General features: G+C 48.3%; 2 protein-coding genes across 5 annotated transcripts in view; both read left to right on the forward strand.

Moving 5' to 3' along the window:
* The window catches only part of KCNA3 (potassium voltage-gated channel subfamily A member 3), a 20,913-nt gene extending 13,104 nt beyond the window's left edge, over nt 1–7,809 (forward strand). For both annotated transcript variants that reach the window (XM_026484584.4, XM_026484586.4), the window contains one exon: nt 2,083–7,809. The gene's annotated coding sequence lies outside the window, so the exon portion shown is untranslated. The remainder of the gene's footprint in view (nt 1–2,082) is intronic.
* Nucleotides 7,810–23,732: 15,923 nt separating this feature from the next.
* On the forward strand, nt 23,733–57,086 carry KCNA2 (potassium voltage-gated channel subfamily A member 2). 3 transcript variants are annotated; one of them, XM_057310384.1, is made up of 6 exons: nt 23,733–23,944; nt 47,511–47,804; nt 48,045–48,304; nt 48,436–48,535; nt 54,063–54,403; nt 54,846–57,086. In XM_057310384.1, exon 6 carries the CDS (start codon nt 55,009–55,011, stop codon nt 56,506–56,508), a length of 1,500 nt encoding a protein of 499 aa, XP_057166367.1. In that variant the 5' UTR covers nt 23,733–23,944; nt 47,511–47,804; nt 48,045–48,304; nt 48,436–48,535; nt 54,063–54,403; nt 54,846–55,008; the 3' UTR covers nt 56,509–57,086. The 3 variants fall into 3 exon arrangements, with proteins under 3 accessions (XP_057166367.1, XP_026340373.1, XP_048076442.1); XM_026484588.4 differs by lacking the exon at nt 23,733–23,944 and having other exon boundaries at nt 47,155–47,804; XM_048220485.2 differs by lacking the exons at nt 23,733–23,944; nt 47,511–47,804; nt 48,045–48,304; nt 48,436–48,535 and adding an exon at nt 53,287–53,557.
* Nucleotides 57,087–71,228: the final 14,142 nt, after the last annotated feature.

Consider the following 71,228-nt stretch of genomic DNA (forward strand, 5'->3'; position numbering starts at 1 on the left):
GGAGTTGATTTTGATATTTAAGTCAAGGGCCAATCTTGGTTCCTAGCCACTAATGTAAACATTATGATTACCCTTCACATGTCATTTTGATTTCTTATTTCTGTTAAATTGCAACTCCCTCCACACCACCAGTGCATTAGGATGCCGAGCTATACCGTACTTGCTTAATAGTCCCAAGAGCCTTGAGGCAGGTATTGACACATGAGGTTAAGATGTCATAGTAGCAAGACCAGAACAGCTTACTAAAACCATGTCAACGTAACCAAAGCTACAGTAGCATTGAGCAGAAGCTAGGCACTTAGGAAATGAAGTGGGTGCCAGATCATTCATGTGACTTGTAATTTCTTATAGTTAGTAGTCATTACTAGCTTTTTGACCATCGTAATTTTCAAATTCTCATCATGAAAATTAAGAATACTGTGATGCAGCGGCGCCTGGGTGGCACAGCAGTTGAGCGTCTGCCTTCGGCTCAGGGCGTGATCCCGGCGTTACGGGATCGAGCCCCACATCAGGCTCCTCCGCTATGAGCCTGCTTCTTCCTCTCCCACTCCCCTGCTTGAGTTCCCTCTCTCACTGGCTCTCTCTATCTCTGTCGAATAAATAAATAAAATCTTTAAAAAAAAAATACTGCGATGCAAAAGTATACTCCTGCTATATGGCCAAAGATTAGTGTTAAGAAGTTGTATCTTTCATGAAGGGTGATCGAGTATAAGTCAAGCCAATAAGGAAAACGTTTCACTAGGTGATTGCCCAGCACACAGTAGGCATACAGCATTAGGTTTAGTAAGTGGGTGATTCTTCTACACAAAGCACATTCCAGTTCCAGATCACCACCGGTAGGCATTTACCACTGAATTTCAGATACCCGCTAAAACCAGGAGTATATATGGGCAACAGTCTTCCCTATGTATTATGATGGATGATACTCACATACTGAAACCTGGAACTGAGTTTAGCAATTTCTATTTGTGTTTATAAGTATCCTTTCTACTACAGTTAGCAAGTTTTTGGAATACGTGAATCTAGTTTTTATATATCCACTTATTCACTCAGTGTGTATTTCCTGAGTACTTGCTATGTCAGACACAATGCAGAGTGACAGGGATTTATTCATTCCTTCAGCATACAAATTGTCTACTATGTCCAGACACCATTCTAGATTCTAGACATAGCAGTGAACAAGATAGTCGTGCTGCCCTATGCAATTTTTAAGAAACACTTTACTGTTGGCATTTCTAACAATTTTTTTCTAGTTGGTAGAGGAGAGCACCAAACCTTGAACTTTTATTTCTTGGTTCTCCACAGACCCTGGTTAAGCTCTTATTGTCTTAATTGTGATTTCTTGAAGTGGTACATAACTACGTAGAGTTTATATTCTAAAGAATCAACAGAACTGATAGTTATTTGTATAGTGACAAGATAGAGGATAGGCATGATAACTAGAATACAGTCTTCACTATAGTCATTTTGAGACTGTTTCTCCCGCTCTCTCAATCGCTCGCTTTCTCTGCCCCTCTCCTTCTCTCTTCACCCTCTCTCCCTCTCCTCTCCCTCTGCCTCCCCCCCTTCCCTCCCCAATTCTCCATAACACTTATCTGAGCATGGGATTTCCATTCACTTCAAAAGAGTTCTCATCTTAGGTCACCGAAGTGGGATGAACTGCCAGGAAAGAAACCAACCCTTGGAACTACATTGAGAAAATTAAGACATATATTTTTTCTAAAAAACAGTAGGCACTCGAGCATTTCAGGTGGTTCTAAAGGTAAAGATAAATTTTTATGTTCAAAAAGCAAACAATCACATTGGTTTGGACTACCTTTGGAAGCGGGTATTAATAAGGACAAAAAGTTCGTAGTTTCAGGGTACTCTGAAACTTTTTCTAGTTTATAAACTAAAAATTTTGATAGGTGCTTGATAAACTTAGAAAATTAAATTGGTTGAACTTTCAGGCTACCAATTAAAAAAAAATCCAAAGTTTTGAAAAGTATAGTGAATAGAATATTTTAAATTGACATAAAGTCTATAATTTTGTAAAACACTAAATATACAGTAAATTATTATTATGCTTACTCTGCCCGACAGATTCCTGAAGAGTCCGGCATAGAGAACCGCAGAGCGGCACTGACCAGTAGGAGGCTCATTTTTAAACCGCCTTTGTCAAGAATGCAGTGTTGGTTCTGTCGCTGATGGGCGGTGATCTGTCTGCCAGCGCGTGTTGTGTTGTAGGTGACATTAGATAACATGGCTCTGATAAATGCGTTCTATAAAGGAAACAGCGCTAAGCCGGAGGATTCTCTTCCAACTGGGTGCAATGTTAAGCATAGTGATACAGAGATAAAGGAGAACATCAAAAAATATTAAGGGATCATTTCAACCTTTTGACATTTTGATGCAATCAAATCACTCAAAAACTCATCAGTACTGCTGATAAAGAAAACCTAGACGTTTGTTTGTAACAAGCCAACTGGTACTGTTTTCTTCTTTCAGTTAATCGCGGGACGATGTTGAATCATGAGATATAGTGACGTCATCGTCTGTGTTGGGGGTTATGCGCAACCTTATTTGTGAAGGTGTGGTTTGTACCAAAGCCTCTCCTACGTAGATTGGCCCGTTTTACACATAAATAAGTGAGGTCTACACTGTGCCCAGATGAATGGTATTAAACAGACTGGCCTAAAAGAAATGTGCCTTGCTTGATTAAACATTCTTTTATTTTTTTGATTCAAAATGATAGATGTGCAATTAGTCTCATAGGTAGGTTTTAGCTGAACGTAAATTTAAGAATGTATTAGTACTTATTATATGTTTAAGTTATCTATTTTAACTGAAATTTGAGTATTTAGTTGTAGTTTTCAGCAGTTCATATATAATATACTCATTCAAGTTAGTTTTCATGCGATGTTTGGTGTTGTGAGACAAAGCACATTCTTAAAGATATAGTATTTCATCTAATGTTTATAGAATTTCCTTCAAAATTATATCTGTAAAAGGTTTCTTGACTCATTTTCTATTTTTGTATTTTATTCCTTTAGAAATGGAACTTTTTTCAATAAGAAAAGCGCAAAGTTTTAGTTGGAAAAGAGATTTAGGAGGTCATGAAGATAATTTCCCATTTGGGGACATTTCACTTCTGTGCCATTATTAATGTATTTACTGTGACATTTCAGCAGAATGGTAGCTATTTGTATATTATTTAATAAGCCTTATGGAAAGTCAAACTGTGAACATTTGGTATAATGAAGACTTTTTTTCATTTTCATATTTTATTTTTGAAACATACCTGAACAAATGCATAAATAACCAATTTCCTGTCATTCAAGTGCATAACGATGCTAAGTTATAATAAGAGGGCTTGTAGAATTTTAATTACTATCAAAATATTTCAGTAGCAAAGCCAAGATTATAATACTTTTTGATGCCATGTAGAAGGAAATACACCTGATGAGTTTCATTGTTAATATATAAGAACAGGTAACTGAAACCGTCTTAGAGCTACTAGCAGCAACAGGTGGGTAGGGGATATAATCCAGGTAACTTTCTTTGAAGCAATGTCTACAATGAATTTTGTACAGTCTGCTGGTATTTTTTCCTTGGTCAAAATTGTGAGACCAGATCTCTCCAGGAAAAAGTGAAATAAAAGAATGCTAAGTGTCTCAGATTGGAGCTATGTGCACCTCCCATCTGGGCGATTTGTAATTCAAGTGAAAACATAGCCAAAGCCACCACCATGTGTTTGTTCTGTGTTAGCCCACATAGCAGGGACACTGGCCCAGGGAACTGTCAATCCATTCGAGCCACCTAATACTCATAACTGATGATCACAGACTGGTCCACTGTAAAGTACTTCACATCAGCTATTGGGATGATTGAAGCAAAGTAATTCACTGTCCTATAAGGTCTTAGTCATTCAGATGTTTCAGTAAGGATCAGTAGGCATTACAGACATAGACCTAAGTACTACCTTCAGGAAACACCAATGACACAACTTGAAGCATTATGTATTCTTAATATCATATCTGCATTATCACAGGCCACAGTTTCAAACAAAGACAAAACCCGGACTTTGCAATGAAAGCACAGAGTGGCACCAGATAAGTCAACTGTCATATCCAATACGGTTCACCGAATGAGTAGCAAAAATGTAACATTGGTCTAGATATCGTCAGACCAGAGTGCTTACCCACTTTCTACCTGTGGGACGACGCTAGATACATCACCTACCATTGCTAGGCTACCATTTCCTGAATTGCAAGGGGGGTGTGCTAGGTTAAATAATCCCCAAAGCTCTTTCCCAGCCTCCAAATCCTCATATATATACATTTGAAAAGGCTTTGAAGAATACTTCAAGTACTCAGATTTTCTTATGCATCTCAGAAGGGCAGACTAAATTGAAATAAGATTTAAACCTTGAAAGTATCATAAATATACCATTCTTCAAATTGAGTGTGAGAAGAGGAAATAGGATTTTTTTTTCTCCTCTAAGAATTGTCACTGGCCTGTAATGGGATCATGAAAAAGTAGAAAAACCACTCTGCAGAATGGAAACAGATTAATGAAATGCTGGAAAGGAGGGGAGCTTATTTGTTAAATTTAATTAGATGTTAATGTGATTTGAAATTGCATACAAAATGCTAAAAACAGTACCAGAGCTTTCCGCACACTCAACATTATAATCCCAAAGTAGAAGGTGGGGAAAGGTTGGAGGGATGGGACTGTTTACCTTATGATCTCTTGAATTTTTTTTATTTTTATTTTTTTTTGCACGAGAGGTGGTTTGGTAGAGTTTAAGCGGGTGTCTGCTTTAGTGCTGGCTCTGCTAATAACCCATGTGCCCTAGGGAAGCCCCTTTGACCTCTCTGAGCCCCAGCTTCTTTATCTGTACAATGAAGACTTTAAATTTATAATCTGTTTCTTTACATCTTTGAAAATTCTAGAACATTTTCAGAATGTTCTGATACACATATACATGGTGCATGTTGCTCCTCTCCAGGCACTTAAGATGCCGCAGATCTCCGCTCACATGACTGAACAGACTGCAAATCCAAATATTCGTATTTCTAATTGACCGTAGCAAGACATTAAAAAAAAAAAACAAAAACTTTTAATTTTGGCCATGGCTATTATGGTCATCTGTTACAACTTATCATTTCATCTTTGAATGTTGAGTTCATCTAAACAAAATTTCTGTTCCAGTGAACCTCCTGTTGAAATTTTTGTAGTTTAATAAACACTTAGCAAACCAGAATTAAGTATATTATGCTTGCCAATGAACTGTAGCCGATTGCAAGGTGCATTTTTGTCACATTAAGAAGCTAATCCTGTTTTAGTCCCAGAATCAACGGCTATAATTTGAAGTAACATTCACAAAATTTCGTAAATTTTCGTGAATACAAAAGAGGCCTGATAGAGCCATATTATAATTAATTTTGCTCAGGAGTGAGAAACAAAATTCAGGGATAACCCAAACGCTTCTGTTTGGCTTTTGTGGACAGTTGGAAAAAGAACGGTTATAGCTTTTGTACAACATAGATAAGAGATAATTATACCCATTGAAGAACAAGAGTATATTCTGGTTGCTGGTTTTATGGTAGAAAGAGATAAGGATAGAAAGATGCTAAAATATGAACACTAGGGAAATTGTTAAAATGATAGTCCATTTGAGTAATACAGAAATATTTTGTCATAATGAGAATATTTGTCCAGAGGTTTAGTCTTATATCCTTCCACTCAGAAAAGGGGGCAGTTTTTAAAGGCCTCTATCATAATAGGAAATGTATATTTTAACTAGCCGAGGAATTCATTAAAACATTTAATCTGATGATTTTTGGTTTTGTGAATACAGTTTAGGTGTAATTGAGTCTCTTATGTATTCGTGTTAGTGATATTTGTGAAAAGTAATTTTATCCACTTTTTTTAAAGTTGATGAAATTTGCTCAATGGTGATTCTAGCAAATTGTGTTGATATTGTATCTTGTAACAATTTGTGAACTGACCATACAGAAACAAACCATAGTAGTATCTTTTCCGGTAAATTGTATCCACGGTGTGATCTCTTAATGTTGGGTTTGGGGTGGGAAGGTTAAGTATTTAGTTTATTTAAAACTAATTGTCAAAGTGTTTTTCCTATATGCCATAACATTGTATGATTATAAACCAAATAGTAACATACTCTTCTTTTTTTCAGTATAGGCCATTTTTGGAACTACCCCATAATATGGTATAATTTCGGTTATAAGTTCCTACAAGGGAAAGCAAACAGTGTATGTAGTATTTCTATGTTGTATGTTAAATGTAATAATAACAGAAATCCATTTTTGAAATCTTGGACAGTAATTACGCAGATACCCAAATACAGTTTTTTCGTAGCGATGTCTAACATTTGTTTATTATGTCATACTTTCCAAAGATCCTTCACATCTTATTTAATCTTTAACATATCCATAGGAAGTGATAATACCGTCTGAAGTTTAGAGATTAAACAACCGATAGAAAGATCAAGTGACTTGCCCAAGATCTTATGGCCAGCAAATGGCTCCAAATCTCATTTTCTTCAGCCTGTTCTCCCTCTGTCATGTTCTTTTGCCCCTATCACTGCCATTATCTTTAAAAACTTTAACTGAAAGCTAATTCTAAATGATATGTTAGGAAATTTCAAGTTTGGAGGACAAAGTATTTTTTGCTCTTGTCAGACCTCAGATACTTCCAGAAGATAGCCCTCCCACAGGGTGAGAGCCAAACATTTTCCATCTAGAACGTGTTAAGTCTGCAAACCCTGACCACAGACACCAAATCCATGTGATGTCAGATTGCTAGACTGGAAAGTTATCTTCTTCACTGATGTGATTTTCTTTTTACAAAACCTACCATAATGATGGAACAGTTAAAAGAAGCAATAACCCAAGATACAGCAGACATTCTGATTCAGGGAAAACAATACTGTCGGACCGACCAGAGTCACTGACTTCCAGCCTGTGTTTCCCGTCACACGTATTCTGTGATTAGCAGAGGACAGGCAAGGGGGAGCGGGTAGAAAAACTGTCGTCATTTTAAGTAAACTCCTTATTTCTTGTAACTCTTCAAAAAGAATTGGTTATCAAATATTAAATAACTGTATTTTTACCGTTTAGCCATAGTTCAAGTATACGGTAAAGTTCATCCACATATTAGGTAATTTCCCAGGTAAAATTAAAATCTGATGACTGCTCAGTTCGAACATGGAGAAGATTCATGTCTTAAATCATGACAGAATACAACATTTTTATTCTGTTTTTAAACAACAGAGAGGCACTGTTCCTGCTTTCCCTCGTAAATCAACAGTCCGTGATACATTCTGTACTTTTACTGATAGCAATGCAGTGTTTCTGCACGTAATTAAGTGGAGCTTATGCTATATTATATCGGAATTTAAAATTTTCTAACCTTGAATTTAGTTCTCTTTATCAGATAAGTCAAGCAAGTATTATTTTGTATGGAATGAAATAATAATAATTCTCAAATAATGGCATAATAACAAATAATGGAATTCTGAATAAAATGTAAAATCAAACACTTTTCTATATTCATCTTTCGATATTGAATTATGTTAATTTATCGCTTCTTAATGTAAAGTTTAAGTTCTTATGCTGCGTTCTCTAATGTTCTTGTCGTAATAAATTTGAGCCTTCTGTTAAGTAAATACAGTTAATACCTGTGAGTTGATTATGTGATATTTTTATCTGATCCATTTTTTTAAATTTGTCATTGGCTTTAAAGTGTTTTCATTGCAAATGTCATGTGCAGAACTCAATAAAATACCCAAAAAAAAAAAAATCCCGTTACTCATATTAGTTCCAAACTCTTTCTTTTCTCTCTCTATCTGCCTTTTCCTGTTTTATTTTTGCAAAAGAGGAAACATCGAAACTGGGGCTATTGTCAGCAGCGTAAGCATCGCCAATCTTTGCGGACTGTTCTGTATCTTCCCACGTGACTCTAGTGAGGGCTTCTGGGCATTACACTTAGCAAGGCTTGCAGATGCCAGCATTGCCTGGGTTTCTTCCCTGGCTCCCTGTCATACATTGTGAAGGGCCCAGAAGGATCTCAAGGAAGAAAACAAGTATTTGTAATAAGCCTGTACCTTCATACTTTGTGTCTGTTACATGAGAAAACGGAAGCAAAGCAAATGTATGAAGGTGGGTACAACAGTGCGCCTGCTCTCAGACAGCTTAGAGTCTAATAGGTGATGTGTAGACATATTTCTAAGCTTGTAGGTTAGGATTCTCATTAGTCAAGGGTTAAATAAGGACATTTTGCTTGCGATGTGTATTCGCTATTAAGTCCAGTATTTTTTTTTGCACCATGACAGACTATAATTTCTACTAATCAGCCTGTCCATACCCATTGTTCTTATTTTGTGCTTAGCAATGTTGATCTTAATTCTTTTCCCTAATAGCAGCTAGTTACTCAAACGTGTTTGTGCTTTCAGAATGTCAACACATGCTACATCACCAAAACAGAGGCCCTCTTGTTTCCATCTGGAATTTTACTTTGTCTTAAAAAAAAAAAAAAAAAGTGCAGATTTAGGCTGCCTTACACATGTAGCAATTAGCTACTAAAGAGCAAAACATATTTTTCTAAGCCTCTGGTTACTATAAGAAAGAGCTGTTTTTAAGCTTTCTGGTCGTGCCGTTTTGGTGGTGGACTCCATGAGCCATAATCTGTATTTCATATTAAGGAACTAAATCTTTAAAGCCTTCGAGAACATTGACAGAGTGAATTAAGAGATGTAGGATTACAAATATCCTCTTTGAACCAAGCCTTCCTCCAAGAGAATTCGCACTTTTCTATTGGACTTAGGAGACGCCAATTAGTACATGATTATCGTTGTTGTGCACCTTCTGTGGGTTAGGGCCCGCTCAATCCTCAGTTCACTTTCCTGTACTTTCTTTTGCGTTATAACCTTTATCAATATTGTGCCTTTCTCTCCCTTAGGCCCATTTATCATGTATTTATAAGTTCCATTAATCACAGCCAAATGGGTTACATTATTTTTTTAAAAAATCCTTCTTCATTCTCTCTAAATGGTACCTGATAACTTGAGTCATAGCAGAGGAGAAAAAGCCAAATGAAGAACTAAACCCTCTGGGAAAGACACTGTCTTTTAAAATTTAAGGTCAGTGAAACCATTGTTTTGGAAACGAAGCCACAAGGGGAGAAACAAAGAAATAACCCAGAAATCTGATTTCAAAGCATACCACCGACAAGGAAATGAGTGTATACGCATGCTCCCTCACCCGTGTCTGGTCCAATTTGGCAAAATAAATGCTTTTAGTTGAAGATGAAGAATGCAAGTTGATTCATAAGCACATCTCATTAACCTTTACAATGTTGGTGAGAAGCGGATGCCAGGTATTCCTGGTTTAATTTATACCTATTATGCCCGCTGCAAAAACAAACACACTTCCACATGACTCAGAATCTAAAAGCAATCAGGTACCGCGTGAGGGACGTTAATCCGAGGGCCCAAGTAGGAATCTGGAAGCCGGGCTCAGTGATGAGAAGCATACCCGATGTCTTTAGTTTTCATTTGTCTCTCCAGAGGTGCTGCGGAACTCCGCAGAGGAGAGCGCTTGTGTTGCCTCTTGGTTTCTGGTGATGGAGATGGAAAGCATTAGGAGAGAGAGAGGCATGTGGCATTCATGATGCGGGTGCAAATTTTTGAGGCAGACTTAATTTTTGCCTTCTATTCTCTGGAGGCAATTTATGAAGCTGCTTGCATTTATATGTCTGGTCTTGAGAAAGTAACGAGTTTGTGATTTTAATACGCTTCTCCCTCCAGGCGCTTTCTACACCCGCAGGAATGCGCGCTGCACTCAGGCTGAGTGCTGAACACGTGTAGTCGCCCGGAAGGAACCTGGCAAACAGTATTCCAAGACCATGGTCTACACGTCTGGGTAGTTAGACAGGATTAGACAGCTCCACGGGGCACGACGCGCAGGAAGCCCACATCTTCTGCATGCCCGGAGCAGAAAGTAATGGGGCCTTACTGCTGTCCTGGGCTTTACAATAGTCACAATATTTTAAGTAGGTACAGGTCGATTTATGTTTAAAAGCAATCCGTAAGATATGTAATTTGTTAAAATAGGCAGAGAAGGTATTTTCACACTTCTTACAAATGAAGAAACTAGATGCATAGTTATGCAATTTGTCTAAGGTCATGTGATCAGGACATTTCAGAAAGTGACTGGAATCCAGAGTTTTCCGACTCCTGATCCAAGGGGTTTTTGTGCACAGCCACATTCTCCATCCCTCAGCACCCCTGCTATCTCAGATTCTGGCTCCCTAAGAGTGAGCCCAAGAGGGAGTTACCATCAGGGTAACTTGAAGAAGAGCAGAAGGAAGGCTTTCCACTGCATTTGTCCTACCTGCATGCAAGCTGGCAAGCCTCCCAGAGGTCCTGCCCAGAACGCTCTCCAGACCCAAGCCTCCTGCCTGAAAGACCCCAAGGGGAGTAGAAAACTAAGCTCTGCAAACTGGCTCAACCACCACTCCATAAGTCTGTTCATTTAGGATTCGAAAATACTTTTTTTTAAAAGATTTTATTTATTAATTTGACAGAGACAGCCAGCGAGACAGGGAACACAGCAGGGGCAGTGGCAGAGGAAGAAGCAGGCTCCCAGCTGAGGAGCCCAATGCGGGGCTCGATCCCAGAATGCTGGGATCACGCCCTGAGCCGAAGGCAGACACTTAACGACTGCACCACCCAGGCGCCCCAAGGATTCAAAAATACTTATCCGGTGCCTCTTATTTGCCATTTCTCCCTCTCCCTTCAGTGGAAACGGCGTCCCAACCCCTGGAGCGCTGTTTCGTCCCATTCAACCTCCTCCCAAACTTGACTGCATCAAATATTGTCCATCTTGGCCGTGTACTCAATATCTCCCCACGCTGGGATGTTACTAGGAAAATGCTTCCTCCACCACGTGTCCATCTTTAGCTCTATTTGCCCCTTTCCACTGAAAGTCAAGCTTTTTAGACAGAAGTTGCGTCTGCTCCCTGCCCCTCATTTATCTGACATTTTATTATCATGTCATCCCACTGCCATCTGGCTTCCCAGTCATCTCCTCACTGGATAGTCCCCCACTCTTGGTTTCCTTGTCAGCCTTTAGTTCTTGCCCTACCCGATTTCTGTAGAATTTGATACCCTTGACCCCTCCCTCCTTCAGTTTTGTGACACTGTCCTTCTTCTTACCTCTCTTTCCATCTCTTCCTACATGTTCCCTGACCTGTCTTCCTCTCGTCACTTCTTAAAGCCTGCTGCTCCCCAAAATTCTGATCTCAGCCTCTGACCTCTCAGAGTCTAAACTCTCCTCCAGGTTATCTCAACCAATACCTTAGTTTTAACTGCTTCCCCAAATCCTTCTCTCTGGCCCAGATCTAGCTCCCGAGGGCTATTCTTACTGTATCCAGGTATCAGTTGTTTTCTCAGCCAGTCATTTCCTCCCTGCTCACATTTCCTTCTTGGAGAACCTGCCACCCACAGTCTAGAAGGAACAGCCCTGGAACCCACATAAACCCATTCTCTGTCCACCAGTGGTCACCTAATCCACAGTGAGCCGGTTAGATTGTCTCTCCCTGGAATCTGTAATTGAGACTTGAAGACTTAGAGGCAGAAACAATTAAGCAGAGATCTAGGTCTTGTGGACTTGAGCCAAGGTCAGTCTCTTGACAACCCTAAATCCATGTAATCCATGTTCTGGTGAAGCCTAGTAGAGAAGCAAAGAGAATGAAATGGACATAAAGCGGAACAATCGAACTGCCTCAGGCAAAGACAGACAGTAGCTACAGACAAATTTCCAGTGTGTGGGAACCCCAACTCTAGCTGTTGCTGCTGGGCTCACTGAAATTCTTCTACAACCTTCCCATGGACAGGATTTTGTTTCCCAGCTTTTATGGGGTTTTCAGACCCATACAATTTATCTTTTGTTATCCCAATCTCTTTGCTGGAAATTTCTGATTGTGTGGTCTCCAGGCTACCCAAGGTACCTCACTGTCAACATGTCAAGCCAGAGTGACTCACTTCCCACACTCAGTGCCACACAGCACCCTAACTGTATTTCGTAATCTGGGCAATGGAACCACTTCTCCTTAATGCTATTATTTAGAAGTCTGAAGATCATCTAATCTCAGACTTCTTCTCGCTCACACTTTTTTTTTAAAACATTTTATTTATATTTATTTGACAGACAGCCAGCGAGAGAGGGAACACAGCAGGAGGAGTGGGAGAGGAAGAAGCAGGCTCCAAGCAGAGGAGCCTGATGTGGTGCTCGATCCCAGAACGCTGGGATCACGCCCTGAGCCGAAGGCAGACGCTTAACGACTGAGCCACCCAGGCGCCCCTCGCTCACTCTTTATAGCCAATAAATTTGCCGCAACTTCCTCCACTCCCTCCACCTCTGAGTTGCTTTTGTGTCTTGTAATTTCTTGCCTATTTTGCGGCATAGCCTTGAAAATTTTTCATACTACAGCTAAAGTGATCTCTGGAAACCAAAAATATGCTAATGACTCTCCTGGCTAAAATGCTTCAGTGACTTGTCCTTTATCCCTTTAGAAGAAAGCCCAGATGTTTTAGCATGACATCCAAGGCCCTTCATCATCTAGCTCCTGTTGACCTTTCTAACCTCATTCCTTCTCACTCTATAGTGGATGCTCTCTGCTTCAGTCCCCCTGCGTTACTGTGAATTCCTTGTATGCACTGTGCCCTCTCTTCTCTATACCTTCATATCTGCTGCTCCCTCTGCTCACAGGTTTTTCTGCCCCTTGCCACCCATCCATGCTGTTCTCCTCAGCTGGGCGATCGCTACTTCTCTTTCACGACTTACTTTAGGTGACATCTCTTCTGGAAGACCTCGAAAGTGTCCTTCTGATGTACCTTCGGTTGACCTCTATCAAAGAACCTAACACAAAATATAACTGTCCACTCTTCTGTCTCCTTTTCAAAACTGCGAGCAACTGGAAAACTGCCTCTGTGTCCTAGTCATCGTTGTATTCACGGGACCAGCTATCCAGTGGCTGCTTAAGAAACATTTGTGGAACAGATAGGGCACTGAGAAGATGGAATTTTTGTCCTCAAACACCTCACAGAATTAGTGGGAACTGAGAAAGCCTATGAGTAAGGCGTGGTGACAAGTTCTATACCAGGTAGGCTCCGGGTACTAAGAGAAAGAAGAAAAGGACAATTTGCTCAGCTCTGGGGCTTTCCAGAAACAAAACAGAAGTTCAGGCTGGACAAGTAAGTAGAAAGAACTGAGTGAAGCAGAGCAGACGAGGAGGGGGAAGGGTGTTCAGCTCCTTGCAGCCCGGGCCAGGCTACTTGTGCTGCACAAATTGCAAAGCCACATGTTGATATACCACTTTTCAGAGGCTCTCAACTCCAGGTTCATAAAACGAATGCACTCCGAGGACACGAGATGGTTGTCTTAGCAGTGGAAAACCTTAAAGAACATGTCAAACTTCTGCAGTACTTAAAAATATTTTGGATTCAATAAAACTCCAAATACGTCTCTCTCTTGGAAATTCTCCCTCTTAATTTTGAAACACATGAGTCGTGCTGAGGAACTTCATCTGTACTTTCAAGTCAGCCACACTTACCTCATCCCGCTGTTGTTTCAGAAGATCTGTTTATTATTCCAGGAACCTTCAAGGTCCTTATTGTAAGCTTTTAGACTTAGAAACAGGAAATCAGATTTTATCTCTAGGGTAATTTTAACCTCAGCACTTACACATTTCCAGTAGTTTCTAGACTTCATCAGAGGGTTACTTCAAATCGCCGAACCTTTGAAGTATTCCACTTGGACAAGAGCTCTTGTGTTCAAACTGTACAGAGTTTGCCTGTTGATATTTCTATAAACGCTCAGTCAAAATGATTCCCAGTTCAAAAATAGATACACATTCTCTTATTCATGTGGAATCTACTGGAAGCAAGCCTACAGAAGGCACCAAACTTTAGATTATTACAATCACTAAGCACCATTCACTTAAAGTGAGAGTTTAGTTACTGATAATTCCAAGCAAACGTCTTGACAAAATTTCAAATATGGATTTTCCTGCTTGTGATGCAAGAGAAAGAATATAGATTTACTGGAAAGGAAAAACTGCTTCTAAAAGTTGCAAATGCGGGGCGCCTGGGTGGCACAGTGGTTAAGCGTCTGCCTTCGGCTCAGGGCGTGATCCTGGCGTTATGGGATCGAGCCCCACATCAGGCTCCTCCGCTATGAGCCTGCTTCTTCCTCTCCCACTCCCCCTGCTTGTGTTCCCTCTCTCGCTGGCTGTCTCTATCTCTGTCGAATAAATAAATAAAATCTTTTAAAAAAATAAAAAAAAAATAAAAGTTGCAAATGGGTCTCAATCCATATTATTCATTGCAACTCCTTCAGGCCTATTAAAGAGGAATTTAGGGAACCAAAGAGTAAGATATAATTAATGTAACTTGGTGTTGGTGATTTATTCAGTGACAAATTATAAGGCTGCAACTGTAACAGGTTCCCACTAGCTCAGAAGGAACAAAGCTCTTCTGTTTTAAGGATGGGTCATAATAGCAATTCTCAGATAAATCTTGTTTCATTTTTCCCAATGGTTACATGTCAACCAAGGAGACTTTAATCTGGAATCCTATTTGTGTGGTTTCCATTTGAAAGACTTTTAACATCTAATGCTGCAAAAAAAGAAACCCTTTGTATTTTGAAATAAATATTATTGTCCATCTCTGCCATATTTGCCCATCTCCCGACCGGGTTGCACCTGCAAGGGTTACAGCTGACATTAAAGGGGTAGTTTCCCCTTTGTTGGCATCAGCATCTCTTGATCTGTGGGCCTTTTTTTGGTAAGATTTATTTTTATTTATTTTAGAGAGAGAGAGCATGGTGGGGAGAGGCAGAGAGAGAGGGAGAGAGAAACTCAAGCAGACTCTGCCCTGAGCACAGAGCCTGACTCGGGACTCCATCTCACAACCCTGAGATCATGACCTGAGCCAAAACCAAAAGTCTGACACTCAACCGACTGCATCATCCAGGCGCCCCAATCTGTGGACTTTTTGGAGAGACGACGCAGACGTTATTTAGTAACCTAGTAGAAACGACCCTACAATGCTGCCTTGCACGAAAGGGGGGTAGATCGCATGGCTAAAAGCCTAAATCCAACTGAGATGCTCTTTTTAATGAAATGAGCATGTATAGTCTTCCCATGCTGTTTTGAATTATGGCCAATCTCAAATTTAAAGGATACTTCACATTTCTTTGCCTAATGTCACATATTTCTTCAAAGATGGCCCATTCTCCAAAGTGAAGCTCGCAACTACTGGGATTTTAAAATCACACAACTGGTAATTGTGAGTCACTGGCTGATTCATCTTATAAAGTAGCTAAACCTCTCATCTTATAACACGGACCTTTAATTCCTCCACTGGTAATTCAGAAGTGAGCTTGCAGCTGTTACATAGCAGCATTATTGTTAGTTGTTACAAGCATGTCAAGAGTTTTGTTTTGAGGTTTTTTTTTTTTTTAAACAAAGCTTAAACTGAAATAACAGATTGCCAGAGATTTAAAGTAGGAAAGCAGTGCTTTTAAGCGGGAGTTGAAATTTCAAGTTAATGTTTTAATAATTATGTCTTTATTTGGCTCAATTTCATTTGGGTTTCGGTCCAACAATCATCTCTTCCACATATTCTGAATAGATCAATGCCCCCTCCATCCTAAAATGCCACGCTAAAAATGATGGGCTTTATTGGATTCTGAAAACACTTCAAGAACAAAACAAAGCGAGTAATCACACTTGAAAGCAAGAGGAAAAGGCTTATATAATGCAGTCAGGGCACCTCTGAGCTTTCTGGCCAAAAAGCCAGACAATTGCATACAGCTTTACTTGACTTCCTTTGTCAAAAAGATCGCAGGGAAAAAAAAAAAAAAGAGGCTTCTAGCTTCCACTGGTAATTCTTTTTTTTTTTTTCAAGATTTTATTTATTTATTTGACAGAGAGAGAGACAGCCAGCGAGAGAGGGAACACAAGCAGGGGGAGTGGGAGAGGAAGAAGCAGGCTCATAGCAGAGGAGGAGCCTGATGTGGGGCTCCATCCCAGGACCCTGGGATCATGCCCCGAGCCGAAGGCAGACGCTTAACGACTGAGCCACCCAGGTGCCCCTCCACTGGTAATTCTTAATCTCATTCCTTCATGAGGGCCCAGAGCTATTCCAGCTTTGTATGTGAGTAAGAAATGGGAGGCATCCCTTCCTCTAAACCCACGCCTCTGTTTAAAGTCATCTTTGGGAAGAACTGGACTCAAAAACCTCAGAATCTTGCTACTAAATGGTCCCCAAGGACCAGTGGTATCAGCATCACCTAAAAGCTTGTTAGAAATGCAGAATCCCAGACTCCACCCCAAACCTACTGAATTAGAATCTGAATTTTAATAAAATCATAGGCACCTGAGAGTTTAAGAAGCTGCTGCTATCAGAGGGCTACGACATCACCTCACCCAGAGACTTTCCACCTGTGAGCCATCAGTTTGGCTGAACAATGTCTTAAATTCAAATCAGATTTAAGCTAAAATAATCCACCTTGCTTCTATATAAATTTGTTTTTATAAAGTCCGAAAACAACATGGCAAAGAATGAGTACTTTCATTCGTGAGCACTAAGAATAGAAAAGCTACTACGTTTTTCCATTTATGATCGGATTCTAGTTCTCAGTGCAGTCTAAATGTTTCATCCCATAACAAAATGGCCCTCTTCCAAACCTACCCCTCAATAGATATAAACCCTTGGTAAAGCCCCAGGTTTGCACTAGCCTTCATGAGTGTTGATAAACTGGTAAAACAGTAGTTCTCGTGTATCAAAGGCCAATACTCAATGACAGTAGACACTTTACCAGGCACTGTTCCTAGTCTTCACCTTATTAACTTATTGAATTCTCAAAGCAACCCTAAAAGACAGATTCTATTAATAGTGTCCCCATGTTAGAGATGAGGAAGCTGATCCATGGAGAGGTTAAGTAACTTGCCTCAAGGCATGAAACTAGAGGTTGGCAGAGCTGGGATCTGAAGCGTCCTCTGGAGCCCAAATGCTTAGCCATGTGGCCATATTATCACCAAATGCCTGGGGTACGCTCTCTCTGCCCTACCTATAAGGTAGATAGTGTGCAGTTGAGAACACTGAGGTCTTAGAGCTGGTAAATGATGAAGCCTCTGTGTTTTCCCCCCATGATTCCACCATAGCTTTGAGCCACCTTCCAAACTGCAAATCCCAACTATTCCAAACAGGCTGCTCTATCTCAGCATGATACAATCAGAGCCCAGGACTTCAGTTTCCTCTGTCAGTGTAACAAAGGGAAGAACACCTTATCTCATGCCTCCTCCCTTCCAGCCAAATTCAACATGTATATTTTGTATGTATCCAGCGTGGGATATTTTACAAGCCCGGGTGTTCAGCCCTGTGCACTGTGGTTCTTCATGTATACAGGTCAAACCCTGGTCCTGAACACATATGTCTACCAAAGTGCTTGCCCTGGAGGGCCCCCTCGCTGCCGCACTGGAAAGCCATGTTTTAGTCATTAGTATTCTGGTCAGACAGGAGACCTCCCTTGCAGAGCTGCGGTGGAGGGGAATGAAGCTTTGCGCACTATAAATAGTGATTTTATTAAAATGTAGAAAAATTGTTGAGAAACAGAAAAGAGGTGGGGATCGGGGGTTGCCACGGCAACTCAACCCTCCCTCAGTTTTCAAAGAGCAGGGAAGACTAAGGAATAGTAAATAGAGAAAAGGAACTAGAGGAAGTCTGAGTGACATGATCACAAATGGAATGAGATCGGGAGAGACAGAGAGGAGTTTCAGACTGAGTGATGAGCTGGGAAGCAGTGATGAGGGGATGCCCTTCCTCATAGTGCAAGGAGCCTGGCAGGCGTAAATCTCTGTCATCAGCTTTACCACATGGCTCCTCCACACAGGTCAGCAGGTAACGTGGCCCTCGACCAATGATTTATGGGTAAATGAATCTATCTCACGAGGAAGCAGAAATTCTCCTGCCATCCTCCAGAGAACTATCCCCCATGAACTCTGTGCGTATTTTTAGATACTGGTTCTGGAACCACCGTACTTCATCCCCACCCCTTACTCCTGGATGTTGATTGACTCCAGGCAGATCAAGAAAGATCAGGACTGTCCAGAACTCCACTCACTCATTAGACATTAGATAAATTCACATATAACGAATCCAAAATATATTATTTCAGGAAACTAGGATAAAAAGGTAACTTTTATTCAGCACTTTACAGGTTACCGTGTACTTTCACATTCATTTGATGCATGGGAGAGGTGGGCCAGCAATCTGGGATTACTCAACCCTACAGTAGCCCATGGAATTTGGTGTGCAGCACAGACTGAAATTAAGTGAGTACACTCTCTTGCACGCAAGCATTTCCCATCTCTCCTGGAGAATGGGCTTAATGCTGATGGCTTACATCATCTTCAGTCTGTCTTCGTCACACACTGTGACAGCTGTCCCCACTAATTAACACTTTCGCTTTGGGGATGGTGGGGTTGGGGGGTGGAAAGCGTTGGAGGAGAGAGAGAGAGAGATGTCCACATGGATACACACAGGCAGCTCTGCATCTGTTCTGCTCCTGGAGGGGAGCAGTGCTGGAGGTGCACAAGAGATTGTCCAAAAGTCATTTTTAAGACGGAAATGCATGAAATAAATGGTAGTGGAGGCTACCAGCAGATATTTGAGTTAATTTTTAAGTGAGATTGCATTTTCCCCCATGCACTCTGAATGAGATAGCAAGAGGAAGTTGGTTAAGGGGAAAGTAGTCTGGGGTTAAAAGCTGGCCCCAGAAAACCCGCAGATCACCTTACAGAGCAGTGAGCCATGCCACATACACCTGGGGTACAGTATTCACATTATTGCCTCCTCGCTGGTCAGCCCTCGTGCACATGGGGCAGGGCTCAGGAGCTCCAATGTCATGATGGAAGGGAGGAGTGTTGCCAGACCAAAAACCTGTGTCCCCAGGCAGAGTAAGGGATCCTCAGACTGGAAAAAGATGATGCATGAGAGCAGAGGTTCTGGGTGATATCAATGTATACTTGATCACCATATCCTAGAAAAGCACCCACCTGAGCCAAATACCTCGAGAGGTAAGTTTATTAAGTCCAATGGGCATTCAAAATGGTACATAGTAGGTCGTCAACAGAGAGGAGAAAGCCAACACTTGGTCATGAATTTGAACCATACTCCAAATCTTCGGTCTGATGCTCTCAATATTCCTCTCATTTCTTGAGGTAGGGGCTGGAGAGGAGGGGAATAGATAGTCATTGATTAGAACAGCATTGCTACAAAGTCAAAATGAGAGAAACTTGTGGCTCTGGACTATATATTTGCAGGTTTGGCTGGAGAGTTGCAAAGGGGCATCAGTACTCACAAGTGCAAATTGGGAAGCCACAATTTGGTTGGGTTTCCTGTACTGAAGTCAGCCCCTCAGTGGTGAGTGGAATCCATTTCTACCAGTCATTGAATGCTGTCTTTCCCTAGTTTTGTCATCTCTCCCTACACACACACACACACACACACACACTCACAGATACTCACACACAGACTTCTGTTATTTCCCTAATTTCCCCTTCTCTTCACTTTTCTCTTTTGTGAAGTCACACACAGTCTCTCACCTCTACATCAGCTGCATTTATCTATCCAGGGCAAGTGTTAGCATCTGTCCAGCTAAATCCCAGGGCCCTGACTGCCCAACTACTCTCTCCAAGACTGTGCTAACAGACAGCCAAGAAAAGCTTATAGTAATGATAGCCAGTATTTATGGAACACCTGCTTATAACGTGCAAAGCACTGGGATAATAGCTCTCGTGCATTCCGATTCCTGAATATCTCATCCAGTACTCACAACAATGCAACAGCCTTGGGAAGTGTTACCATCCCTATTCTATGGATGAAAATCTGAGACAGAGAGGGGTCAGTAACTCTCAGGAAGTCACAGCGATGGTCAAGGGCAAGGTTGGAGAAACATGAACTGCTTCCCTTCTGCCTGCCCAGAATTCTAAATATATTTGATATCATCTAAGTTGTGTTCCTCAAGAATATATGTTTATATTAAAATATTCTAACTCATTCAGTATTCAGTTCATAATCGGGCAATTCTATTTTGTAATTAATCTGTTTTCTCAATGATGAGTTTATATATGCCATCTCCCACTCTCCATTTCGGCCACTCACATCAATTTCTTCATATTCTGGTGTCCAGCAACCAACCAGCCATCTTCTCTTGTTCTCTTTTCTGATCTTAATTTCCTGCATTAGAAAGGTAGGTGGGACAGGGTGAGCTCAGCAGTGCATCTCTTTCTTTAGTCTACAAAGCCTCTCATGTTTCCCATAGCCCTTTGAACCACCTCTTCCTTACACTACCTTACTCTCTCACTCCTTACTTGCCCTTATTCTTAAATGCTCGGTCCTCCCAGAGTCAGTTCTTTTTCAATAACCAACAATTATTTGGACCCTGTCGACATGGCACCATCCCAGAACTGTATGTAGATGGCTCTCAGAGGTCACCAGCAGCCTCCACTGAGCCTCTTCTCGGCTCTTACCCTCTTGATGTCTCCATATTTTTGGCTTCCATGACACTGAACTGCCTTGCTTCTCCTCATTAGTGTTATTCCTCTTTAGTCTTCCTCATGGTTCCTCTTCTTCTGCTTGTCCCATCAGTGTTCTGTCACCAAGGTCCAGCCTTAGTCCTCTTTCCTTGTCCTACAGTCCCTTCCTGGGCCATGATTCATTCCCGTGGTGCGACCCTCTTTGGAGCTAGCTCCCAAATCCACCTCCCTATCCTTAGCCTCTCTCTTTAGTGCCTCTTTTCCAACAGTCTGCAGGTCACCGCCACTGGGATGACTCACTAGCATTTTCAACCCAAACGGTCCAAGTAGAGCAATTTCTGCCTTTTACTTAACCAGCGCCTTCTTCTGACTTCCCTATTTCCAGCAAATAGCACCGCGCCCTTAGTCACCCGGGTAGAAAATTATGTTGTAATCTTTGATTCTCTCATCTTCTTCCTCACCCGCTATATGCTATTAGTTTTAAAATATAAAATGGTTCGACCTCCAATATCTCTTATTACTACTCCGTTCAACGGCCCTCTGTTGCCTGTTGACAAAGTGCGAAGTCTTAATGGCTTTGCATTTCCTCTCTCCGTTGGTAGCCCAAACCAACGCTTCTTATTCCAGTTTGCTTCAACCAAATTAGATTCTGCCCTGTTCTCAAATGCATGCCAAAATTCCCTGCCTCCTCTGATCCATGCTGTTCTTAATACCCACAACATTTCCCTCCAATACACACAAGTCTTTCCTGACCTTCGTACCCACAACTTAATGAGTCTTCCTAAGTTTTTGTGGTATTTTTCATGGTCTACTCTTTGTTTTTATCTGTCTATTTGTTTTGCATCCTATAGTAGACCGTGGATTCCATGCCTCAAGTATCTCTGTTTTCCCACAACCCTACATAACAAATGCTTGTCAGATTCTCATATATGTTTGATGAGTGGAACTGAGTTGGGACCCAGTGGCCATATAGAAAGCACCAAGTTGCCAGGACCCTCTCCTCTCCTAAAACCAAGCAAATATTCTCTTAATTGTCCCCATCCTAAAAATGAGCCTCCTTTTCCCCCTATGGCCTGAGCACTGCCCATGTGTCTCATGCTGTTCCAAGCATGCACCTCTTTTCACTTCTTGAAACCTCTGAGTAATCCTGTGAAGTAGACACTGTAATCTCTATTTTACAGATGAGGAAACTGAAGCAGAGAGGTTAAATGGTGTGTCTAAATTGAAACAGCTAGTATGGAGGGAGCCAGATTCTCACCCAGACCCTCAGGCACCAGAGCCCATCTCAGACCATATTGTTATAATGAAATGCAGATTCAAAAAGGGGGGATTTTTACTTGTAGGTTTTGATGGTCAAAATCTCAAAACCCACAGCCTGGGTAGGTCTTCCCACATATGGCCAGGTATGTACAGATGTGTAGCTGATGTGAGTGTATGTGCAATGGAAGGAGGGATAGGTCTGTCCTTGCATTTTGCTGTTTTCAGCTGGTGCTTGTGTATTTGCTATTATTTCCCCAACACAAACTTCCTAAGACAAGACAGTATCGTCCAGGACTTTATTCTGCCACTGGCATCTAATCCAGGGCTTGTCATATAGTAGGTGACCCACAATTTTAGGGCTGAATGATATTTTTATGTATAAAATGCTCAAGCCATGCATCTCCGTTAAAGCTTCTGTTGTCTGCGCCCACTTCTCCCCGCCTCCTGACACACACCCACTCTCTCACAGAGCAGGTGCAGTTCAACAGAACGTAAGCAAATCAGCTCTGAATGTCAAAACAGGATTTTACTCAATTATTAATTTGGGAGAACCAGGAGAACAGCAAGTAAATATCCCAATGAGGTCATGCTATGAAGTATGTGAAACCCTCTCAGATCTAATATTTAATTTAGACTCTACTGTCTGAACAAACTTTCAGCTTTCCAGATTCAAGCCAAAGGCCATCAGACATGGCTTAGAATGATAACTCAGTAGCTATAGAAGCCCAATGCAAAGGCCAAGGCTGAATGAGGGGCAGCTTCCCAGGAACAGGTGCCCAGAGGGCAGAGGCTGAAATGCTTCTCCAAACAGACCAATTAGCTCAAGCACGGGAACCAGAGCCTGAGCCCTGACATCTGGATAAGTTGGGCTACAGGTCAGAGCTTGGCCTAAAGGTTCTGTAGGTGGCCAGGCTCTGGACCAGCATCGGCCTCCTGCTGCTCCGTGCTCTTCAGGCCAGCCAGAAAGGAGATCCAAGCACATGAAATGCCACTGAGGGCTGAGGCAAGTTGGCAGGTTCCTGACAGCTTCTCTCCAGCTGTAATAATCAATACATGTTGGAACCATAGTGAATGTCAAAGAGGACAGGGGAAGAAGACTGGAGGCATGGAGAAGCAATGAGGGAAAGAGATTCAGAGAGTGAAGGCCCTACTCATTCAACTCACCCCACTTCACCTGCCATCCTTGGCACCCATGTCTATAGCCACCATCCTCTGATCCCGACAGGCTGACTTCCTGTGGCCTCCAGACCTAGTGGTCCCTCCCCAGGGACCAAGCCTCTGCCCAGGCCTCTGCCCAGGCATATGTGTTACACACGAGCTGTCTCCCTTGTACTTCTTTGCTCATGAACTGTAGATCCACTCTCTCCTCTCCTCTGATACCTCCCTGAGCAAGGATGTGTCTGCTTTTAGCTCAGCATCCCAAGCACATAAAGCAGACTCGGCTCCTAGAGTCAAGAAATGCATGAAAGCTTAGGACGGAGAAACAAATTTGTCAGTCACCCCACATTGTTTCAGCAGGGGACTTCTTGGGAACCAGCCACCAAAATCTCTCTCATCAGACCTTCTGAAGGGCACCCATAATGCTCAGGCCCCACCCAGAGGGACACCCAGCTCCCAGGCAGGTCCTGACATACTGAAGGCTCTATCACAGAGCTAAGGGATAAGGATGGGTTTGGCTTCCCTGGGACTATTCAGTCTGCAGAGCTGACTGATGAGCTTATGCCAGCTACTGAGGGAGGAAATGCTGCCAGTGAACACAAAGTAATCTTGCAGCAGAAAAGGAAGTGACAGCTAGGGCCGGAACCCCACCTCACCCTGAGCATTTAACGGCCTCCAAGCAGGTGCAAGTTACTCGAGATAACACATTCTTTTTTATTTTTCTAAATTTTTTTGAAGATTTTATTTATTTGTCAGTGAGAGAGTGAGCGAGCAGGGGGAGCAGCAGGCAGAGGGAGAAGCAGGCTTCCTGCTGAGCAAGGAGCCCGACGCGGGGCTCGATCCAAGGACCCTGAGATCATGACCTGAGCTGAAGGCAGACGCTTCACCAACTGACCCACCCAGGGATCCCAAGGTAACACATTCTTTCATGCTCCTCGAAGTTCCTTTCGGACAAAATCTGATTTTCATGAGCATCAAGGGCAGCCCTAAACCAATACCTTTGACTTGGTCATTGGGGAAGGCGCAAGGAGAACTGGCGCATGACTCATTTATTTCAGACATCTTTGGTGGCTTTCCTCTTCCGCAGTCCTTGGCTTCTGCAGGTATGGTGTTAATGATGGAGCCCCAAGGTTTGGTGAGACTGTCCCCTCCACTGCTGGACACTCCCGGGCAGCTGAGGTTGGCGAGCTCACACCGAGTGTCCCACTCTGTGTTAGCCACTGTCCAGATCTCTAACTCCATGTCTCTAACTCCACCAGGTCAGTCTTGTTATGATTCCCACATTCAGAAAAGGAAATGGTGGCTTGGAGAGGTTGACTCACTTGTTGAAGATCACAATTGCTTAAAAGTAGCAAAGCCAGGGTTCAAACCCAGAGCTGTTAACTAGAGCGGGGTTGCAAACTGCGGTCCCTCCACTGTGCATCAGTGAAACCATGCAGGTGTCAGAAAGGTGGGAGGAGGTGGTACCTGTGATGAACTGGGGTGCAGGTGCCTTATTCCGAGGAGGCAGCTGCCACCCCGGTACTGTTTATTGCTCCATGACAAAACATGTCCCTGGTGCTCAGCCCTTCAGGTTTTTCAAGAGAGGTTATAAATGTAGATTTATAAGCATAATTTCCCAATTTGTATTGGTTACCAATGCAATTTTTTAAAATCACAGTGAAGGTCAACACTGAATGGAACTCATAATCACATGTGTGAGCAGATTCGTGACCATACCCATTGAGCCCAGGGTCTTAACCACTGGGCTTTATTGTGTTAAAATGATTACATAGGTCTGTGTCTGGGGATTTGTAGCTTTTCTTCCTGTTATTTCCAACTGCTGACCTCAGTTCTGCCATCTGGAGCAACAAGGGTTCATTTTCTTCTGTCCTCTTCTCTAGACTAAACATCTCAACAGCCTCAAGCCTTCCCCTCCTGGTTGGTTTGCAGGACTTTGCCATGCTGGCCACTCCTCCAGGTGTGCCCCAGGCACGTTCCCACCTGCTCACATGACTCCCCAGATCCACTGCTTGGAACTGAGCCCTATGTTTGAGGTCTATGTATGACATGTAGAGCAAGGCAGGCTCCCTGCCCCACAAAGACTTGTCCAAGAATGGAACCCAAGGCCACTTGTCTTGTCGGGAGCTAAGGATTTGCCTCAGGTTAAGTGAAGAGACTCTGGTCCCTCTCGCCAGTGAAGGGCTTCTCACTCTCAGAGGTGATTGTCACTGTTGTGGGGAGTGACATCCCCAGTCACCAGCGCTTCCCACCATGGTCTTGAACAATCACCCCAGTCCTTGCAGGGACTGCTCCAGGGTTAGCAAGCTAACATTTATGGCTGTCAAGCCCACCCTTGGCTGACCTTCCTTTCAGAGAAGACTGCACATGGCATCAAGAATCCATCCCCCTGTGTTGTGAAACAAACCTCACCTTCCTTCCCAGTTCCTCTTTCCTGATATCTGGGGGGAATTTTCCATGATTCAGCATACCCACCCTAAAATTCACCCCCATTTCCTGACCCTCACTGACCAGAGCATACCACGTGCAGTCTAAAAGCCTGGCTGTCACCACCTGTGGTCAGAAACAAAGGGGGTGAGTCAACGGTGAGAACCCAGTGGGTCTGAGGAATAATTCCAACAGCTCGGCCCAAACCCTCCACACTCAGTAGCTGTGGGCTTTCCCATCTGCCACAGGGTGGGGGCCTCTTTGGTTCTAGACCCACCTCCCAACTTCCCTTCTGAAATCGGGAAATGCAAATCTGGTGAGCTGCTCTGAAAACTGAAAAAAGCAAAGTGGCCTATCTTCTACTCTTGCTCTGCCTGCTGGCCCTTCCCAGTGGCCACTGGGGCCGGGACAGAGCAGACCAGCTGGGTTTTCCCCTGAGCAGTGACTCACAGATGGCGTTTCTCTGGCACAGACTCTCACAAAGGTCCCAGCTGGGAAGGTTTCCTGGTGGCCAAGTGATCCCTCACAGCTGCCAGCCCGGCGACAAGGGATTCCAGCTGGTGCTAGGTGACAAAGAACAGGTCCAGGCTTTATCCCTTGGCCACAGGACCTGTCTGTCCCACTTGCTAGACTCAGGATGTAATTCATCATCGAGGTTACTGTGGAGCACCAGAGCCCTCAGCCCGTCACAACTACTTTAGGAAAATCAGTTTTCTGGAAGGGCAGCACGACCACCACAGAAGAGCGCTGGCTTTTCAGTGAGCTCAGTGCAGAGGGGTCCTGGAGCTGCCCAGTCACTCATCAAGTCATTGACACTCAAACTGACAAGGGCCCACAGATAAGGACACATGACCAAGGACACGCTCTATAACACACAACAGCAAAAGGCTTATGCAGGCTAAGGACCAAGTGAGACCACGGATCTTAACATTATTTTGAACAACTGAATCCTCGCTCCAAACAAAATCTCATGCAGAACCACAGTATCCAGGCAGATCCAAGGGTAGGTGCTGGGGTGGACACCAGGATGGAGCCAGGAGCCCATCCCCACTCCGACTCCCTGCAATCCTGCCGGTAGGAAAAGGAAATGAATACACACGTTAGGTTAATTTCAATTTTGTCTCAGCCACTTTCTCGCTGCCTGTACTCAGGCAAGCCCCTGCATCTCAGCTGCTAGATCCAGCGCCACCTGCACTCCTCATCTTAAGGACACCTCACACTCCCCTACGGCCATGTAGTCTGCAGCCCTTTCAGATAACTATGGTTCATTGTCCCCCATGCCCCTCTTCTCAGAGCCACTACCCCCAGCCCTCCTATAAAAACAGCTGCTCTAGTGAAGCTCCTGGGACCTGGCTGAAGCACCAGCTTCCCCTCCTTGTTCAGTGTCTGTCAACAACCTGGTCCCTCTCCAGTCATGGAAAGCCTGGGGCCCTGGCCCTCAGGTCCAGGCATCACCTTGACATGAGGCTCCTGTGCTCTGTCCATTCAGCACCTCTACCTCTTCTACTCCTGGATCCCACATCCCAATTCCATTTGGGCTCCCCACCCAGGGTCACATCCAGGACTTTGATGAGACCTGCTGCTTCTTGGGAATTTTAAACCAACACGCCATCTCACCCAGCCCTCAAGCTCTCCCAACTCCCTCTGCTTGGCTTGGACACCTTATCAACACCCCCTACCTTTGATCACTCTCTTTTCCTCCCAGGCTGTCGCCTTCCTCCTGTCTTCACTCTGGCCAATAGGTGGCCCAGAGCCCTTGATCATTGCTTTAAGTGCTTTCTTGCTGAATTTTCAACTTTAATAACACTCATTGTATTGCTGTCACCCTCCCTCCCCAGCAAATCACACCCCAGAACTGGATGGAGACTACATTGGCTTCCTGACTCCTTTCCCCAGATTACAGAGTCCTGATGGAGAAGATGGCAGAGCCATGAGGATAGGGGTACTGCGCCATCCTTCTCTTCCACCATGCTCGGACAGAGCTCAGTCTGCCTCAGTGAACAGCTTTCTGCTCTGGGCTGCAGAGCCCCGACTCCACCCCGCCTGGCTCTCAGCAGAGCCCACTTGCCTCTCTCTCATCAAACAAGTGCAACAGGTCCTACCGGATGGCTCTCCCTCCACCTGTGCTCAGCCAGCCTTCCTCCCTCTGGGAATTCTCTTTCCTTACTTCTCCTGAATCCTTAACTGCTCATCCCGTAGCCATTTCCCTCCATGCATTTCTTCCATTCCAAACCAAAAAGCCTCAAACAAAGAAGACTCTTCTTTATTCTGACATCCCCTTCTACCGCTGCCATTTTACTTTTTTCTTTTATATTCAGATTTCTTCAAAGGGTAGCTCTGAGTCCTTTTCCCTGTCTCCTCATATCCCACTCACCCCTTGGCGCATGGCCTAGGCTTCTGCTCCACACTGTCACCTGAAACCACGACCTCCTTGTTGCTGACTCCAGATGCCTGAGCTCAGCTGCTTTTGACTGCCCCCTACCTCTATTAGGACTTCTCCATCATCACTGCCCCCAATCTGTCTTCCGAATCTCTGGACCTGCCTTCTCCATTCCCCTGGCAGCTCCTCCTTCTCCTCCAGGTCCCTAAATGTCCCTGTTACCCTCTCTTCTGCAACCCTGCCGCTAGTGTCCTCTTATCCATGTTGGAGGTCTCATCCGTGCAGACTCCAGATCTCCTTAGGGATCCAGCTCCAGACTGTCTCCTGAGTTCCAGGCAACCTCTAAATCTCACTGCACTCCCCACTCAGGCCTGCCATGGACCCCTCAGACTCTGCAAGGTCCACCCAGGTCACTGAGCCTGTGACCCCACCGCTGCAGTATCTCTTACCAGCTCATGCCCACATGGTGTCTGCGGGGACAAGCAGTAGCTTGCCTTCTGGCTTCTCCTCTGGCCTCCCCACCTCCTGCACCACTCACTCCCATCTGTCTCTCAGCAGCCAGAGTGAATGTCCTTAACAGGAAAATCAAATCATGTCGCCCCTCTGCTTAAAATCCCTCCAGGCTATTTGCTCCAATGAAAAGTCCAAATAGCCTTTGCAGAGCCTTCCAGACAGACACTATGAGATCTGGCTCCTGCTACCCTCTCCATGCACCTCTCTGTGTTTTCCTGCATGGGATGCTCTGGTCATAATGAATTGCTTAAGATACCTGGGCCTTCTATGTTGTCTCCCCTCATGGTTTCACAAGTGCTGATTCCTTTTCCTAATTCTTCCTATGGCTAACTAGCTCCTGCTGGCCCTTTGGTGCTCAACTCCTAGTCACTAATTCTGGAAGCTTCCATGGCCTCCCCCAACCCCTCCCTTTCTGTGTTCCCACAGCACCCTGCACTTTGCTTCCTCATAGCACTTCTCCTGCTCCACAGTAATTGGCTATTCACTAGCCTATGTACCCATTAGGCTTTGAGGGTTTTGAAGACAGGCACTGGGTCTTATCTGTGTGTTCCTACAGGCCTGTCAGTGCTCAACACATTGTTCTGAATGAATGAATGAGGAGATTGCATTTTCTTAGTAAGCCTCAGAAGGCACTAGATTTCCGAGAATAAAAATCCAATTTCCCCAGGGACTTTAGGCTTCTATAGTGTCCTTCCCATCCTGCTCACCAAAGAGCCTCGGGCGCACAGGGGATCTGGATGGTTTCCCCAAGCTTCTCTCCAGGGTACCCCCTGCTGTCATCCCCAGGTGCCATTCACAGACCTCCTTCTTTCTCTCTTTGGCTCATCTGTAATGATTTAAGGGCTTGATGAATGCAGGGCACAGGCCAGAGGAGGAGAAAAGAACTTGCTTTCCTTTGAGGAGAAAAACCTACTCTTGCTCTCCCCTACTGCTGTGACAGGAAACACCTGGAGGTTGTTGGTAAAGCATCATGCAAACAGGTAAACCACCAAAGCGGAAACAGAGTGCACTTACCAAGAAAGCAAGTGCTGATGGGGCACTCAACAAGTAAGCCTTCATCTGGTGTCAAACTAGAAGACTTCCTTGAGGTGAGCTCTGGGCTGGGTCTTCAAGGAGGTGAGAGAAAAATAGGGGCAGCAAATAGGAGCATGATGGGTGGGTATTAACAGACAAGGAACAATGTGAGCAAAGGCAGAGAGGACGGGAGGTGTCTCATGAGCCATATTGAGAAACAACAGGCATAAGGTGGTGAACTTTGATGGGGACACATCTTAAGGGCCAAACAGGGGATTCTGGGCCTTCCCAAAAAGCAATATGGGGGTCTGTGGTGGAATGAAGTTGAAAGGAATGTGCTCTGGGAAGGGTTCCGAATAAGGTGACTCCAGAGCAACAGGCTGAAATCTGGGGATTGAAAATTGAAAGGAAGGGGCCAATACCACAGCATTGATTGTAACTCCCAAACAGCGCATCAAGACCAGAGGGGCAGGGTTGGTCCCCTCCTTCTTCAGTGTTTCAGACAGAGACCCTGCGCAGGGTGTGGACCCATCCCTGGCCTGCCTTGGGCCCCGCCATCAGTGGGCTTTGTGCTGCCATCTGGTGGTGGTGTCTTGGAAGAACAGTCTTAGTGGTTCCAGGACTCGCAGACTCTTGGGCGTGTGGCCAGGGAGGGTGTTGTCAGTGGATGCTGGAGTTTGCTGAGGCTCTTTGAGCTGCGAAGGTGGTGATACTGGGGTCCTGAAATCCTTACTCTTTCTAAAAGGTGCAATTTCTTTGCTCTTTCAATTGTCTCTTTTTGGCCACTATTTAGCCCAGAGGCTGGCACAGAGTAGGCATTTTCTTTCCTAATAATAATAATAATTAACAACTGGTGAATGCTTACCATGCCCCAGGTACTGAGATATATTATTATCTTAACTATTCCTTATAACAACCTTGAGATGAGTATGTTAAGAATTTTTTAATAGAAGAAAGAACTGATGCCATGAGCAATCTGCTGAGTCACTTGGGAAATGTTTACTGAGCACCATTGTATGTCATAGTGTGCTAGGCACTGGGGACATGGAGGCGACTGCCATGCGTAAGGTCTGCCCTCCTGGAGTTAACAGCCTGGAGGAGGAAAAAGACATTATGCAAACAGTACCATAGTAATTAATTGATTTTATTGTGATTAATAGACTAAAAAGGAGAAAAAGTACAGAGTACTTACAGATGGTGACTAACTTTTGAGTCCACTTGATTAAAAAACGTATGCTTCTTCCAGCCTGACTTGCATACTGCTGCATTACATGAATGAATACTCTTTTCTCTTTTCTTCTTTGGCTTTTAATCCCCGACTTTTGACTCTATCTCCTCATGGAATCTATATTTTTTTTTCTCCCTCTTCCCAATTAAATCCTCTTCTCTGCCCATGCTATATCTTCTGTCTGCCATTATTATCATTTGTTGACTGCGTGCCTGCATAAATGAATGAGTCAACGAATTAATGAATGAACTCACGGACATGATTATTGCACAAGCACGTGTCACTCATCCACTGCGGGTCAGACACTTGGTGTGCTTATGAAGACATGGGTCCTGCTCTCAAGTTGCTCACAGTCGAGTGAGAACAAAAACATGGCAAGAAACAATCACAAGACTGAATAAGCACACAGGAAAAAGAGAGCAACCATGCTTAGGTACCTAACTGAGCCTGCTTCTCCAGTGATCTGTAAATTCTGGCTGTCACAGCAAATCCTTTGCTCCTTGACACATGTCCTAGGATGGTTACCCCATTTATGTTGTGTCAGAGGTATGAGTGTCCTTCGTAATTTATCTTTCCAGTTTATTGGAATATCTCCCAAACAAGTGGTTCCAAAACTTAGAATCCTTGGGATCACTTGGGAATCTTTAAAAATCACTGGTGCCAGGCTCTTACCCATCCCAAACATTCTGATTTAGTTGATCTGAAACATGGCTTGGATATCAGGAATTTTTTTAACTCTCCCAGGAGATTCTAATGTGCAAGTTTGGGAACACTCTTGCAGATCCTCATGGATCTGGTCTGGGAGGTGAATGAAATCAGATGGGAGTTTGAGGAAAGCAGGTGAGGCCCTGCAGCCAGGCACTTGCTCCCAGGTTTGAAGGGCAAGGCCATGACTCCCAGAGGAAATGGCTCTGCTGGGTTCGAAGTCAATGGACGGCATTGTGAAGTTGTGTCCACTACTTAACAATCATTCTGCACTCACTCTGTGCCTGCTTTGAGCCCAAGTTAGTCCATCTCTGCTCTCAAGGATCTGGTTGGGGGACATGGGTCTAAAACATACAAGACAATCTTGTATGATTGCTGAAAAGATGTGGGATGTCCAGGGACACTACGATGGGACATCTAATCTGGGCTCCCTGCCCTTTACATCATCTGCTCTCCTCCAGCCCTCTACAAAGAGAACTTGACCAATAAAAAATATACAGGGCATCTGTTATATGTTAGGCACCAGGTGCCAAGAAGTGAATGAGGCCCCTGAGGCAGTACGAGGATGAAGAAGATAGATCCCTGCCCTCAAGGAGTTTACAGACTAGGGTGAAGAATCTTTCTCTTTCATTCCTCTCACACGAAACAGTTTGGGGTGAACCCCATCACAGAGTAGAAAACAGTGCTATGGAATGTAGAGGATGACCAGGTCAGCTCTGACATCTAGCAGCTCTAGATGCTCTGACATCTAGAAGGATCCTTGGCAGCAAACCTTAAGATGGGTGGGATTTCTGAGGATGAACATAGAAGAAGAAGAAAGCATTTCACTCCTCCTCGCCTATTTTGCTAGACTCAGGACATGCCCAGGGTGGAGGACAGAGTTGGGGATTGCTTCTTGGTCTTGCATGACCCATGCCCACTAACGTTCCCAGCAGCACACTGCCTTTTCCTGCCCATCGGGGCACATGAGCAGCCTATAATCAGTGAAAAGCCCCATCGACCACAACCATTGTCTGGAAATAATAAGGCTTCATTGGGTAAGGCTCTTGGGAACTAGCAGTGGCTTTTTTTTTTTTAATGATTTTTTATTATATTATGTTAGCCACCATACAGTACATCCCAGGTTTCCGATGTAAGGCTCGATGATTCATTAGTTGTGTATAACACCCAGTGCACCATGCAATACGTGCCCTCCTTACTACCCATCACCGGTCTATCCCATTCCCCCACCCCCTCCCCTCTGAGACCCTCAGTTTGTTTCTCATAGTCCATAGTCTCTCATGTTTCATTCCCCCTTCTGATTACCCCCCCCTTTCTTTATCCCTTTCTTCCCCTACCGATCATCCTAGTTCTTATGTTCATTAGATGAGAGAAATCATATGATAGTTGTCTTTCTCTGCTTGACTTATTTCACTTAGCATTATCTCCTCCAGTGCCGTCCATGTTGTAGCAAATGTTGAGAACTCGTTCTTTCTGATAGCTGAGTAATATTCCATTGTATATATGGACCACAACTTCTTAATCCAGTCATCTGTTGAAGGGCATCTCGGCTCCTTCCACGATTTAGCTATTGTGGACATTGCTGCTATGAACATTGGGGTGCATATGGCCCTTCTCTTTACTACGTCTGTATCTTTGGGGTAAACACCCAGTAGTGCAATGGCTGGATCATAGGGTAGCTCAATTTTTAACTTTTTAAGGGACCTCCACACTGTTTTCCAGAGTGGCTGTACCAACTTGCATTCCCACCAACAATGTAGGAGGGATCCCCTTTCTCCACATCCTCTCCAACAATTGTTGTTTCTTGCCTTGTCTATTTTTGCCATTCTAACTGGCGTAAGGTGGTATCTCAGTGTGGTTTTGATTTGAATTTCCTTGATGGCTAATGATTTTGAACATTTTTTTCATGTGTCTGTTAGCCATTTGTATGTCTTCATTGGAAAAGTGTCTGTTCATATCTTCTGCCCATTTTTTGATTTGTTTATTTGATTCTCGTGTATTGAGTTTGAGAAGTTCTTTGTAGATCTTGGATACCAGTCCTTTATCTGTAGTGTCATTTGCAAATATATTCTCCCATTCCGTGGGCTGCCTCTTAGTTTTTTTTACTGTTTCCTTGGCTGTGCAGAAACTTTTAATCTTGATGAAGTCCCATAAATTCATTTTATCTTTTGTTTCTCTTGCCTTTGGGGATGTATCATGAAAAAGGTTGCTTTGGCCGATGTCGTAGAGGTTGCTGCCTATGTTCTCCTCTAGAATTTTGATGGATTCCTGTCTCACCTCGAGGTCTTTCATCCATTTGGAGTTTATTTTTGTGTATGGTGTGAGATAGTGGTCAAGTTTCATTCTTTTGCATGTAGCTGTCCAATTTTCCCAGCACTATTTATTGAAGAGACTGTCTTTTTCCCACCAGATGTTTTTTCCTGCTTTATCAAATATTAGTTGCCCAAAGAGCCGAGGGTCCATTTCTGGGCTCTCTATTCTGTTCCATTGGTCTATGTGTCTTTTGAATCTCCTTTCAACACCTTATCGAATTCAAGAAAAGGGGAAACTCAACATTGCCCAAGAGCAGCTCCTCTAAATATAAATGTTTCCTCAACGCACAGCACTACTTTCAATACCTCTTTCCCCCCATTCCTGTCCTTGCTATTTCACTTCCTGTCTACCTCATAGGGTTCCTGCTTCTCTCACTTCCTCCTGAAACCAAATCTGGCACCAATGTTTTCTATAATTAAACTAGTTTTTAAGATATCTCTAGTTTTATTTTAGTTTTCTTCTCCTACCTTTTTTCCCCCTTCCCTATTGTCTTTCTTCAGATTTAACTAATCATCAAATTTTCAATGAGCATCTATTAAGTGCCAGGTTTAGTCATGGAGTGTCCACACAGAGAAATGCAGACCTAGTCCTGGTCCTGAGCCCTTACAATCCAATGGATAAGGACACATAGAAGTGGGTAGAGATAACATGGCATTAGCTGGCATGGTAATTGTTGGTGATACCAGGAGGTTTGGGTGGCTAGGGTTTTGCATTTCAGGGGAGGGAGACTTCTACATGGGATAGTAGCTGGAGTCTGGAACTACAAACCCTTTGCGACTGGACATTAAGCAAACACTTACTATGTGCCAAGCAATGTGTGGAATGTTTTCTTCCCAGTGTCTCATCTCATCCTTAACAACGTCTTCAAGCAGGAACTGTTTATTATGCCCATTTTACTGGTGGTGAAATTAAAGCTTCTGTAGAGGATGTAGCTTTCCAAAATCACAGAGCCAGGAAGAAGCTGAGCTGGGAGCCTAGCCCAGGCCCATGTGACCCCAGATATTTAGATTAAGGTTTGGGTCACTATGTGAGCCACCTCTGGCTCGAGTTTCCTGTGTGGGACATAGCAATTCCTCCCTCCTTGGTGGCAAGATGAAAAGAGATGTAAAAGAACACCTACCACCGTGCCAACCCAGAAGGTTCCTGGTAGACCGTGGTTCTAGCCATCATCGTCATCATCGTCACCATCACCATCATTGTCAGACTCCTTGTTACATTCTTCTTATTATTAAAGCCTCCCATGGAAGCAGGAAGAGGGCTCAAGACATTATTGCTTGAGAGGAAGGGAATGGCACTCCACACAGGGAGGTTGGAGGAGCAAGATTCAGGCCCCAGAGCACATGGTGTTCTCAGGGACTCAGCACCAACCTAGTGTGGCTGGAGCCCGAGGTCTGGGCAAGGCTGAGCGGAGATAAAGCTGGGAAACTGAGACTCTTGAGTGCAGATTTAGGAGTTCATACCTGATCCTGTGGACTGTGGCATCTCAAAGCGGTTGTATGTATGTGTTTTTTAACGTCCACTAATGGTGACCTTTAAAAATAGGGTTGTTTTTTTTTTTTTGGTTGTTGTTTTGAAGGGTAATGTTTCGTATAGATAAAAAATCAAAATAATAAACATACACATTGATAAGTCTCATTCTCATGCTGCCCTGACCACCCCATTTTATAACCCCTAGAAGTAACCATTAGTTTAATTTATTTTATATCCTTCCAGTATTTCTTTGTGCAGATATGAATAAATACAAATGTATATTTTTATTCCACTTATATATTCAAATGGTAGCACACTAAATACCCTGTTTCCCCTTGCTTTTTTTTTTCACTTTATAATAAATCCAGAGCTTTTTTTTTTCTATATCCAAACATAAAGGCACTCAATCTCTTTTTACAGTAGCTAATATTCCATATGTACATAAACCACAGTCCGTTTTACCAATCCCCTAGTGACGGGCACTTTGGCCATGTCCAGTCTTACTATCACAGTCATTCTACCACGAATAACCGTGTCATTCATCGTCATTCTGATGATATACGCGCGTATACTTGTAGGATGAATTCCCAGGATGGGATTACTAGCTCAATGGGTAAGTGCATTTGTAATTCGAAAGACTATTGCCAAATTGCCCTCCATGGGGGGTCGAACCAATTAACACCCCTATCAACAACCTACTGATGAGAGTCCCTATTTCTTCAGAGCCCAGAAAACAAAGTGCATAGTCAAACTTGAATTCCTGCCAAATTGATGTGAAAAAAACTGATGTCTCAGGGTAGCATTAATATGCAATTCCTCTTAATTATGAGTGAGAGGGTGTATCCTTTCACTACTGTTTACTATTTTCTATTTTATTCATTTCCACCCTACTCTTTTTTCCCTTCCTTTTGCTTATGTGGCGCTTCCTTTGTTCCCCTTTTTCTAGTTTCTTAAGGTGAAACGCAGGTCAATGGTTTGAGATCCGTTCTAATACTGGCATATGATGCCATTAATTTCCCCTACCGGCTGCTTTTATGGTATCCCACAAATTTGGATGCATCAGGCTTTTCTTTTTAAATTTATATTTTTTGTATTATTCTTTTAAAATAATATTCTTAAGCTATATTTGACTTCGTTTTTGAAGGATGTTTGAGTAGATATAGAATTCCTATTTGACTCCCCTTGCCCTGTACTTTGACTATATCGTTCCACTGCCTTGGAGCCTCCATTGTTTCTCAGGAGAAGTCAGTTCTTGACCACGTGTTTGCTCCCCTGTACATGATGAAGCATTTTTCTCCTACTGCTTTCAAAATTTTCTCTTCATTTTAGCTGTCAAAACTTTGACTTTCATGTGTCTAGGTGTAGATCTCTTTGTGTTTACCATATTTGGGATTTGTTGAGCTTGTCAGATCTGTAGATTAATGTTTCTGATCAAATTTGAGAGGTTTTCAGCCACTTTTTGTTCACACATTTTTTTCTGCTCTTTTCTCTCTTTCCTTTCCTTCTGAGAGTCTCATTGCCCATTTTGGGGGCATATTTGCCGTTGTCCCAAAGATATCATAGTTCTCTGTTCACTTTTCTTCCATTTTTTTCTCTTTGTTCCTTATAGTGGATGATTTCTACTGATCTTCGTTCATGTTAACTGATTTTCCAACATCTCAAATACACTCTTAAGCCTATTTAGTGAAACATGTGGTCCTTTTTTAGAGTTTCTATTTATTATTTAGATTCCCTACTTGTTAAGCCATTTTTATAATATTTTCCTTTAATTCTTTAAACATGTTTAATTCTTTAAACATTTGTAATAGCTACTTTGAAATCTTTTTCTGCTAAATCCAAAATCTGGGCCCACCGAGGACAATTTTTAACTGTTTTTTTCCTAAGTATGGAGCACATTTTCCTATTTCTTTGAATGTCTTGTAATTTGTTGAAAACTGGAAATTTTTAGATAATAGTTTGTAGAAACTCTGGGTTCTGATTTTTTTCCTCTCAGAATTTTTATTGTTTTGGTTTGGTTTGGTTTTGTCCTTTGAGTAACTTGCCTGGGTTTAAACTGTGGTTCTTTGTCTCTGCAAGGTGCCTCACTGATGGATCTACTCAGTTGTGTTTTTTTTTCCCCCTTATTCCTATTTTTTTTAAGCTGTCTCTAGAAGGTCTACCCTTGGTCTGCGTAAGCTTAATGATCAGCCAATGATTGGTCAAAGACTATACCCAAGCTCCTGAGCCAGTAAAGCTTCCACCCCTTTACCTATGGGCTGAGGAGTGAATTCAAAGCTGAGGCAGGTTCTTAAGTCAGCTTTTATTTTTCCACCGGATCCTTCCAGAACTTTCCTGCTCATGAGCACAACTCCCAGTCAGATAGAGATGTGGGGAGTGTTTATCTAGTCCCTCTGTGACTATCTTATTTCCAGGTTTTCCTGCTAAATTTCTGAGTACTCTACGGGTCTGCTGCCCACCCCAAACAGTGTGAAGCTTCAAGCAAACAGGGCTGTGGGCTTTCCCATTTGTTTCATTCCACATTTACCACTTTTACTGAAAACTCCGCCGAACACGGGACTTTAGCCCTCCTCTCCAAACCAAGAGCACCTCCACCAGCAATGATACGGTTGGTTTTCAGAGCCAGCCACACTCTGGGACCTCTGCCTCTCCCAAGCTTGGAGGTAGGAGGGCCGCTCTGAGCAAGACCACCACAGACTCCCATTGTTCTGACCAGGATTTCAAGAATTTTTTTTACAAATAAACATTTTTCAATGAGGTATTTTGTATCTGACCAATGTTCAGAGCCCTGAAATGGCTCTGAACAATTTTGTCCAGTATAACATTATTTTTGATGAGAAGATTTGCCAACCTCTTCACTCTGCCATAGCTGGAAATCTTACCAGTTGTTGTTTTTAATGGAGTTATAATTTTATGTTCCAAAGACACTCGTATTTTATTGAGCTAAAGCATTGTGCTACCTGGGATGGCCAGAGTTGAAATTGGCCCACTAATCCACTTTTTTATGGAAACTTGTAAAAAGTTAGCTAATGTACCCTTATTCACCCACCAAAACACAGCATTCTAAGGAGTGGGACTTTGGAAGACAGAACATGCCAGATGCCAAAGCCAGGGTCCACACTCAGGCATCTCCAGAGACTTGGTATCCAGCGGATAAGACGGCAGCACTCTAGTTATTTTAGAATTCCAAAAAGCCTGAGGAGAAGTCACACCTTTACTTTTAACAAGGCAGCCCAGGCACAACAGAATGTCAAGTCGCTTTACTTTGGGCTGAATTCTCACACTTGAGCGAGGCAGTCAGCAGCCTCTCATGCTGGCCAGAAGTTATGTTGGTTGTTAGAAATGTTCACATTGCTTACAGTGGATAGACACACTCAGCGTTACATAATAAAAGCAGTTTGTTTTGCAGGCAAAATGATCCCACACACGGGGTTCCTGGGGGTGGGTGGGGAGGATATTTTAAAAGGAGTTTTCAGTGGGAATGACCAAAAAGCAGAGCTATGCGGAGAGTGGGAGTACCTGGGAGCCTGACTAAGCCCAATTCAGGAGCTACTTGGCCCCGATCCCATATTCAACTCCCACCCACATCCTCACCGCAGGACGTTATTTGGCGAGACCAACAGTTCACCACCTCACTCCCTGCCCTGTTCTGCCTGCCCACTCCCACTTTCTGGCCCTCTGCTAAGTGAAGACCCCATTCTCAGTGACACAACATTCGGCCCCTGAGAAGGAGCGTGGGACAGACAGGCGAGACCATGGGCAGCTGTGCCTGGAAGAGATAGTTTGCTTACCCTCAGGAAGTCATCCCACCAATCCCAGTGAGGACCACACCTGAGGACCTGGGATGGGGTTTCGAGCAGTGAGCAGTGGGTCCCCAGTATGCCGGATGTGCCCAAGAAGTGGGGAGGTACCACTAAGACACCGCTGTACCCAGGGCTCACCTGCCCACACAGGATTCGCCCAGAGGGGAAGGGAGGGGTCCTGAGGACAGACAGGAAGGGCGAGGACAGGGCGTGAGTCTGGGTTCTAGAGATGTCAAATTTGGTCTGGGGGCCAAGAAGTCTGATAGTCTCCTGGCTCTGGGTACTCACCGAGTGAGTGCTTGACCTCTCTCTCTCCCTCTCCCTGTCTTTCTCCTTCTTCTCTTTTTCTCTATCTACCCCCCCCCCTCGCTCCCGCTCCCTCTCGGGAAAGTCACACAACTATAGTTCAGAGCAGTATGTGCTATGGGAGATGTGCACATGCATCAGTGGCCTCCTGGGAGGTGAGACCCAAGTCAGCCTGGGGAGGCTGGAATGCTGCCCCCGGAGGGGTGGGTGCTTAAATACGTTCGTCGGGTAGACGGGTTTGTGTTACTCGATTACACTAAAGCTCCAGTTTCTGGACACTATTTGCAGAACAGGGAGTGGGGGATTGCTGTCAGTAACATGACCTCAGGTCACTGGAGCTGCTTTGGAGTTTGACAAAAAGTTGGGGGTGGGGACGATTTTTGACCTTCAAAATCTCACCTGCCTCTTTTTAAGAAGCCCTCGGTTAGCAGGTATGCAGGGAACTAGGTGCTGGTTCAGAATGTCTGCTTCCCATCTCTCCCGCGCTGCGGGGTGGGCGGGTTGGGGGGGTCCGGCAGGGTGGCTCTGAGGTCCCCTAGCTGCTGCAGACGCAGCCTGTGCCGCAGTGTGCAGTTGCCGCTGCGTGTAGCGCCCTCTGGTGGCCATGAACAGTACATGCATCTGGTCCTTTCTGCAGAGCTGATTTCCACTCTGTTGGAGGTCTAGAGGAACTGCTGGGCGTGGGAGCTGATTTCACAGCCAAGACAAGAGAACTTAGGCCAGACTATTATTCCATGCCGGTTATTAAGTCCTTCCTATATGCCAGGTACCGGGCTAATACAGGTATTATCATTCGTTCATTCATTCATTCATTCATTCATTTTTATACCTTCAGTATGTGCCAGGCACCTCCTAGGAAAGCAGGTATAAGCAGAAACCCCATAAAGGAAGCAAGTCCTGAGAATATATGGGGAAAGAATCTTCCAGGGGGTGAGGATAGCCGATGCACAGCCCTGCAGCAGGGATATGCTTGCTGGAGTTGGGGGTAGGCAAAGAGGCAGCTGGCCCAGCCGAGTGAACACGGGAGGTGGTTGGAAATGAGGTCAGAAAGGTATCCAGGGCACAGATGGTGCAGAGCCTTCCAGGCCACAGAAGAGCTGTGGGTTTAGTTCTAAGGCCAGTAAACAACCATTGGATTTTGAACAAAGGCATGACACAACCTGATTTACATTTTTTAAAAATTCATTCTGGCTTCTCTACAAGCACAGGTAGGAGCAGAGAGACCTGTTGGGAGCGCAGATGAGAGATGGGAGTGTCTGGTACCTGCCTCGCTCCTTGGAGGAGCTGAGACATCAAGAGTCCGAATACATTTTGAAGGTAGAGACATTAGGATTCACTGATGGCTTAGTAAAATGCTGTCTCCAGGGCTTGGGCTTAAACAACGGAGTGAGCAATGGTGCCACATAATGACAGGGGGAGGGTCAGGTTTGGGGGCGGGGGAGCAGAAAGGAGAATTCCAGTTTGGACATACCAAGTTTGAGCTGCCTATTGGAAGTCTAGGTAATGATGTCAAGTACCCCTGAGCAGGGCTTTCTATACCTTTTCTCCTCTCGTTATGTCTCTTTCATAGCCCTCCTGGGTCTTTTTCCCACTAGAGGGCCGCACCGCCTCCATCCCATGTCCCAGAAGGAAAGTCCACCCAGAGCAGTTATTCCAAACAAAGAGCAGAGGGCATCACCATCTTCCAGGACCAGGCCTCAACTAAATGGCAAAGTCAGAGAAAAGCTTGAGATTTGGGGATCCTCAGACCCTCCAAAACATAATTAGAAGATAAGAAAACCCTTTTATCCCAAGCTGGCAGGTCTCTCTTCATGTGGCTAACCTGATTCTACTATGGGAGTGTGGACCCGTGGACCCCAGCAGGGAGCAGGTGGGACCCTGCGTTCCAAGGCCAAGTCCTGAGCCGTCTATGTCTCCACCCCCACAGCCACCTGGCAGAGTGAGTTGGGCTCCCATGGCATCCTTGCACCCATCACCGGATTTCTGCAAGTCTGTCTCCCCTGCCAGTCAGCAAGCCGTGGGAAGGAGGCAGCCACCACGTCTCCTTGAAGGCACAGTGCCCAGTACTCCCGCACTTGTCCTCTCTGAGCTCAGGTATTTCCAGGTCACAAACCCTGTTCAAAACTCCTCTGCCCCCCCTTCTCCAAAGCCCACATGTGGACACTGGGTCCCATCTCTAGACTGCAGTCCACTCTTGCAAATGGATGAATGGGAAGGATAGGGCTACTCTGGAGAAAACTCTGAGACTGCCAGTTTTCTAACATGCATTATGTTTAGCTCCACAGATGTCACTAATAAATGACTTCTTCCTCCTGAAGTAGAAGTGTTGGCCCCATTGTGGCACAAACATTGACCCTAACTAGGGACCCAGTGGTGTCAGACCCTGCTCCATCCTACACTTCTGTGTGGGAACGAGAGAGAGAGCCACGCGGCTCAGATGCTGTGGAAGTCATGTCCGTGGGGGAGGTGAGTGTGTCAGGGAGGCCCTGGCCCAGATGTAGCTGTCTGGGCCACTGCTCTCAGGCCCTCCCCCTGCCCCTCTGACCATGACTCCACGGGCTCCTCCCCCTCCTCTCTCTTCCTTTCCCCATAATGTGGGTGTTCTTCTCTTCTCATTCCATCTACACTCTCATCCTGGAGGCTCTCATTCTCCCCCCACAGCTCCAAATACCCCAGCCCCAGCCCCTGGCCTCTCTCCTGAGCATCAGGCCAGCACTGTCACCTGCCATACCAGCCCCGTAACCCCCATGTGTGCCGGAATTGCCCCCCCTCCATGGACTCCATCCCCCAACACCCATATGAGCTCGCGTGCACAGAGGCGCACACACGTTCTGAGGCTCTTGCTTGGCCAGAGGCCCCGCTGCTCTCCCTCTCCCTCTCCTGAGTCCTGTTGACTCCCCTGTAGTGCCCCCCCCCCATTGATCTTTTCTCTCTACTACCCTGACCACTGCTCTGTCCCTCCCTCCCTGTCGACTCTGCCCAGGAAAAGCAACCCCCTCCTCACTGGGTCCCTGTGTTTGCTCTCAGATCAGCCCCCACACTACGTCTTCATGACAAATCTCATTACGAACCGTATTACATTGCTGAGTTATCTTTCCAAAATCTAGCTGGATCTTGTCTCTCTCCTACACAAAACCCTCCAAGGTTCACGCTCACTTATAGGACGAGAGAAATCAAACTCCTCAGCATGGCATTCGAGGCCTTCCCCAATCTTTCCGAACGACCTTTCCTGTCTCACCGTGTCCTTCCATGCTGCTTGCTCCCGTCCTACAGTATGACTCGGTATTCCTGGGACAGGCAACACGGCTTCCGAGCTCTGTCCCTCCCGTCCCCTCATCCTGGAATCCACTCGTCCACTCAGGCATTTACTTTACAGAGATGGATGGACGACCTTCAGCATCCCAGGCACTGGGGACACAGGAAAGAGCAAAATCCTCAACATCTCACCTCTTAGAATTTGTATTCTAGCAGCAGGGAATCAGACAAAAGTGGATGCGTGAAGAGCTAATTGGCAGGTAGAGATAAATGCTATGGGGAGAAGCATAGCACGAGAAGATGCAGGGCCGAGGTGGCTGTTTGAGACAGGCTGGTCCCAAGAGCGTTTCTGCAGGGAGTGAATGCAGGGGTGAGGTGTGCAGACGCCCCCATGCAGAAAGCCCCAACCCTCACCTCAATACCCCTTCCGAGGCCTTTGGACATTCTTCTTAAGGACACCTCTCAAGCACCCCGTCTTTCAGGAAGGCTTTCCTTGTCTTACGGACTTCCGTGCTTTATTCTTGCAGTGAAGCCAGTTCCTTCTGCCGCGAGTCAGAGTCAGTTGCTGACAACTTGCTCCCCTCTCCAGCTCTCGGGAAGGATCTACTTCCACTAATGTTTGTGGAGCACCTCCTACAAGTCAAGCCCTGAGTGCTCCTCCGTGGTGCTGGGGTAGTGCCCGGCTTAGAGCTGGGTGTGGTGAGTCAGACAGACCGCAGCCCATCTCCTGTCTCTCACACCTGCTTACTGGTTACGTGGCTGCCAGTTAGGCAACCTCGCTAAGCTTCGGTTTCTGTGTTCGCAGAATGGGAATGAAAATAGTACCCACCTCTGTTAGGTATTATCCTTAACATAATCCTGGGCAGAAGGGCTTCAATGAGACCCTCCCTGCTAGGTGCTATTGCGTTTTTCCTAGGAACCATGCCGCCTTCTGCATGACCGAACGCTGGGGTCCCAACTTCCTTAGAGGAAGAGCTCTCCTTTTTTCCTCAAAGCTCATGAACTTCAGAGAAAGTGCAGCTAGGACAGACATGGTAGGCAGTCCATTGTGAAGTGACTTCCAGCCCCTTCCACTGCTGCCCCAGAGACCCCATTGCGCTAACCTCACTACAACCATGACCTTGACCATGACAAGATCAACCCGGGAGAGAACAAGCCGACAGCTCCATTCTCATCCCTTCATCACCCGAGAAAGGGGGCCTGGGGGGAGGGGCTGCAGACACCCCTGTCTCTTCAGGTCCATGCCCAGGGGGGCCTGGGGACTGCTGGATTAGGGGAGCGCTGGCTTAACCCAGCAGCTTCTAAGTGCCAGAGTTGAGAGAAGAGATGAAGTCCTCCGGGATGTGTGCACCATGACAGAACAGCTCCACCTAGAACCAGACACCTGTGTGCCGTATCCTCAAGGGAGGAAGAAACACAGAGCTTTCTATTTTTCTGGGAGCCTCGGTACTTTTCCTTTCTCCCATCTAGTATCAGTTTCCTGGGCCCGCTCTCTGCACCTCTCTCACATGGCCACTGGGTGGCACTGTTGGATGATCCCGGAATTTCCAGAGCCCAGAAGGCAAGCCGAGCTGGGGCTGGGAGTTTGCAGGGGCAGGGAAAAACACCGTTTCCAACTCCCTGTCCCTCTGTCTAGCCATCCCTCACCTCCCTAGGCCTCTGTCCACTCCCCTTCATTTTTCCGGGTGCATCCTGGCTCTGCAACACCAGGAAGCTTGCCAAGATGTCTCCATCACCTCCATTCTCTGTCTTCCCTTTTCCCTAATTCAAAGCCGGGGCAGAGAGGCTGAGTCACCCAGATCCTCAGGTCTGAGCTCCCTGGACAAGGCCCTGTTGCCTCTCCAGACCAGAGCTCATTTCATTCAACAAACACATATTTGCCACCTGATACTCTCCTATCCAATCGTTTACTCCCCTGACTCTATCTCCTTAGCATTAGGGGGAAATCCACACCCACTGTGTGGCAGTCAGGCCCCTGCCTTGTTCTTTATGATTTCCTTGGGTCCCTTGGTCTGTCAAAGGTCCCATAGGGCCCGTCGTTATCCCCTGTCTACCCCATCTCTCTCGCTGCAAGGTCCGCCCGTTTTCTCTCCATAGGGCCTCAGAGCTGAAGAATCCCAGAGTTCCCCTTGTCATGGCCCTTCCTGGATTCAGACAACGTCATTAAGATGCAATGAGCATCAGGTTTGCACTGTTTCAAATTTTTTCAGGACTCATTTCAAAGTGATTTGGCATCTCCAGAATTCCTTCCTCCCTTTTTAAGCAAGCAGTGAGATGTGATGGGGGCCGCTGACTTGGGGGTCAGAGGGGCCTGGGCGTGAATCCCCTCTAGAGTGAGCCTTGTGACCTTGAGTGGGTCACATGCCTCTCTGAGCCTCCCTGTCCTCTCAGCAAAATAGTTATCTGAGGAGCACTTACGAAACTGGTTAATGAGATTTGTCCATTGCTTGCACGGGCCTCTCATTCCTTAGCTGGGATGAGGTCGAAGAACCAGTCCTAACTCAAGAACGGGGTCCTATAGATCATGTTGCCCAGCTTTCCCATGTTACAGATGAGGAGGTTGAGGCCCAAAGAAGGGAAGTGACTTACCCAAGGTCAAAAACCCAAGGTCACCCAGGCAATGGCAGGGCTGGGGCTACAACTGCCAGGCCTGTGGATTTTCCATAAGTTGCTTCTCGCTTGTCTCCTCTATTCCCCGGCTCCATGGACTAAGGCAGTACAGAGGTGAAAAGGAGGACGTAGGGGTCAGAGTAACAATCAGGCCCAGATGAACCAGCCACGGGACGTGGACACTAAGGAGTCAGTGTGTGCCAGGCACATTTGTGCAGCAAAAGCAGTCCTAGCACCCCCCCCAACACCCCCTCTAAGCTCTGGGCTGATTGGGTCACATCTGGGTCAAAGGGCTCCTCCCTGGGACCTCAGCGTGAGGCCCACTTGAAAGTTAATTTTCAGAGATCGGCAAAGCCCCAAGAGCAATTGCCCTGGCAGTGCCCCAAGAGAAGGGCCCCAGCATTGGCAGAGATGCAGATGGGGTACAAAGGAATGGGGGTACTAAGCCATGGAGTACTTAGAGGAATGGGGGGGCCTGGGGATGACGGCTTCAAAGAAGAGAAGCTGCAGGACTCCTGGCCACTCTCTTCAACTGCCTGAGTGCTGATGTGTGCTGGGGGCGGAGGTGGGGAGGTGGGATTTGTGCTTCATGGCCAGAGGCAGAATGAAGACCCCGGAGTAAAGGCTTTGGGGAGGAAGATTCCAGGTCAGCACAAGGCCATGAAAAAGTCTTAATGATGCACAGCGGGAGGCCATCAGCAGTCCAGAAGGCCTGTAACAGCCAGAAGGCGGGGAAGCATGAGTCTAAGGGTCCTTGCAGAGCTTACAGCACAGAGGGGCAGGGGGACAAGATCCAGTCCAGCCCATAGGACGCCATGAAAGAACAGAGCAGAATGGCTAAGAGTGTGAGTCCTGGGGCCTGAGTTCCAACCCGGGCTCTTACCTGGACTAGCTGTGCGACTTGAGCAAGTCGCCTACCCTCTCTGTGAGCCAGCCGGGGAGCCACCCCCCTCTGGGGAACCACTCTGCCCCCTCTGCCATCCTCGGACGTAGGGGAGGGTGTGTTCCCCGTGGTGGGGGCTGCTGTAAGGCCCGCTGTCCTTCTTGACCCCTCTCTGCAGATTAGGCCAGGGTCAGGAACAGCTCCTGGCCGGCCCTGCAGTGCCTGAGGGGTCTTTAGAAGCAGGGGCCTTCCAGAGATGCCCAGTCTGGGGGCTAAAAGGCAGAGGGGATTGTTAAGCTGTGGGGTGCGGTGGAGTCCATGTATCTGGTTCACAAACACTGCTGGGGCGATTGCTCGGTGCCTGGCCTGGACCAGACACGCAGATGCAGGCCGAAGACCCATGCACTTGTCCTCAGGATGCTCCCTGCCCAGTGGGGGGCAGAGATGGGCTCCCAGAACCCAATATGATAGGTCTGTGCCCTGGGCAGCAGGCAGGCCTTGCACTGATGGCTGAAGACCAGGGAGAGGGTCTCGAAAGGCTTCATGGAGAATGTGACATAACTATTAGAGAAGGAGTCATTGGGGGGCACCTGGGTGGCTCAGTCGGTTGGGGGGCCGACTCTTGATTTTGGCTCAGGTCATGATCTCAGGGTCTTGACATGGAGCTCCACACTCAGCAGGGAGTCTGCTGGAGGATTCTCTTTCCCTCCCCCTCTGCCCCTTTCCCCTCCTTCCTGCTGCCGTGCTCTCTCTCTCTCTCTCAAATAAATAAATAAGTCTTAAAAAAGAAGAAAGAAAAGTAGCCATTGGGGTGATGGGGGTGGGGGACCAGTGTGTTCTGGGTGAGAGGCTGCTAGCCACAGCAGGAAGCCCTAGAACCATCTGGAAGCTCATATTTCTTGAGCCCATCCTGCAGGTGAGACACTGAAATAAACACTCCGTGCGCATTGTCTCCTTTGGTCCCCAGAAGAACCATTAGGCATTAGTCCCATTTTACAGATTGGCGCTCCGAGAGGAAAAACACCACACCTTGAGGTCACGTGAGTGGCAAGCAGCAGAGCCAGGACTCAACCCCAGGTCTGTCTGACTTCAGGACTTGATTTAATATATCTGTTTGGGGCCAGGTAGAGCCATCAGGGCCATTCAGTTTGATGCCAGTATAGATTTTTAAGTTGGGGACAATGGGGGAGGGAGGGAGGGGAACACCGGATCACGAAGGGCTCTACTTACCTTCTAGAACCTGTAGTCTGGGTCACAGCAATAGGGAGCCAATGAGGAGTCAAGAGGTAAGTGACATGATTGGATTTGCACTTTAGGAAGATCACTATGGCAACCGTGGGGAGAAAGGACCAGGGGGAGCTCCCATGAGCCTGGTGGCTCAGACCCTGCCTGCTGGTGGCTGAAAGCAGGGTAGCAGGGGCTGGAAAGGGAATCAGAGAGAAGTGAACGGTTGCCAAGGCCAAGTGATGGACTGAGTACAGGGGATGTCGGGGTGGGGTAAGCAAAGAGAGCTGATAGGGCTCCCAGGTTTCTGGTTTGGGCAGCAGGGAAAAAGGTGGTCTTTCTCCCACCCAGGGGCACAGGAGGGAGACACAGTCCTGGGAAATAAGGCTGATGAATGCAGCTCTGAAGACAGGCCAGGCCTGAAGATAGAGCGCCCAGGGATCCAGCTGGAGGCAGGGCCAGGAAGCGGCTCAGCTGCCTGGAGCACAGGCGCAAGGAGCGGGTTGAGAAAACTGCTCAGGACCTTGACCCGCTCCAGGCCAGCTGGCTCACGTGATTGAGCTGATACAGATGGGAGCCCTCCGAGAAGCCCGCTCTACAATACGAACTGTCCCTCTAACAGACGGAAGGCTGGGACATTGAGAGGTACACCTCCACCCCCACTCCACTGATATCCAGGCCACCGCAGGCAGCCTGAGCAAGCCCCACTGGCCTCAGACAGAGCCCTGAGTCAGAAAAGCCGAGAGACACAGAGATTGAGGGGGACACCGCCAGCTGGGGAACTGTCCTCCACAGGCAGCTGAAATGACAGGTGGTCCAGGGGATGAGTTTGGAACACCAAAGGCGTCCCTATCCCAGCCCACCATAAACCTCTCCCACTTCCAGTCCTAATAGAGAAGAAAAACACGGCGACGATGCTGAGATTGGTCTGCTGAAAGCAACATTTAGTGCGTGCGACGGGATAAGCCCTATTCTAGAGGCTTTACATCCCGGCCCCACGGTACGAGCTCACGGGCGAGGAACTGAGTCACAGCTAAAACACGGCAAGCCCGGGATTGGGCCCTGGACGCGTCGGCGCCAGCGGGCTGGGCTGCACTTCAAGTGCTGCGGCTCTGCCTTCGGCTGTTCACAGCAGGGGCGAGCAGGTGAGCCCACCAGCACGATGCCTGACCTGGAATAGTGGCTCCACGAGGGAACGGAAGGTCCACCCCCTTCAATCATTCCTTAATATCCTCTCTTTTTTTTTTTTTTCTTTCTTTCTTTCTTTCTGGCCAAGACTTGCTGTACAGGAGCCAAGGCCCAGACCTCCACAGAGGAGTTCCTTGGAGGCAGCAGGAGTTAATCTCGGAAGGCTTCCTGCAGGAGGCAGCCCTCAGGTAAGTAGGGGGCTGGAATGATGCTCACTGCACTTCCAGGGGAAGTCCTCAGACATCAGACAGGAGGCGCACTGGCAGGGCACAACCGTGACAGCAGCCACACCGGTCACAAGACCAGGGGACTCTTTCACACTGACGAGGCTTCCCGCTTTTCCAAGTGCATTCCCATGAATTCTCCTCTTCGTCGCTAACAGATGAGATTTTAGTACACACTCACAATGAATGTTAGTGTCCTTCCTGCTTCCCTTCCTTCCTTCCACTTTCTCTTTAAACCCCGCGAAGCAAGGGGAGCCAGGGCACAAGTGCTATCCTTCCCATCTTACAAGTAGACCGAGGCAAAGAAAGGTTGAGCGAGTGACTTTGGGTCACACAGCTCCTCATGCCAAGACTAAAGCCCAAGGGTTGAGGGATGCTCAGCCCTGGGCCCTGCAGATGGGACAAGCATCAGTAGAGCTGCTCCCAGCCATGGCACAGAGTGGAGACATCCAGGTCCCGAGTCTTGCGCCACTGCCTTCACCGCACCACCACCCAGCTTCTAAAACAAGACCTCCTGTCAGGTTGGGCTCCCCTCAGCATGCCCTACAGGTCTGGAAGGTCCGCTGGACTGAAGCCATGATCCTAAGACCAGGAAGCAAGCCCAGAGGGCTGGCACCAGCCTACCGGTCGAAGCAGGCAGCAGAATGGAAGAGTGATTTGTGAAGTCAGACCTCTTGAGTTCCGTCCCAGCCTCACCGCTTACCAGCTAAATGACCCTGGACAGCGACTTGTCCTCTCTGAGTATCTTCATCTCTAAAATAGAGATCATGGCATCTTTCCCCCAAGGTGGTGCCAGGGAGTCAATCAAAGGACCTAAGGACAGCTGTCAGCCCGGTGCTTGGGCCCACGTTCCATGCCTCCCTGACCTGCTTCCTGTGGACTGGAAGGGGCTGTGCTACCATAGGGGGCTGGCGGGTTGGTGGGGGACCAAGCATCTGCAGAGGTGACAGTCATGCAAGGAAGGAGAGCCACTGCTCTGGGAGTGACACCTGAGAAGGGAGCTCACGGAGTCTTCTAAGCTCATGAGTTGTGGTGGGAAAAACGAAGAGACCGCCCCTCCCGGACCTTCAGCGCCTCGGTCCGGTCCGTGTGTTGGGGGCTGGGAGAGGGGGGCGCACCGATGCACCCGGTCATAAACTCTTCCTTTCAGTGACTGTAGTCACAGCGTGCAGGAAGTGACAACTTCGAGTCACTGGCAGCTCACTCCCAGGAAGGCAAGGCATGGCCCCCAAGCGGGAAACCCGACTAAAGGGCAAAGGAGTGGTCTTTAGGGGTTTGATCTGCCCCCAGGGAGGGATCAAGGGGGCACTCCAGCTGTTCTTTTGTGGCCAAAAATAAGAAACGGTGACCTCTTTAGGGCTGGAGAGAGCTAGCAGTGATTAAACAGCTAGGTTAAGCTAGCTGGCTGTTCACTGTAACTCATGGCATCCTGACCGTCCTGTGACTAGTTCCACTGTCCCACGCACCAAATTAGAAACTGAAGCTCAGAAGGTTTAAACAACTTGGCCAAGTTTACAGAGCTAGCAAGTGTCCGAGGTGGGAATTGGGTCTATGTTCTTTTTCTCACACAGCACCGCCAAACCAAGACAGACCTCTCAGGGCGGGACCCACACCCCGCGCCCTTGCACAACGGGTGTTATGTTTCTTTTTCTTTCTTTCCTTCTTCCCTTAATTTCTCTCCAGTCGTTGTTCACACTTAGATCAGGTTTTAAAAAGGGGAAGTAGGATGGCATACCCCTGAGGCCAATCAGACGGGGCGGAGGTCAGGGCTTGGAGGAAGACCCAAAGACAGAAATGAAATTAGAGGGCTGTTCGCTGAACAGAGCAATGTGGTGGGGGGGGCTCAGGGTGTCTGTCCTAGAGTCACAGGCAGCCGATTCATGTCTAGAGCCACGGCTTCATGATCTCAGGCAGGTCGCTTCCCCTGTCTCTGCCTCAGTTTCCTTTCCCCTGGAACGGTACTGATATAGAAACTAGCTCACAGAGCTGTGAGGATCCAGCCTCCAACCGCACTGGAGGTGCTTAGCACATGGTAGGCGCATGTTACCAATTAGCGCGATTATCCATTCTCCCCCAAGAGCTTTTCCCTGTCCACGGCTTTCATTTTAACAGTGGAGGACAAGGAAAAATGTAGAGATGTTATCAAAGGGATGTCCGTTGTGCTTCGGTTGACATGATGACCCAATGTAGCCAGAAGGAGAAACAGAGCCTTGCAGCGCTGGGCAGGGGAGGCTTCCAGAAGGAGTGTGGAGCAGGGACTGGGGGATAGTTTGCTGAAGGTGGTAGGAATGGCTGAAACCTCAGGGCAAGTGAGGAGTGGGCTACACTGGGAGGCAGAGAGTATGGGCCATTCAAACCTGCTGATTGGGCTCTTGGAGAAGTGGCCACAGTGAAGCTACAGGCTGGGAGTCAGGGAGACTTTCACAGGGAAGCAGGGTGAAGAAACCATCATTAGTGGAATTCCTTCCCCGGGGCTAAACTCTTCCCCTGAGCAACTTAACCCTCACAGCAGCCCATGAAGTATCCTCAGTTTGCGGATGAGGTCACCGAAGACCAGAGACCTGAATTAATTCACCTAGTACCTGGCAGGGATTTAAGTCCCAGCCTGGCTGGCTCCAAAACATTGAGGCCACCCTCAGCCTGGGACACTGAGTCTAGCTTCTAGAAGCCCTAGACCAAACCAGTCTTGCTTTAGAGTCATCTGTCATCCCCAGAGCTCACTAAAGTCACTGCCCTCCCAGACCACCCCCTACCCGCCATGGCTCAGGGTAGACCCCCAGTCTTAAAGCTACCTAGTAGGCTACCCTGATAAAATGCAGGAATTGCAACAGAGCCGGACCTTGTAGGCTCTCAGAACTTCCATCACAAGCCACAGGCCTAGAGAGGAAGTCTCTCAGCAAGGAGGCCCAGCAGGAGTCTCTCCCCACCCCCCCTGCACTGGAGCCCCTCTGCATCTATGTTCTGGGTCTGGGGCACTCTGGGCTCAACGAATCACTGTTTGGAACTGTGATTCTGACAGAGATCTGGAGACCAGAACTCCCAGGGGCATGGAGCTGTCATGCGGCTCTCAAGAGCACCCTGGACCCTCTCAGAGCCACCATCTGAGCTTCCCATACACTTTCTTCCAAAAGCCAAGGGCATCCTCTTCCGCCCACCCCCTAGTGCCAGGGCACCAGGAGTTGCATTTCCAATTTCTGAGCCGGGGGGGGGGGCTCTGTGAAAGTCGGTGAGGAGACCGGTTTGGGGAGGAGCCGGCCCTTTCCTAGGGCAGCTGCAGGGCGCGGAGCCCTCCGTGCCCGGCCCTGGGGGGAGGGAGCCCAGAGGGCCGACTCTGCAGTTCTGCCCGGTCCTGTGGCTCCTTGGCAGGAAACCCAGCAGCGAGTTTCAGCCACACTGCGGCCGTACCTGCTGCGCTCCCTTGCGAAGCCAAGGCTTTGGCCAGGTAAGAGCGAGGTGGGGAGGCAGAGCTGGAGGAGAGGGCGAGCCGGCGAGAGAGGGGGTTTGCAGATCCGGTCTGGCAGCACTGTAATAATAGCAACCCAACTCCCGCGGGGCTGGATCCCTCCTCGGGCCGGGGAGAGCTGCGATCGATTGTTTCCTCCTCGCCTACTTCATGATGTTGGCAGGAGCCTCCACGACCGCCCCTCAACTTCTGTCCCCGGCTCGCCGGCCCCGGCGGCACCCAGCTGAGCTCTCCACGAGGTTCTGGTTAGTCAGCCGGGCTCCGCCAAAGCATGGGGGTTCTCCCCGCAGGGTGGGGGCCGAGGCCCGGGGGCCCACTCAGCGGCCACCTGCTCCGCTCTGGGCCCCGCCGGCCCCTTTAATTCGAGTTCGCAGCCGGGCCAGGTGCGGCGCTGCGTGGCGCGGTGCGGCGCGGTGCGGCTGCGGGCGGCGGCCGGGCGCTCCGTACGCGCCGCCCGCGGGACTGCAGAGCCGGCTCCCGGCTGGCCGCCTGCACCCCTACCGCCGCCGCCCGCCGCCCGCCGCCGCCGTTCCGCCGGCGCTCGCGGTCACCCAGGAACATGGAGGCCCCGGGTGCCCAGCGGGAAGGGTAAATGGGTGTCGGGGCGTGGGGCGGCGCGTGCGGCTTCCCCTGCCCGGGCTGCGGCGCGCGGAGAGGCTGCGGGGCACCGGGCGGCGCAGCCTGCAGCGCGGCAGGCTCGGGCTGAGCGCGGGCCGGGCGAGGGGTGCCGGCGCCCTGCGAGAAGGAGAGGGCGCGGAACGGGCTCGGGACCCTTGGGCTGAGCGCGGCGCGGGCGGAGGGGCGCCGCGAGGCGCTGGCGGGTGATGGGTAGTGCCGCTGACGGCAGAACAGGGTCTGGTGAAGAGCGCCGGCTGGTAGGACCCGCATCACTTGGGACGCCGGCCTGCATTCCCCTCTCCGGCTCCGAATCGAAACGGCTTTCCAAGCGGCGGAGCGGGGCTTTTCCGCTTCCCCGGGGTCGTGCGCTGCGGCAGAGACCCCGCGCTTAGGAGGAAGCGGAGATCTGGGGCAGCACCGTCCTCCCCACCCCCAGAGTTCGGGCTCCCGTGTTTTGGGGTGGAGATGGACCCCAGGGGCGAGAGAGCTGGGCTGCGCTCGGGCCCGCCGCGGCCGGGCAGGAAGGGGTTAAGGCGGCGCTCGCCGCGGCGGCCAGCTGCCGGCGGGTCCGGTCCGCCGGCGCGGAACCGAGCGCGGAGCGCGCCTGGCGGAATCCCGGCCGGAGTCGGGGCGATGGCGAGAGGGCCCGGACCCCTCCCCGCCCTGGGGCCGGCGGGATTGGGCCGGCAGGGGGCCAGCCCGGAAGCCGGCTTCCTCCAGGCTCCCCCTCTCGCTGCTGCCAAGCCGCCTCGCAGCCAGGCTGGCCGAGCGTTCGTTCGGCGCTCCCTGCGGAGGAGATGTGAGGGCTTTTCTCTTGGGGGAGAGATCGGTGGTCGAGCGCCCGCCCAAATCACATGCCACCCTGCTCAGAGGGAAGCCTACACCCCAGGGATCCCCGAGGGAGAGTAAGTCTTGGGACCAAGCCAGCCAGCTTTTGTAGAGTCGACCTTTCCCTGTGAGGAGTCTCCCCAGATGGGCTCTGATGGAGTGTGCGTCGGGGAGGTCGGGGGGAGGGGTTCTTCCTCCTCCCAGACCCTGCCGGGGTCAGAGCTTATAGTCGGGCTGCAGTGGAGGAAGCCCTCCCCTTGGGAGCTGCCGTGTCCTGACCTGGGGGCTGGAGGGCTTTGCCCAGAGTCCCTCCTGATCGCTGCTGAGGACCAGCGGAGATCTGGCTCAGCCCTGGGAGGCCCCAGGAGGAGGCAGGCCCAGCCCAGCCTGAAGGCTGGTTCCCTGGGAGAAAAGGCTTCCAGCTGATGGAAACCTGCCCAGAGGAGGCGGGGAGGCTGAAGGGTAGTGCTCAGGTGTGACACCAGCATGCAAGGTGGGCATGGATGGAAAGCCGCCAGAGCCCTCCCAAATCTTGGCACCTGCCACCCAAAAGCCCTGGTTCCACCTTGCTGTTTTTTCCAGGCAACGTCACACCTCCTGAGGACAGCCAGGAGGACTCTGGCTTTTGCTGAGCTTCGCATCTTGCCTCCTCCTTCCTTCCAAAGGCTCCAGACCCAAGTTAAGAGTCCTCGAGTCCCGCGTGCCCCTGGCCAGAAGCTCCACCGCCTCTCCAGGCCAGCCCAGTTCTGGAGCTCACCTCCAGGACCTGGAGCCTGCCCTCCTGCCCAGAATGACTCACCATTATTTCTCGCTCAAGTGAGAAGACGTGATGGGCAGTCGGGCTGCATATTGGTGTATCTAGGATTCCCACAGTATCCGATCAGCTCTTCGAGGAAGAGAGCTTCAGGTTCCTGCCTGGCCAGGTAAATCCATCTGTTATTTAATAACAGCCGTGTGTCGAGTCACTGGAGTGGGGGCAGTGAGGGAGACCCAAGCCCGAGATTCACAACTGTGAATACGTCCCTGGGGGCAGGTGTTTGCAAGACATGAGCTCAGTGCCTGGGAGAGGGCTCCCTTTCAGCCTCTAGCATGGGGTTGTGCTTCTTGAAGCTTGTGCGGTGCAGAGGGGGCCAGTACCAGCCACCTTCCCCCAGTGCAGGGCAATCTGGAGCTTTCTTGGGAGACCACCCCCTGCTTGCCTCTGATCCCCAGCCAGGTTACAAGGTGAAAGTAAGTTTTGCTTGGTGGTGGTGGTGGTGATGATGTTTCTGAGCTCTTGGCTCAAAGATACGAGACAAGGAGCAGACCCAGGTCGGGCTGCCAGTGCTGAGTGGTCTCACATCCTTAACTGCCTCTGTCTTTCAGCCAAGGGAGGCTGTCTCTCTGGTCCTCAGAGAGCCCTCGGGGCTCTCCTGCGGGAACCCAGGCCAATGCTTCTGTGCTTCCTGGGGCCGCAAGCAGCACCCTGAGCTCCCTGCCACCAGGCAGCTGGAAGGCATAGTGTGAGGCCCTTCTCTCAGCCCCCATTATGACAGTGGCCACCGGAGAGCCAGCGGACGAGGCTGCCGCCCTCCCCGGGCACCCACAGGACACCTACGACCCCGAGGCAGACCACGAGTGCTGTGAGAGGGTGGTCATCAACATCTCGGGGCTGCGTTTTGAGACCCAGCTCAAGACCTTAGCCCAGTTTCCAGAGACCCTTCTAGGGGACCCAAAGAAGCGGATGAGGTACTTTGACCCCCTCCGAAACGAGTACTTTTTCGATCGGAACCGGCCCAGCTTTGATGCCATTTTGTACTACTACCAGTCTGGGGGCCGCCTAAGGCGGCCTGTGAATGTGCCCTTAGACATCTTCTCCGAAGAAATTCGGTTCTACGAGCTGGGAGAAGAAGCGATGGAGATGTTTCGGGAAGACGAAGGCTACATCAAAGAGGAAGAGCGTCCTCTGCCCGAAAATGAGTTTCAGAGGCAGGTGTGGCTTCTCTTTGAATACCCGGAGAGCTCAGGGCCCGCCAGGGTTATCGCCATCGTGTCTGTCATGGTGATCCTCGTCTCGATCGTCAGCTTCTGCCTGGAGACCCTGCCCGTCTTCCGGGATGAGAACGAGGACATGCATGGCGGCGGGGTGACCTTCCACACCTACACCAACAGCACGGTCGGGTACCAGCAGTCGACCTCCTTCACGGACCCTTTCTTCATCGTGGAGACCCTCTGCATCATCTGGTTCTCGTTCGAGTTCTTGGTGAGGTTCTTTGCCTGTCCCAGCAAAGCCGGCTTCTTCACCAATATCATGAACATCATTGACATCGTGGCCATCATCCCCTACTTCATCACGCTGGGGACAGAGCTGGCCGAGAAGCCCGAGGACGCCCAGCAGGGCCAGCAGGCCATGTCGCTGGCCATCCTCCGCGTCATCCGGCTGGTGAGAGTCTTTAGGATTTTCAAGTTGTCTAGACACTCCAAAGGTCTCCAGATCCTAGGTCAGACCCTCAAAGCCAGCATGAGAGAGTTAGGTCTCCTGATCTTCTTCCTCTTCATCGGGGTCATCCTTTTCTCCAGTGCCGTCTATTTCGCAGAAGCCGATGAGCGGGAGTCCCAGTTCCCCAGCATCCCGGATGCCTTCTGGTGGGCAGTCGTCTCCATGACGACCGTAGGCTATGGAGACATGGTTCCAACCACCATCGGGGGAAAGATCGTGGGCTCTCTATGTGCAATTGCAGGTGTGTTAACCATTGCCTTGCCGGTCCCCGTCATAGTGTCCAACTTCAACTACTTCTACCACCGGGAGACAGAGGGGGAGGAACAGGCCCAGTACCTGCAAGTGACGAGCTGCCCAAAGATCCCATCCTCCCCCGACCTGAAGAAAAGCAGAAGTGCCTCCACCATCAGTAAGTCTGATTACATGGAGATCCAGGAGGGGGTGAACAACAGCAACGAGGACTTTAGAGAGGAAAACTTGAAAACGGCCAACTGCACTTTGGCTAATACAAACTATGTGAACATTACCAAAATGTTAACTGATGTCTGATCGAAGCCTTGCCCCACCCCCGCATCTCCGCGGAACTAGTGCAGACACAGCATAATAATCTGCATTGTAGTCAGCGTGTGCTACAGTGTGTCTCTGGTTCTGCATGGAAAGCAACAGTCGTGCAAGTGAACTTTTGATCTTTTGATTTTTGATTTAGAACACAGAATATCTCTCCATGGCTTTCATGCAAAACTTCGTCACTGGCCCAGAGGGGTTTCCAAACAGGCGAGTCCCCTCTGGAGCCAGAGTTTCAGAAAGACACATTGGGGCCACCTCCTCTCGAACACATAACCCGCCACACCTGTGCCACCTTCCCTTCCAAATTCAATGTGCACAGCCCCTGGGAGACGCATTGACCCCACCCCTCCGGAGCCTCCGGGCCCCCAACCCCCTGGGTCCCACACGAGCCCACCTCCCCCGTTGACGGAGGAAGACCATGGTGGCTTAGCTTGAAAGCACCGAGGAGTGATTCAAAAGGTCATTTCCCATCTTTGCATTGAAAAGAACACACAGTCCTGCGTCCTGGAATTACTTTCCGTGTCACGGGCTGGGGTTTGTGAATTGCAGTTGCCAAATAGGTGCTCTGGAGGCTTGTGTTTCGTAACGGAAAATGCTGCATTTCGTTTCTCTCTGCAGTGTGGATGTGAGGGAACCCCAGGGGGAGGGACACTCAGGATGACCGAATGCGAGTTGTCAAGTTGCACGTTTGCTCTGAGGCCTATGGGGAGAAGCTAAGTAACGAAGGGACCTCTCAGCTTCAGATCTCACCATTCTCGCAGGCTTCAGGGTCACAAAGCACGTCTGACTTCGGCGTTGCAGTGGAGTTCCAGACATCTGCTTTCCCAACGCGGTGCCGGCGGCCCTGACACCGCAGCGCAAGTCCCAGTGATACGATAGAGCTGCATGGGTGTTCGTTGCATGAATCTCAATATTTAAAACACAGGAGATAACCTATTTTCTTAGTAGCCTACACAGTATTTAAATTTAGAGTATTAAGAGCCCCGGAGTGGCACTGAGCTAGGGGTTGTTTTGGTTTGGTTTGGGTTTTTTTCCCCCCATCAGAGGACAAAAGCCCTCAGTCAGGAGGGAAAAAAAAGAGAGAGAGAGAGAGAGAGAGAGAGAGAGACTATTGGGAATGGGGAACCACAACTTCCGGCTCTCCAGCCCATCCCATCCCTGTTCTTCCACGTGGGGGCGCGGACCTTTGCAAAACCCCGAAAGGGAGCAGGGAAAGCGGCGCCCGGACACCTCACATAACTGCACCTTATGACTGAACCTAGTCATGGGCATGACCGCATAGCTGACCAGGGCTGGTCCTGAGGGCAGGTGGATTTGTGGATCCAGTGTATATAAATATATATTGAGTATCTCTTTCACGAGTCCCTCTACCTAGCTAGCTATAGACGAAATTGCATTTGAACCTTGTACAAGCTTATGCAATATTTCTGACACAGGGCAACTTCTGCATGTGTTTGACTATGTGCACTAGCGTGTGTATGTATATAGTATGTATTATATACATGCATACGTGTGTGTGTGTGTATATGCACACACGCACACACAATGATATATATACATATATATATATTTTCATTCTCTGGAGTTCAGGCTCGGGAGCAAATCCACTGCTTGGTGGGTTGGTTGTCTGAGACGCCTCATGGGTTAATTTATCTCATTGATAACCCCACTGGGACTGGGTTTGCTGCCATTGCCTCAGACACTCCAGTGTGTCTTCATGGATTCTTAGATGTTAGAATTGTCTTTCTGCCCTCCACGTGCTGCAGCTTCAGTTACCCGGGGCTGAAGCTTGTCTCACCGAGTGCACAAGGGCCCGCGGCCTTCACGGCTCCCGCAGCCCTGGGCCGCACCCGCCCCAGGCCTCCTCTCCACAGCCCATCGCGTTCATCATCTCCCTTCTCATCTTCGCCCGCCCTCTTCGGTTTTCCTTGTCGTTTGGCTCTGCATCAGTCACTTTAACGAGCCTTGCCCTCAAGAGCCAGAATGGATCTCCCTGCTTGAAAACCAGGGACCCAGTGCCGCAGGTCTAGACTCGAAGGGAGCTTCCTCGGTGGGGAAACAAGGGATGGAGACCCTAGATGATGTCCAGGCATCATTTCAATGGCGGGCTCCAACTCTCTCCCCATTGAACTGGCAACCAGAGCTGCTTAAACAAACCAAAGGGCGGGCAGAGACTCATTCCCCGCCCGGGGACAGACTGAGAATGAATGAATAAGGGCAGAGTTCAGGCTGGCCCTGGAATGGGTTGAGGTGGGGACGCTTTGGCCTCACAGACCGGGCTTCTTTGCCTTTCGATGTAATAGCTTACATTTTCCAAACACAGTGAGTTGTGTGGTCAGGCCGCCCAGCCACCGCTCCAGCCCCAGCCTCCCTGTTGGCTAGTTGGCACCAACAGTTACCTTGGGGGGTGGGGCACCAGCTCAGGGTGCTAGGCCCAGGGTGCTCATTAGTTCCTGGTCACCCACATCCCCAGGGATCTGCAGGACCTCCCCGCCCCGCCATGTCCAGCGCGAAGCCTCTATGCTTCTCTTCCTCTCCTTCACGGGAGGTGGTGCTGAATTTCCAAGACATGGGATGGGAAGGGCACAGACCTGGGGAGACAGATGGTAAAACCACCCCTACCCAAGGCCTTGGTCAGGGGGAGATCTCCTATTCTGGCATGCACGCAAAATAGATACAGTGTTGCCCCGCACAAATACAAACCATGCAATGCAAAGTGCACAGAGGCCAATTAATGAAAAGGGAAGACACCGATGATATGTAACTACACCCGTATCCAAAATACGCACATTCAGCCCAGACCTAGAACGTACTTACCGATACAGAACATATAACCCAGAAGACCTACACATACCACATCCAGGGACACAACCGCAACTCAGATGCAAAATCATAAAGACCACACGAACACAATGGGCATGTAAACACGGTACACCAAGGATACTTGATATTGTTTCTGCCCACCAAATACACGCAAACTCAGCTTATACACCCAGTGCATTTACTCCTATGGGGCTCACCACGATGCAGCACACACACACCCAAGCACGTACACACACGATTCACAGGGAGTGTGCACATATCCTTCGATCCATTGCTCCGCCCCCAAAACTATAAATGAGTCGGCACAAACAAAAGATGGGATCTCATCACCTTTACCTTGCCTGCATCTGTACCCCCCAACAGCCTTCAAGAAGCCTCTTCCTCTACCTGCCTCTCGTTCTCCCACCTCCAGATTTCAGAGAAGTAACCCCCGAGGTTTAAAGCAAAAAGGGGAGCCACCATTGTTAAGCAGATCTCGGATGAAGACTGGGAATCTCATAGGGTTTCTTCTTATTCAGTTCCTCCCACCAGAACTGTGGGTGTGGAAGGACCTGGGACAGCCAGCAGCCTATTAACACACACCTTCTGGCCATGCCCTCGCCTTCAGAGCAAGTCCACATAGACAACCCCCTAAGCCAGGCTCCCCTGCTCCCAACCCCTGGGATCCCTAGATTCTGCTCCATTCTCTTGAAAGCAGTGATGGCTCATGAAACTGCAGGGTCCTGAGCCCAAAACCGGAGTGAAGGTGCCCCCAACATTCTGTCAGTCCTCAGACCTCCCTGCCCTTCCGTCCTCGATGGCTTTGTCAGGGGCGGGTCAGAAAGTCGAGACCACACGTAGACTTGTCTCTTCAAACGAGCCACCTTTCCTTGCTTGTGGCATCTCACTTGCTCTTGGGCATAAGCCCAGTGGGGTCAACTCCTGAGTCCCCTTTATGGGGGTTCAATCCCAGGCTGGCTCCTCTCCTTTGCCGGGTCTCCCCCTGGGTACCCTGCCTACCATCCAATTGCTGCGCCTTGAGGAAACGCACGCTGATTCAGCTTACGTAAAACACGACTGAGGACATGAATGTAATGCCATCCGAGCAAGCAACAATTTTTTAGAAGGCCTGATTTTCATCCTGTATTCTAAGGCCAGATTTAAATGCTTTGTAAGATTCCCCACCGTTGAGGACGGCGCACAGAGCTGCTGCTTCCCACCGGGAGGACTAGCTGAGAGCCGGGTGCGTGTTGGCCAAGGCGTCACCTCAGATGGAAGCTGGGGATTGAAGTCAGGCGTGGGCTCAGGCATGTCGGTCTTCCCAAGTACTGTGGCCCTCCCAAGTACGTCCCTCCTAACGACGGCCATAGCTCCTTGTCTCCACAGAGGAAGCAACAGCAGCAGAGAATGGACGTGTGGGGTCCAGTGTCCACGTTCAGGGCGAGATGCCAGGCCTTTTGCACACTTCCAAGTCAAGGGGGCCATTTTCCCTTTGGCTTCAGCCGGCGTCTCCGTGAGCTCAAACTCTCAAATAAGTTGGAGTTTTCAGGAGGCTAAAGAAAAAGAGGTCCAGGAAAGGTGGGGTGATGACCAGGAAGAGAAGGTCCCAGTGCAGCGTAACCTTGGCAGGAGCTGAAACTTAGCCGAGGGACATAATTAAGGCTCTGTGCTTCCTGAAGCTTCTGTGGTGTCTGACACACTGTCTTCTTTCCTCTCTGCTTCCCTCTGGCCCTCTCAGCTGGGCTTCTCAGGATGGAATAGGCATGTCACCAGGAGGTTAGCCTTTTGAAAGGAACCCCCAGGGAGTGTGCCTCCAGACTCCTTGGCTTGATGTGGAAAGGACTCCATGAGAGCTTTGTTGGCCTGAGTGCTCATGTGGCTGCCTCAGGTGGGGAGGGTTGCAGGACCGGCTTGCCCTATCTGCTGTCCCTGGATCTCTCACTCCGTCGTAGTGAGGCCAACTTATTTTTTCAGAGTCGGCCATAAAATATCAGTGCTAACCCATGTTGAGAGAGGGCAGTGCCCTCTGAAGAGTCTCAGGCTGGGGTTTAGTGTGGGGCCCTGTAGGGGCGGAAAGAGGTGGAGGCTGACTTTCCCCAAAGGAGACTCTAGGACAGTTTGCAAATTGCATGGGAGGTTGGCACCAAAGACCCCACGGCGGGCGGGAGGAGCACGGGCTTTGAATCGTTTACCCCGGAGTGGGGATGGTGAGCTCTGCTCCAGCTCTGGCTCTGCTGGAGGCCGTTACCCTAACAGCCTTCATCTGGGTGACAGCCGCCTGGGCTGAGAGGCTGGTTTCCATAGGCTGTAATGCCTGGGCTGCTCCTTAGCTATGCAGCGGAGGTCCCCCAGCCTCGGCAATGCGTCCATTGCCGGGATTGAACTCATGACCTTAACCTCTAACATCGTTAGCCACCTGAGCCAACTAGCAGGGTGCTGGATGCTGGGAGGTGTCCCCGTGGCCAGCGGGACCATCACCCATATCTTCAGAGTCTGCCCTTGTCGAGATGAGCCCTGTGTCCTCGTCAAAGCAGCAAGCAGGGTTAGGGGGACGGGAAGGATTCTGTACAGGCTGGGATGGGTCTCTCCCTCGAACCAATCTAGTTCACTTTATCTTTTTTTCTGCTTCCCTTCCCACCAGAGCTCAACTCCATCTCTCCTAGTTTGTCTTTGAATATTTTTAACGAGGAAAAGTGCAATAAACTAATAGTGACTGTTTTCTTTAGCAATAGGTCTTTCAAAAAACCATGTTCTCAGGACTGAAAAGTGATAGTACCTGGATTATCAGATAATGCCCTCGGCTTCTGGCCGTTAAATCCCTGTCTGCGGTTCCCTCTTCTTCCCGCGTGTCACACGACTCCTGTCCTCTGAGCCTCTGACCCTCCTCGGGAAGGTCTGCAGAGGTGCAAAGGACGCCCGGATGCACGAGGAAGGTCCGTGAGAAGGCTTGCTTTGTCGCTCTCTTCCCCGTGTGCCCTGCTCTCCCGGCCCCGTGTGCCCTGCTCTCCCGGCCCTGCGTGCGCCACAGTCCCTCTCTCCCTCCCGCCGGCCCCTCTCTACCAGCTCGCGCAGGGCATTCTCACAACCTGTAGGCACTGCAGCCTTGAGTTTGGGTGACCTGACGCCAGCCCCTCTCGTTGACTCTCAGTCAATCTGGCAGGGTGTAATGGAACCCTGCAGGAAAGCACTTACCAATAGATAAGAATAAAGCACCCTGAGCCATTACAGAAGATCATTTCCATGCACTAAAAGCCATTACTTGATCCATTTGTTTCCCTTCCTCCCCTCCCCAGGGAGACGGATGCTGGGGGAACGTGGCCTGGAGGTTCATACCTGGGATCGGTAGCCTGGGCCGATTTGGGGAAGGGCCCTCTGGCTGCCCTTCAGAATCAGCTGACTCGCTTCACCAAAGGGACTCCAGGAGAGCTGTGGAGGGAAGCACGTTACTGGGGGGAGAGGTCTACAGGGATAGAAAGTGGGTGCTTAGGGCATGACATCAGAGCAGCAAGGCCCCACCACCCACTATCGTGTGCAGTTGCACAAATATTTGCACACGTAACTGGAGGCTTCAGAAGAATCCCTCTCTCCCGAAAAAAGTCTGTGAGGTTAAATCTTCAGACTGGACAATCAGGGAAGGCTGGCAACCCCAGGGTCCTAGTCCATTCCTTCTCCACCTACCTTGCTCTATAGACGTGTGCACAGCAAAACCTCAGTTAACTGACGAGGAAATCCTCAGGGAAGGGAGCGTCCTGATCGCTTTACAAGTATGGTGGTTTGAGTGGGAATGGGACACCGTGTCTGGGTTCAACCTTTGCTATTGAAAAAAAAAAACACAAAAACAAAAAACAAAACCCATTTCCTAAGTAGGTTAGTATCAACTTTCCTGCCTTAGTAAGTAGAGTGTTTGAAGACGGCAGAAGACCTTGCATTGCTCAGGGTCAACTCTGTAAACCTCAGTGCTCATCGTACGGAAGTGCAGACGGAGGAGACCAAAGAGATAGGCTGAATGTACGCCAGCTGCCAGGCATACCGGAAGTTGGCCATTTGGGCACATCCTGGCTCATCAGATAATGCCCTTGCTGTCATTTGCCTCTTTCTACAGAAAGTATAGCAAGAAAACGTGTTGCTTGCGTTAATCGAGGTTTGGGTTCTTTGGTCCTAAGTTATCAGAGGTTTTCCATATATACATATATCTGTGTATATATATGTAGAGTATAGGTATATATGTATACCGTCGTTTCAGAAATTATACAGTGACCGACCCCCTTAGCTTCGCTCCTGTGGAATAAATTTGGCAATCCGAGGAATAAACTGCATTTATTTGAATTTTTAAATGACCTTCCTTTGCATTCTTACCACCTCTCCAGTTCAGCTCTCTTGCTTCTACGTAGGAAGCTCTCTAGAAGGCAGTTCTTTCATAACAAACGATTGGGCTCCAGGATTACCTCGCTCCTCTCCCTCCCAGGTGGCTGCCTGACTCAGGGATAAAAGGGAAGTCTGATCTAAGGCCAGGTGCTTTATCCTTTGTTCTGTCTGCCCTGGTTGGCTGTAACCTCATCACCGAAGCCAAAAAAGTTATTCCAAACTTTTGGATTGGGGGGAGAGGTGGGGGGTGGAAAGTTCGAAGACATGGCGGGGCCCAGGACTGTTCTGTTAGTCTGTTAGGCTTTCTCTTTGTCATGGGTGATGTCCTAGGCTTGAATTTCAAGAGCTCTACAAGTAACGTTTTTAATGAAGGACTAAAGAACACCGCTGCCGCACGGAAGGTGAGGTGTGTGATAACCAATGGAAGTAACACACCCACCCTGTTGTTGTCCTGACCAAATGTAGCTTGCGGGTCTGGGCAGGGGAGTGGCTATACGTCACTGGCTTCTTTGGAGAAAGAGCTAGCTCTGAGTGGAACCACGCTCTCACTCTCCATCTTACCCAGCAGCACCCATGGGAGAGAGCTCCAACCTCACGTCCTGCATGTGACTGTGCTGTCCTCCTGGACGAGGGTGGAGGGATTCTTCCCTGCTGTCTGGGGTAACTGGGGCACTGCAGGGGTGCTTGCCACCTCCCACCACCCATGGTAGCCCTCCAGTCTAGCCAAGCTGGCCACGATCTGGTGGGAGAAGGCCATCCTCCTGACTTAGCATGACCAGTGGGCAAACTGGGGCAGCCAAGGCAGCCTGTCTGGATGGCCGCTTCCTACGCAGCCTGAATCTCGGTGTGGAAACAGATATAACTCTTTGCTCCTCTGCACTCCTAAAATAGTCAGATATGTTCCAGATGAGTTTGCAGCTGAGAACTCCCTGCATCATTCCAGTGACGGATGCACAGGGCAGGTGTGGTTACATAATAATGTGGACAGCTGCTGCATCATCTAGATAATCGAGGGCAGCGTAGACACGGCTGTGTGCTAGGACCTCTGGTAGCTACCCAGAGGACTCGGTTCTGTGTCTCTTCTCAGCCCTCATGAGAGGATCGAAGCCCTGCTTCTCCCTAAAAAGGGGATTCCCTAGACACTGGCTGCCTTGTTTGTACAAGGGCTGCGAGAGAGAGCGAGAGGTAGCGCAGGGAGGAAGGGAATATTCAGGGGCCCCGCTTTGCTACCAAGCACTTTCCACGTCTGCTGCTGACGTTTTTTCTTTTTCGCTGGGAAGTGCGGGGTCAGGACCCTGCCCTGCCAGGGAGGGCTGGGAAGGAGCAAAGAGCGGCAGGCTAGGACATGGGGGAGAAGAGCAAGAGCCACCCGGCTGGCGTTGGCGAGGGTGAGTGTTAGCTCCAGAGGGTCTGAACATGCTCTGTGCTTGCCCCAGTTCCGCCTTCACGTGGGATCCGGCGACCCAGTTTCCTTTTGTTGTCGTGCTTGGATGATTCCTTCATTTGAAGGGCCCCAGGAAGCTGGAAAGTCCCATGATCAAGCTCCAGCCTGCTGAGCAAACAGTGCCCCGGCCAAACTGGCCTCTGCCCGGCTTTCTGCATGCCTGCACCCCTCTCTCCACTAAGGGTAGTCTTGGAACAGACGGGATTAACGGTGCCAGCCATCAAGGAGGATTCTCCACTTTTCAGCAGGGATGCTATTGCCTTCTCTAGACCTGTGTGTTTATGTGCGGATAGAGGCTGTCTCGGGAGATTCCATATATCACACGCATATATATAAAATGTGGACATGGCCGCTCACTTAGGCTCCCGCAGCACAGACTCTCACGAGGGTTTGCACCGGCTTCCTTGCTGCTCACGCCTGACTCTGCAGCTGTCCTCCCGTGTCCTGTCTCTAACAATCGCTGAAAACTCGGAAGGCTGAGGCAGATAAATAAGCCTCCCTGGGATCAATCGGAGAAGGAACTCCAAGGCTGATGGTAAAGCTTCGTAAGGATGATGATGCCGAAAGGGAACCGGGGTCTCCATGGTGATAAGAGGCTGGGGACCAATGGGAGCTGAAGGCGGAGCAGGACTTGCAGGGGAAGACTCATGGGAGTCGGGGAGGCGGTTAACCATTTGTTCACTCCGTGACACTTGAGATACCAGCTGTAAGTGCATGGTACAAGCTGTGTAGGTATTAGCATTCTTGCTGACATGTTCTGGAAGCTTTCGGCCCCACCAACACTGCCCCACCCAGGACTTCCGCAGCTGAGAGTTCCTGTGTCAGTAGGGTCTGATATTTGTACATAGGTTATACATATGTGTGTACATACATGCCTCAACGAACATCGCCTGTCCACCCACAATCATGGGTGTACCTAGACTTCATAGAGCTCCACGGGCTTTGTAAATATCAACACAAGTAAATAGGTATATAAATATATATATATTACTGAGGATTTATTTTAACATCATTCTGTGCGAAATGAAAAAATAAAATAAAATTTTTGACAGACACGGATGGATGGTCTCTGCCTTCTTGCTTGCGTGACCGGATTATCGTCCCTAGAACATGCACGTAAGCTCGCCTCGCCCTCACTCCAGTTTCTGCGGCCGCGAGGGCCCAGCCAGAGACCAGGGCAGGACGGGAGAGGGCTCCCCTGGTTTCATCTTTGCCCGAGGGCGTAGTGCACAAGAAGCAGAGAATGTGGATGGGACGGTGGGTGGGTGAGTCTGAGCTCCTGTCCCACCTTAGATCAGTGCTTTTCGCATTTTCTGTAGAGCTGGAGAGATGTGTGGGGAGGGGGGACCCGGTCTGAAGACCACAGGCTGTCAGACCCCTGGGACTCATTTAACTCCAGCAGCACCCACCTCTGCCCATTCTTGCTCGTGCCCAGGGGTCTGGATCGACCACACTCTCAGCACCCAAGTGAGGAGGACCTTCTACCTTTGCCTCCCCAGGAGGAGGGACCTGGATCTGCAGCCACGCAGTGATGTAGTCGCACCTCCTGGGAAAAGATTCGGATACACACACACACACTCACACACTGCTGGGGCACATCTGTCTGATTTCTTCTGAGGGCTAATCGAGTCCCTCACTGGACTGCCCAGCATTCAGATGGCTCAAAAGTAGCCGTGGTGTGGGGTATGACCACAGAGAAGTCCTTGCCCTCGGCCACCAGCAAGCACACTCCACCCCGCCCTTAGTCTCTTGTTAATGATGTCGCCTTCGCAGTCCGCCATACTCTGCCTCTAGGAAACCATCCAGCTGAAGCGACTGGTCCCCGCCCCCCCCCCATCTCATCTGCAGAAGTGCTGTTTCTGGGCAGCAGGTCCCGCGGTGACAAGGGAGAGGGTGATAAAGAGATGAGAGCCGCCTGGGACAGGGCTGCTGCAATGGGCATTTCTTCCAGCACGGAGCTCTAGACCCCTCAGAACAGTCCCAAGCAGACCAACGGTGCCTAATAGGGCTCCTTGCCCCCAAAGAAATGGGAAACTGAATCAGGCTCCCCAGGTCTGGTCTTTCCTGCCAGTTTCTCCTGCCAGACATGGAACTCTGGCCTTTAAAGAGCAGGGGGATGGCAGCTGGAGAGTTTCATCTGACCCCGACTATTTAGATTTTGTTAGGTAGATGTGTCAAGGGGAGAAGTGAAAGGGAGTGGGGATGTGTGGAAACGACAACACCAGGGTCCCCCTTCTTTCCACCATTTGTGGCAGGGGTGGCTCAGCTAGTTCAAGTGTAGACTGGAGCACACTGGACCCTTCCCTGTCCGGCCCGGGGCCCCTGCCCTGTGCCTAGTGCTGCACAAAGGCCAGGACTCTGGGCTTTGCCCAGCTGGTGTCTCCCAAGGAAGAGAGGTACTTAATGGGGAGGGGAGGTGTGAGCCCACCTCGTCCTGGGGCTGGCGCGCTGGGCAGGACAAGCAGAGCTGTACTGAAACAAGTGAGAAACACAGCTAACCTTAGAGAAAGAGAAAGGGTCTGGAGCCAGAGTTTGGGGTTTGAATTCCAGCTCCAGGGAAACGAGTTTCCTCTCTTTGAACCTCTCGTTCTTCATCTCTGTAAAAGGCACCCTGATGCCCATCTTATCTTGTGAAGATTAAATGAGCACCTGGCACATAGTAGGAACCCAATAAAAATAGTGAAGGCATCTTCTCTCGTAGATTCCCATGCCTGAGAGACCCAGATGGGCCAGGATTCTTAGGCATCTGAGATGGACCAGCCGCTTCTGGTCCAGGGGTTCCCAATCTGGGCTAAGAGATACAAGAATTGACTTCAGAGGATCTAGAAAACTCCCCAAAACTATATGACACGTGGTGGTGTGGTCATTTTTCCAGGGACAGTGTCCACAGCTGCCCAGGGCCCCCAAAATCAAAACCATTAGTCAAACTTACATCCTACACCTTCTCCCCAGTGCCCAGGAAGGAAACGTCATTGTCCCAAAGTCATGGGCATTTGTTCAGAAAAAATTCATTTATTCAAAAAATATTTTTGTGCTCAGTGCTTAGGACTCTCTCCCAGGGGAAGCCCAAACTTAACCCACAGCGAGTTAGTGGCCGACACCGAGCTAACCAGACCCCCGGTCCCGGACGTCTCTTTCCCACCATGCTGGGGCCTCAGACCTGAAGTTTCCCTAGCTCCATTAGCACAGCAGCGGGGAAAAGACCTCCTATCCTGATATAAACTTAGTGTTATTTAAATGATATGCAAATGAGGCAAGTCTGCCTCTCTTCGACCAGAAGAGGCCTGGACGTTTCTGAATCTGTCAACTCTGATTATCTCTCCCTTTTGCTCCCCTAGGCCTCCCCTGACTCCCGCCCCACACATAGGTCAGTAAGCAACACATTCACAAGTGATTGGCTTTTCAAAAGAAGATCAAGGCTTTTTGGCTCCGCACCTGTTCCAACCGGAACCCTAGCAGGGCTCCGTGCTTAATGATTGTAGCGAAGTGAGAAGGGAAATCTCCCACCTGCATGGATTTCTGTACCAAGGAAAATCAGCCTCTTCCCACGTCTGTTCTGATGAAGATTCACACTCTTTCACTGATCATTTGGGGAGTTACCAACAACCATGTGAGAAGTAAAACCACTGCCATTCTGTGTCAGTAGCTTGTGGGGCCTTCTCTCTCGCAGCCAAAACCAGGCATCTTTAAATGTCTTGTGAATCTCTGAATCCCCAGCATCTGAGCCAGTGCCAGGCACAATAAATATTCATTGAATCAATGACTATTTACATCACATCATCACAATGGTGGCCAAGATAACCATGTCATTGGGACAGCAAAGACAGGGTCATGTTTAAGACTCCCTTATTTATGTATTTCTCTCTGGCCCTACAAGAGACCTCTAATCTCCACTTCTGGAGTCAGACTGGTCTTTACATACAGGTGGTCTGAATCACTGGAGGCAAATGGTCCGGGGTCAGGGTGCTGTGAGTCTCCGAATGCCTTGCCCACTGCAAACACTTCCACAGGTCCCAGAGCCTGCCCGGCCCCACAGCAGCCCCCAGGGCCAAACCCTTCCCCTTTCCCAAGGGACTAGAATCTAAAGGGTCCCTACAGGCTTCCCAAATTCCAAGACCAAAGAGATCTTGGTGCCTCAGAAAATGCTGGGCCTTCACAGACACATGAAAAAATGCTCCACATCACTCGGCATCAGGGAAATACAAATCAAAACCACAATGAGACACCACCTCCCACGGGTCAGAATGGCTAAAATTAACAAGTCAAGAAACAACAGATGTTGGCAAGGATGTGGAGAAAGGGGAACCCTCTGCACCCTTGGTGGGAATGCAAACAGTTGCAGCATTCTGGCTATCTGGAAGATAGTACGGAGGTTCCTCAAGAAGTTAAAAATCCAGTTACCCTATGACCCAGAAATTGCACTATTAGGTATTTATAACTAAAGGATACAAATATGGTGATTCAAAGGGGCACCTGCACCCCAGTGTTCATAGCAGCAAGGTCCACAATAGCCAAGCTATGGAAAGAGCCCCAATGTCCACGGACAGATGAATGGATAAAGAAGATGTTATATATATATATATATATATATATATATATATATATATATAATTGGATATTACTCAGACATCAGAAAAATGAAATCTTACCAGTTACAATGACGTAGATGGACCTAGAGGGTATTACACTAAGTGAAATAAGTCAGTTAGAGAAAGACAAATATGATATGATCTCACTCATATGTGGAATTTAAGAAACAAAATAGACGAACATAGGGGAGGGGAAGGAAACATGAGACAAAACCAGAGAGGGAAGAAAATCATAAGAGAATCTTAATCATAGGAAACAAACTGAGGGTTGCTGGAGGGGAGAGGGGGTAGGGGGATGGGGTAACTGGGTGGACATTAAGGAGGGCACGTGATGGAATGTGCACTGGGTGTTATATGGAACTGGTGAATCACTGACCTCTACCTCTGAAATTAATAATACATTGTATGTTAATTAAATTGAATTTAAAGAAATAAATAAAAAAAAATACTGGGCCTTGGAGTCAGGGTTGCGTTACACACACACACACACACACATACACACACACACACACACACAGGTATAGTCAGATAAATCCTCACAAAGTCCTGGGACCTGCACTGATCATTCTTAGCTTAACCTAAGGCCTTGACCCTGAACACCATCAAATCAAGAAAAAGAAGGGATCCTTATGCAAAGTGGTTATTCAGTGAACACGCTGACTGAATAAACGATTCAAATCTGACCAAAATGTGAGCACCTTGCATCGGCATCCTGCTGGAGAAGTTGCCCGCCTTATCGCCTTTCATCCTTACAGTAACGGTGAGGTCTTTGTCTCTATCTCAATTTTCAGATGAGGAAATTGAGGCTCAGAGAGGCAAAGTAGTGGGCCAAACTCAAAAGGACCCAATAGGACTCAGATCCAAGAGAGCTGGAAGCCACTGAAACCAAGTCTAGTGCCCTCGCTATGCCACCACAGCCACTCCCCCCCCGGTGGGGTCAAGTCCAGCTGGGTCTTCCAAAGACATCGCGGCAAAACCCACCAAGGACTGCAGCGCTGTCCCTGGAGCCCTCGGGTCCCAGGGAACCTCCAGGAAAATATAGGAATGAAGCATCTTGGGGAAGAGTCCGGAAGTCGAGGGATTATGAGGTGCAATGGAATCGGGTCACCCTCCTCGGGTGTTTTTGTCAACGGGAGTCACGAGGTTGCGAGGTGTGAATGAGCAATTGCTCTATTAAAACTTCCTGAACTTCAGAGGGGAGGGGGATGGGGGAATGGGATAGGCTGGTGATGGGTAGTAAGGAGGGCACGTATTGCATGGTGCACTGGGTGTTATACACAACTAATGAATCATCGAGCCTTACATCGGAAACCAGGGATGTACTGTATGGTGACTAACATAATATAATAAAAAAATCATTAAAATTAAAAAAAAATAAAATAAAATAAAAAAAAACTTCCTGAAAAAGCCTTCTTCCCTTGAGCCTCAGCTCCTGATCGAGAGGAGGAAGGAAGTCTCCGGGATTCTGCACCCCTTCCCCCAGCCTCCTTCCTCAGTTTGCA

The sequence above is a fragment of the Ursus arctos genome, unplaced genomic scaffold, assembly GCF_023065955.2.
Source record: "Ursus arctos isolate Adak ecotype North America unplaced genomic scaffold, UrsArc2.0 scaffold_12, whole genome shotgun sequence".
Taxonomy (NCBI): Eukaryota; Metazoa; Chordata; class Mammalia; order Carnivora; family Ursidae; genus Ursus; species Ursus arctos.

Coding starts and splice junctions, on each gene's coding strand:
- KCNA2 (XM_057310384.1), top strand. CDS start 55,009: ATGACAGTGGCCACCGGAGAGCCAGCGGACGAGGCTGCCGCCCTCCCC.